Source organism: Lithobates pipiens, unplaced genomic scaffold (assembly GCF_037356315.1).
Source record: "Lithobates pipiens isolate NorthernLeopardFrog02 unplaced genomic scaffold, aLitPip1_a1.2 Scaffold_1, whole genome shotgun sequence".
NCBI lineage: Eukaryota > Metazoa > Chordata > Amphibia > Anura > Ranidae > Lithobates > Lithobates pipiens.
The window spans coordinates 227,088,736-227,146,719 of record NW_027507685.1 but is presented as its reverse complement, the minus strand read 5'-3'; the positions used below and the strand labels follow the sequence as shown (position 1 = coordinate 227,146,719).

The following is a 57,984-nucleotide window of genomic DNA, read 5'->3' as shown; positions in this document are numbered from 1 at the left end:
TCTTACCTGAGGCATATTGACAAGAGATTAAAAAATAAAATTGGTCTACCGTCTGGTGGAGCCAGTGACGTCACTTCGAGTGTCTCCAGGACCCGGAAGTTGTGGTGAGGAGGCAATCTGCCATTTTGAACTGTATCCACATGCTAATACCAAGTAGCATTTTTGTAAGTGTTTTTAACCCTTATTAAAAAGATAAAGGCTATGCTTTTAGAATTTCAGCTGGTCGATGCTTGGAGGATTAAACATCCAAATAGCAGAGACTATACCTTCTACTCATCGGTGCATGGGACATTTACACGAATCGACTATGTACTGATTGAACATCAAATGCTCCCAGCACTCCAAGATATAGTAATAAAACCTATCTCCCTATCTGACCATGCCCCAGTTATGGTACAGCTGGAGCTAGCAACAGACCAGGCCAAAAGAGAGACATGGAGATTAAATGAAGCGCTAATTCAGGACCTAGAGACTAGAAGTAGGATTGAAACAGAGCTGGAAGAGTTCTTTATAAGAAATGACTCCCCAGAGGTTACGAGGGGTACGATATGGGAGACCCACAAAGCATTTATAAGAGGAATTTTAATAAGCATCGGGACAGGGAAAAAGAAGGAAACAGGGAAAAGGCTACAAGAGTTAAATAAGGAGATTTGGGAATTGGAGCAACGAACAAGACCAAAGGGGATCCCAGAGAGAGTAGAACTAAAAGATAAGAAGCTAGAATTAGAAGGACTTATGGAGAAGGAAAGGGTGCGAGTCAACCACTGGGCAGAGAGTATAAGATACCAGGAGGGGAATAAATCTGGGAAATGGTTAGCAAGAGTAGTGCGGGAGAGAAGAAATGTGTCCTTCATATCAAAAATAAAAAATGAAAAGGGGGAAATGAAGCATTCCACTCCCGAAATCGCAACGGTCTTTCATGGTTATTATAGCCAGCTATATAAGGTAGGACAGGGAAAGGAGAAAAGCAGGAATAAAAAAGATACTATCGAGTACCTAACAGGAATAGAGTTCCCTACAGTTCCAGAGGATGAGTTAGAGAGGTTAGATGCCCCGGTAACGGTAGACGAGGTGGTGCGGGCAATAAGGGGGATGGCAATCGGGAAGAGTCCAGGCCCGGATGGGTTTCCAATCCTTTATTATAAAAAGTTTGAAAAAATACTGGCGCCCAAACTATGCGAGTATATGAACGCAGTCGCAGAAGGGGAAGAACTTAGGGAAGAAGCACTGATGGCTTACATAACTTTGATATTAAAGGAGGGGAAGGATCCAACAACCCCGGGGAGTTATAGACCGATCTCTCTTCTGAATACGGATGTGAAGATATTTTCAAAAGTAATAGCAGAAAGGCTAAAACCATTACTACCCCAATGGGTCCATAGCGATCAAACGGGGTTTGTCATGGGAAGGGAGGGTAGAGATAACTGCCTTAAAACCCTCATGTTGATCCATGGAGTGGAAAGCAGCGGATCCCCAGTCGCCCTGTTATCAGTGGATGCTGAAAAAGCATTTGACAGGGTCGACTGGGGCTTCATGTTCGAGACCTTAGGATATCTGGGATTAAAAGAAAAAACATTGCGATGGATAAAAGCATTTTACTCCCACCCGACGGCAAAAATAAAAATTAACGGTAACCTTTCCCCAGTAGTAAAGCTATATAATGGAACCAGACAGGGGTGTCCTCTGTCCCCAATGCTGTTTGTTCTGGCCTTGGAACCCTTGTTGATCTCGATTAGGAAAAATGAAGATATAAGGGGAGTGAGAATTGGTAGAGAAGAGTATAAGGTGTCTGCGTATGCAGATGACATATTATTTTATGCCTCAGAACTCAGGGTGACTCTCCCAAATATAATTAAGGAGATCCATAGATATGGGAGGTTGACAAATTTTAAGATCAACATATCAAAAACTGAAATTCTGAACATAACAGTACCTAAAAAAGAACAAGAGGAACTCCAGAGCTCTTTCCCCTTTATTTGGTGTAGGGAGGAGCTGAGTTATCTGGGGGTAAGAATTACGCCCACATTGTCATCTGTATACGCGGCCAATTATACATATATATTAAATAAGGTCAAAGAATGTTTTAAAAGTATGAGATATAAACCCTTGTCACTAATAGGGAGAGTAAATGCGTTAAAAATGTTCATTTTACCAAAATTGACATATATGTTCCAAATGATCCCAATAAAAGTTCCGCAGGAGTTCTTCACGAAACTTAAAACTCTAACTTTAAAATATATATGGGGACGTAGGAATCCCAGGATCTCTTATGCGACTCTGGAAAGGGGGAAAGTAGGAGGAGGATTAGCAGCCCCAAACTTTAGAAGATACTATCAGGCAGCAGTAATCTCACGAGTGGTGGATTGGGTGTATGACAAAGGGGATAAAGGGTGGGTAAATATAGAGAAAACACAAAGCGGAGTTAATCTAGGAAAAAGGATCTGGATACCAAGGGATTTTCGCGATTTGGGGAGGAGCACTAATCCACTAACTACTAATTTGTTCAAAACATGGGATAAAGTGGGCGAATCAAATCACTGGCAGTACAACTCACCTTTAATTTCTTTATTAGACACAAGTTTTTTTAAACCAGGGAAGGAGGAATTTGTTTATTTCACTAGATGGGCAAAAAAAGATGATATTTTACTGAAAGATGTGATGAACGGGGATAGATTTTGCACTTTAGGAGAAATAAGACAAAGATGGGGAAGTAGGAACTTAGATAGCTGGAGATATGCACAAATTAAACATTTTGTTCAGACTCTGCCTCGGCCACTCCGAGGGACAGGAGATCTCAGACCAATGGAGAGAATGCTCTCGGATTCGAGCTGCAAGAAAAAAAGTATGTCCAAAATCTATAAAATCTTACAGGAGGAAGAGGACCCAGGGGAACCACTATTCCTGAAAAAATGGGAAGAAGAGTTGGGCACCGTGGGTGATAAGGAACGTAGAAAGAAGATCTTAAGAATAGCAGGTACAATATCTAGGGACAATATGTCATTAGAGATGTCATTTAAATTAATGGCAAGATGGTATGTTGTCCCACAAAGAGCGCATAAGAGGAGAGCAGGTATATCAGCACTATGTTGGCGGGGCTGCGATAAGGTGGGAACCTTTGCACACATATGGTGGGAGTGTGGAAAGATTGGCCCATACTGGGAGAAAATTATAGAAAATATTTTCCGAATAACAGGGGAAGAGGTAAAGAAGGAACCATGGACATGCCTGTTTCACGATACTGACAAAACACTGGGGGAATATAAAAACTCATTGACCCCTCACTTACTGATTGCAGCAAAAAGCCTGATCCCAAAGAAATGGGGCACCCCCGAACCCCCATCTATGAGGGAATGGTTAGGCAAAATAGAGTGGGTAAGATCAATGGAGGAATCAATATCTAGAAGAGGGGACCAAGTGGAATCCTACCTCAGTAAGTGGGGAAAATGGCTGGAGTTTAAGAAAACAAGGGAATATCTCAGAATGAGTGGATCCGAGGGGAAATGAGGGGGGGAGCGCGGGGGAGAGATGGAGAGAGAGAGAGGGGAGGGAGGGAGCGGGTCTGGGGGGGGGGTTGGGGATAGATACGAAAATGGAATGGGTAGCATACTTTTTGTAATATACTTCTTCTCTGAAACGTTAATAAAATAAACAAAGAATTAAACAGAGGAAAATGTTAAAAAAAAAAAAGGTTTGCACGTGATGTGAAAATAGCACTGCCAACAGGCAAAATGGTGGCGATAAGAAGAAGGAACTAAGGTAACAAGGGCGCAAAGTTTGCCACAATTTGATGAAGAGAGACCATGGCGTGCTGTATACTGATGCAATAAAAAAAAAAAAAAAAAAAAAAAACCCTTATTAAAAAGATAACCATAAAATGCATTTTATGCTATTAGCCTATTCTTTTATATACCCTGAGCACTCGTTTGAAGCGGAGCTTGTCCAGTCCATATTGCACAGAGATATCTGGTGATGGCATTTTGACACACAGCTGTCTCTCTATGGATGGACACCATATTAAACATTTCATCCCTCTATTATAAATTTGTTTTGGAAGTGGACTTTACAATTATAGAAGCTTTGTTTGGACATTTATTATAATTTCTTTACAGTGTATGTATGTGCTATCACCAGTGTTAATTTCATCAACTAAAACATTTTAGTCGACTAAATGAATACTATTTTAGTCGACTAAAATAAGACGAATACTAAAACAATTGAGATGAATAAAATACGACTAAAACTAAAATGGCATTTTAGTCAAAAGACTAAAATGGGACTAAAACTAAAATGGCATTTTAGTCAAAAGACTAAGCCCTTGTACACACGGTCGGTGATTCCGACAACCAAATCCGTTATTGCGAAAGATTAATTCCGGACCAGGTCCGGAAGTGATGTTGCATACACACGGTCGGACTAAGTTGTCGGAAAATCCGATTGTACATAACGTGATGACGTTATTTCGTTACAACGGGATTACGTTCAGGCTAGTAGCCAATAGCTTTGGTCTAGGAATTTGATCTGAGCATGCGTGGCGCTTTGTCCGTCGGAGTAGGCTACACATGATCGGAGTATGTCCGATCGGAGCATTTTGTCGGAAAATATTTCCGGCAAGTTGGAAAAGTTGGTCCGACGGATATTCCAACGGAAACAGTCCGATGCAAACCACACACAGTCGGAATATCCGACAAAATGCTCCGATAGGAAACATTCCGACGGAATCTCCGACCATGTGTACAAGGGCTATGACTAAAACTAAATTTGACTTCAAAATTAACACTGGTCTTTAGTGCATGTTCATACCTCAATACCATAAATAATATCTTATTCGATTTTTCACTCCAGACCAGCAATATATAATGAGTTTGGAAATTGTAGAGAAATGTTAATTAATGCATTACAATTTTATTCAGTTTTAGACAACTAAAATTAGTTTTAGTTAACTAAAATGTACTGGAGATTTTATTCGACTAAAATGTACTGGAGATTTATTCGACTAAATATGACTAAAACTAAAACAATTGCAAAAGACTAAAATGGGACTAAAGCTAAAATGCCATTTTAGTCCGAAGACTAAAACTAAATCGAAATTTGCTGTCAAAATTAACACTGGCTATCACTTTTTTGTTGTACTCATATGGCACTGATTAGTGTTTTGTATTCGAAAAGAATTGTATTACTTTATCTCTGAACAGTGCACCATTTCCTTTTATACAATATCTGTATTGTAGTGACATAAATAGTTATTACAAACAACTTAGGAAATCTGATGGGGTGGATATCTAGCATATGTAGCGCTCACCCTCTAATGGGCCTGCTAAATAGTCCCAAGGTTTTTTCCCAAGCTTTCCCAAGCTGATGTATCCACAGCCAGGGACACCATCTCAGTCACTCTTCTACTGGATCAATTCTATAAATTAAGATAAAAAACCTTCTGTGTGTAGCAGCATCCCCAGCATCCCCATAATTACTTACCTGAGCCCCAGCTCTATCCAGCGATGTCCACAAGTGTCTAAGCCATCCAAGACACTCCTGCTGATTGGCTGAGACACAGCAGTGGCACCATTGGTTCCTGAAACTATCAATCAAAGTGAGTCAGCCAATTAGGGGAGAGAGGGAGCCGGGCCAGGTCGGGGCTCTGTGTCTGAATGGATACACGGAGCTCTCACTCAGCTCAGGTGCCCCCATAGAAAGCTGCTTGCTGAGGGGGCACTCGTAGGAGGGAGGGGCCAGGAGCTGCAAAGAGGGACCCGAAAAGAGGAGGATCGGGGCTGCTCTGTGCAAAACCAACTGCACAGAGGAGGTAAGTATAACATGTTTGTTATTTAAAAATAAAAATGAGACTTTATAATCACTTTAATGCATTCTATGTAAGATGAAAAACCTTATGTGCTGCAGCTGCCCTTCAGAGCCCCCGTTTTTCTTACCTGAACCCGCTCGTTCCAGTGACGCGCACAAACCCATCTGCTCCAGCTGCTGTCTCTGGTCCTCATTGGATAGATTGATAGCAACTCCTGCTGCTGTCAATCAAATCCAGTGAAACAGCAGCTGGGGGCAGGGCCAAGTCCTGTTGTTTGTGTCAATGAACACATGGACACAGACAATATGATTTGGTGGCAAAAGCTTGTTTAGCAGTACTGCAAAGATTTCTTTTTTTTAATGATCTCCAATTAACCTTAAGGCTGGGTTCACACTACAGCGATGCGGGAACGCCGCAAATCCGCGGCGGGTTCCCGCATCGCATGCCTCCCGGCGGCAGTTCACACTGCCCTATGCGAACTGCTGGGAGTGTCAGTGAAATGTTAATGACACCCCCAGATCAGTTCGCATATCGCAGTGCGATCTGCAAACTCGGACAGGAATTGGATCGCATGGTGTGAACACCCATGCGATCCGATTCTGCTGCGGACCAAAAAAAGGGTCCTGGGGCGGGTGCGATGCGAATTCAGCCATACTATCTGTATGGCTGAACTGCAGTACGGTGCGAATCACATCCGGGTCTCCTAGCCGCAGCAGTGTGAACCCAGCCTAAAAGAGAAGTATGGGGTTTTCAGTTATTTTTTATTCATACTTACCTCGTTGGATGGAGCATCAGACCGATGCTGCAGCTGTCCCCCACCATCTCTGCACTCTGTACACCGCCGATGGCTCCGTTCTCACTCCTCCCTGAGAGGAAAGCTGCTGACTGTCAGTCAGCGTCTCTCCTCTCTGCTTCTCCACGCTCACTGGAGCGCTGAGCTGTGGAGGGATGGGGAGAGGCTGTCTCAGTGGCTCGCTGAGACACTGAGCCTGCCATGAGTCAAGGCAGCTGGCGGATCCAGACTTCTGAAGTCGGGATGACGCGTCGCCTTGACCGATGGCAGTGACGTCAGTGGAGAGTGGACTTCTGACTGCTCTCCTCTGAAAACGGGTCACAGGAGTGCAAAACGAATAGCACTCCTGTGACCCAGAGGAGAAGCCCAGCTTAGAAAGCTCAGGCTGGACTTCTCCTTTAATTTATGAAAATATTTTTGCACTGGAAAATTTTAGGTTGAATCATTCATCGCTATTGACTATTTTCAGTTGGAAGGTTCTTTGCTCATTGCACTACTTACTTACAAAAGGCTGATTGTGTTCTCATTTGCTTTCTGACACAAGGACAATATTATATATTACAGAATGGTTACCTGTGTCTTTGTTTTTTGCAGTGAAGGACTTTTCCAATTTGCATTTTTTTATTTACTTTTCAACAGACGTGAGATGTTATGTAAGTATTGAGGATTAGCTTAAGAGCCGGTTCACACTGCGGGCGATGCGAGGCGACACGATTTGCCTCGCCTCGATCTGACAAGTCGCCCCCGTTCTGTACAATGGAACCGTTCTGAGAGGAGCGACTCGAGTCGCTCCGACTCAGAAAAAAGGTTCCTGTACTACTTTCGGGCGACCTCGGGGCGACTTGCATTGACTTCTATACAGAAGTCATCTGCAAGTTGCCGCTGAGGTCGCGGCAGGTCGCGGCGAGGCAAGTCGGTGTCGCCTCGCATCGCCTGCAGTGTGAACCGGCCCTTATAGAATGAGGACAGTATTTGTTTTGGCAGGTATTGTGTTATATTATGTTTCACTTTTAAATCAGTTCTCCAGTGTGATTTTGTAAAATAAAAAATGATGAGTTTTGTCCAATAGTTTTGCAATTGTATACAACAGGCATAATGAATGTGACATGTATTACATGTGTAGCACCCTCCTAGTTAGGTGCTAGCTAGGTTAGGTACATTTTGAATACTTTAGCTTCTCTGTAATCAATAGATCAGCTTGTGATTACTTTGGGCTGCTCTAAGTTTCACAGGCTGTGAGTTTGACTGCTTCCCCCTGTCTTCTGGAGAGTTCTGGAAAGTAGTGTGCTGGACGAGTCAAATGTACAGCCTGGATATTTATGTGGTCCCAGCAAATTCCTGGAGGAGGGTGTGACAGAACCCACTGTCACTGTGTGTTTTGGAGGGGGCTGTGGACTCGCCTCCTATCCACAGATTATGGCCCTGCAGAGAACGTGAGACTTGGAGGGCTATTTGCCATCTCCCACCACCTGCAGACATTTGTGTCTGAGGTTGCTGGTTCATCAGAACCGGGTGAACGCGGTATCTGTGGCTGGGCTCGTGGAGTCGTTTCCGGCTATCTAAACTTATTGGCCTGGCTGGGCTAAATATATACTTTTGTTCCACAAACAATGTACTTTTAGCTGATAAAGGCATGCACAAGATTGCGGTATTCCCAAAGCGTGGGGCTACGAGACTTGGGGACAAAATGGCCTTGAGATAATGTAATGTAATGCTACATCCCTTCTTCCCCACCCCCCCTCTTGTTGCTGTGTTTAATTGTGTTGGGTCATGACATGTAGACAAAAGGTCTGGACTGGAGACACATCCCAACAGGGGATGTGTAAGGAGGGGCTGCCTACTTATCATAATCCCTTCATGTGTTTAAACTGTAGTTTCTGTTTCAATGTACAAATATTGAGTTCCCATTGGTTCTTCCTTGTCCCCTACTCCCTCTATGACAAGGCTAAGAGGAGTGTCCAGCAGAGTTATCCGAGATCCGACACAGAGGGTGCCCAGTAGGTGGCTGGGTTTGTGCATAAATAGGTTGAGGCGTGGAGCAGAGGGGTTCTTGTCCAGGAGGAGAAGTCCCCAGCCTGAAGGGCTGCTGCCCTTCTGGGCAGTACAGCTGTGCTTTTTCATCTGCTCATCGAGGTCCCAGCTGTGTTAGCTGGGGAGGCCTAGTCTACTGAACATTGCTGGAGCTGATCGAGGGGTCTCTTTCTGGGGATCTGGTCTGAGGCGTTCACAGGAGACATGTCTAGATGATATTGGAAGGAGGCATCTAAATATCCATGGACATTTGTGAGTAGTGTGTCAGATCTCAGTGACTGTGTGCTGCTACAATCCCTCATACATCAGTGCCAGCATGTGTTGAAAGGTGGACATTCAGTACAGTGTCCCTCTCTAGCTCAGCCCATTATTTGTTGTTGCAAAGACTGAGATAGGAAGTGCCCTCAAGTTATTACCTTGCCCTATAGGATTATCCCACATTTACCCTGCACCCATCCAAGTTTATGTTTTAAAAAAGCATCAGAAAAATCTATACAATTCTCACTGATGCAAAGATAAACTCCACGTCCTTCTTGGGGCAAGCCGCGGCAAATGATTACTGAAAACCGCAATCATGGCCCTATTCTATGCCCCCCATCTACCCAGCATCCAATGGTGCTGGTGGAGATGCAGACACCTGATTTACACCAGTGCATATGACGTCACACACATGCGCGATAACTTACTGGTGCTATGATGGAAAATCCCCGTTATCAGTGGGTGGCCACAGGTGGAGCTAATGCCACTGACCATTCCCACACAGCATCGGCCCTTTCTGACTGAACAGCAGAGACCCAGCTGAAATGGATAAAATACAGAGAAGGGGTACACAGAATGGCGTCACCATGGCTGATGAATGGAGTTTCTGCCCTTCTACCCCACTTAGTGGCACCCTGTGTGTCTGTATGGTCACCCATACCCATCAGAAACTTCTAAATTCAAAGGTGCATGCCATCTAAGGGTAAAAAATGTAAAAGACAAAACCTTAACCAAGCTTATAAAAAAAAAAAACACAACTAACTTGGCAGACAATGAGAGTTAATGTGAAAAGGGTTGAGGTAGTGTTTCAGTCCCAAATTCGTTTGTACCACTCAAAAAAACATTTTACACACGGGACTTTTAACCACTTGCCGATCGGCTCACGCGATATACGTATGTATGTATGTTGCTGCGTCATCGGCGGCTAGCATGCGCACGCGAGTGCCGCTGGAGCTTGCCCGTGGGTTCTGCAGACTCGATGTGACATAGAGAGGCAGAATGGAGAGATGCCTATGTAAACAAAGCACTTCCTTATTCTGCCTAGCAACATGACAGCGATCTACTTCTCCCAGTGATCGGGAGCAGTGATCTCTGTCATGTTCTAGTGAGCCCATTCCCCCTACAGTTAGAACACGCCCAGTGAACACACTTAACCCCTTGATCGCCCCCTAGTGTTTAACCCCTTCCCTGTCAGTGACAATTACACAGAAATTGACACTTGGCCGTGAAACCCCCAGGAGACCTTTTCAACTGCACGTGCACATAAAGCCAATACATTTCAAAGTTGCACTGAAAAATATTTAACCAACAAACATTAAACATGGCCAGATATTCTTTTTACAAAATAATTGTATTAATTATAAGAAGGGCTTGAAGCTCACAGACTCCTTAAGACCTGGAAATTTGGTTGCTGTTAAGGTATTAATCCACTTTGTTTTTCGCTGTAGTTACAACTTATCTATATTACCCCCTGTTTTGTGATCCAATGCAAAAAACATCATTTTTGACAGATCAAACCCATGATATAGACCCATAAGTCGACTAATTGGAGTCTCAACATTTTTTTGAGACTAGAGATACATGATTCTATGAAAAAAGGGTATTTTCGTTTTCTCGACCTAAAATTCGCCATAATCACAAAAATGTTATTGGTCAAATCAAAATTTAGCAGATTTAAAATTAACTGATTGTATGGGCCAGCCATGGTACAGTTTTTGGAGAGGAAGCCCTCCACAACCCGAACCCCCAAATCATGGGGTATTGAATTGAAGAGGGCCACCACATCTATGTCCACTAACCAGGCTCCATGAGAAATAAAAATTCCATCCAGAGTCCCGAGTAGATCCATAGTGTCTTGGATGTAGGAACTCAATGCTCTCACGTGTGGACGCAAATAGTCATCTACAGTATAAGCTCACTCACTGGTTCAGTTAGACCACCATTTCTAGAGACTATGGGACGGCTCATATTCTTGTGTATTTTTGGTAGGACATATAGTGTAGGGATCCTATGGGTTTTGACAGTTAGGAATTCCCACGTTACTTTTGTACCCTCTTACCATTTCACACAGAAGGGGAGGCCAGGATCTGGGGGTCCCTTTGTTAAAGGGGGCTTCCAGATTCCAATAAGCCCCCCACCCGCAGACCCCCACAACCACTGGCTAGGGTTGTGGGGATGAGGCCTTTGTCCTCATCAACATGGGGACAAGGTGCTTCGGGGGGACCCCATAGCACCCTCCCAATGTTGAGGGCATGTTCAGGAGGAGGGGGGGCACTCTCTCGCCCCCCTATTTTTTGCGGCCTGCCAGGTTGCGTGCTCGCATAAGGGTCTGGTATGGATTTTGAGGGGGACCCCCACGCCATTTTTTTTTATTTTTGGCGTGGGCTTCCCCTTAAAATCCATGCCAGACCTAAAGGGCCTGGTATGGATTTTGATGGGGACCCCCACGCCATTTTTCTTCTTTTTTTTTTGATGCGGGGTTCCCCTTAATATCCATACCAGACCTGAAGGGCCTGGTATGCTCTTGAAGGGGAACCCATGCCATTTTTTTTTTTTTTTTACATAAGTCGTGTTGTAAGTCGCGCTGTGATTCACAATCAAGTCGTGTCCAAGTTGCCTCCCAAAGTGGCGCTTGAAGTCGTGTTGCCCCTGTGTGAATGGACTGTTATGATACAAGTTCAATAGACACAGATTGTTATTGTCATAAGTCACGTTGAATCTCCTATCTGTATCGAACTGTGTCAAAACAAAAACGAAAATAAAGCATTTATTTATGTCGGATCTTTCATTTTTCAAAAATATCTCCTAAACCTGTATGGCATGGATCGGACCAGATGTCGGGGGGCCTCGTTCTAAGGTAAGTATTTCAAAAGGAGCTAGTATGCGGTGCATACTAGCTCATTATGCCTTTTCCTTTGCAGGTAGAAAAAAAACTACATCAGCGGGTTTACAAGCGCTTTAACATGTTTCGCCAGCATGTTTATAATAAAATTTTGATATTTTTATACTAACTTGTGTTGGCACTGTAAACATTTTATCTATAAAAGGGATTTACTTGGGACTGGCAACAGGCTAACATGACACATCTAGACAGCCAGGATTACCAGCACAAGGAAGTGGGAGAAAATTACATATCTGCCAACTGAATCCAGCTAGAGGTTTATCTGATACTGGCAGAGACTGGAGCAGACACTTGTCAGGTAGAAGTGTGATCTGCAACTGGGCGATGGAGAGATACTTACTGTACATATCGGTGTCACTGATCCTATATTTACCTCCTATTATTGCTTCTTCAGGTAAGATTACTAATCTAAAATTGAATATACAGTATTTTGATTATTTTTTTCTTCTACTATTGTAAACTTAATTTAAAGGGATACTAAATGCAAGTTAGAAGTTGGCAACTGTAAAGAAAAAATAATAAATTGGAACTCCAGACAGAACTTTATTAGTTTTGAATTTATTGCTGCCTTGATGTTCTCAATGGGGAGATATCCCTTCAGTTTTATAGTATTTTGAAGAGAAACTTCTATTTGTAATTTGTAATGCATGTTTATTAGCACGTATATTACATATATATAACTGCTATACAATTTAAAGCAGAGTTTCGCTTAAATAAAAAAAATTTAAGTCGGCAGCTACAAATGCTGCAGCTGCTGACATTTAATAATCGGACACTTACCTGTCCCAGGGTCCAGCGATGCGGGGGAACGAAGCCTCACTCGTCTCCCCCTCCTCTCTGCGGCACTGGCATTGTGACTGTGGGCACCCGGATGTGGCTTCACTACCCAAGCCTCGCCTGACTGGGACCTGTGACGTGTCCCAGATGATTGCCGAGAGGGAGGGGGAGAGGTGATCTTCCTTCCAGTGCCGCGGTGCGCCGGGAGGAAGTGGGAGCTGGGACCCTCTAAAAAGAGGGTACCGGCTTCCCCCCAAAAAAATGACATGCCAAATGTGGCATATCAGGGGGTCACCTCCCTTAAAACGGAAGTTCCATTTTTGGGTGGAACTCCGTTTTAAGCATATTTAGGTCTAAGAATGAAAATTTAATTTATTGCACCTTATTAACCCTTAAATTTGGACTGTGGATATGAAGTTCTAAACTTGCTGTCCAAGGTTGACAAGATGCACCCACGATACTGTATTTATTGAGAAGCAGCTTTGTCACCCAAGGGAAGGACTACATAATACCTCCTTCTCTTTTCTCCAGGGGTCATGTAGTCCTTAGTAGGGATACGTTTTGGGTTCACTGCTAAGTTGGCAGTGATTCACAAACTTTTGGCCAATGAATTTTCAGGTTTACCACCACCTAGAATATATAAGGAGCAGCCTATTTGCCTACATAATATACAAAGAAAAGCCATTAAATGATGATCCTAAATTGCAGTGCATAGCCCTTTCACTAATCAGCAGAGTCAATAATTTGAAAATAGCCCAGCCACCTTTCTATAAAAGAGTAGACTTCCACCACCCATATTGTCTGTGAGTGTTGATGCTCTTAGGGAAGGCTAACTTATTTTTTTTATTATTTTGAACTTTGGCATTGGTACATGTCTCCCATGGTAGTGCCTGTCCTCCCATACCTTATGGGAGGACATATCCCAATATAGGCCTCAATCTTGAAGCAGTATAGGCCACTGTGATTGGCCAAGTTCAAATTTTACCTTCGTTTAGCACACTCGCCACTTCCGTTCCTTTGTCCTCCACACACAGATCGTATGTACGACACATGCGTGTTAGCTTTATATACACTGCGCATGCGTGAAACTGTGCCCGCGTCGCCCGCCCTGACGTTCTTTTTCACAAATATTCCCCGTCCCTTCTCTCTTCAGTGCGCAGTAGGAGCAACATGGCGGAGACACAGGTGGTTGGAAATTATTCCAGTAGCGAGGAGGAAAGCTAAGAGCCCAAAAAGTCCCGATCCAGGAGGAGGAGATTTAAGGCCTCCAACATGACAACAAAAAAGATATGAAGTGAGCACTAGATACCAACACAATGTTAGCCACAAACCAAATTACTCACATAAAGGACAAATAATGAAAAATCGTGGCACAAAAATTATAAAAACATTGACTTAAAAAAAGTCCATATAATTGTAGAAAAAGTAGCAGCTTTAGAAGGCAGCCCCCTTGAAGAGTAAGAAGCAATCTTCTTGGCAAACCTAGGAATAGAACAAAGTGCAATAAATCGAATAATGTTTTTATAAAAGCTGTGAACACGGTACTCACAAAGGTACACAAGTGACAGACATATAAGCATAAGTTGCCAGATATTTGTGAGATGAATCCGTTCCATGGGCTGGATGATGGCAGTGTCTGGGAAGTAGGCTGCGTCGATAGTTGCTGACACTTCCTGTCATTGGAGCGCACGCCGAAAACCACGAGGATGAGGTCACTTCCAGAAGCTAGAGCAAGTAGGTGACGCGTTTGCGGAGCTATGCTCCTTCTTCAGGCCTAACGTAGGCTATGATAGGTCAACATTTATAAAGACAGCGGGATACGCTGATAGGTTATAGTGACTCATAATTCATTGGGTAACAGCGCGAACGCTCATAGCATGACATTAGAAATGAAACAATGACTGATTAACATACAAAATGTTACAAATTAGCAAGTGGATGAATTAATCAAAATAACATAGCAACAAATAATTGATTATTAAATACAAATTTTAAAACATCTTAAAAACACTTTCAACTCACGTTGCAAGTGTTACCAAAAAAAAAGGGGGCATATGTAGACACTTGAAAAAACCCCGGGGAAAAAAGAAAAAAAGAAAATATGTGTGTTGTGTTGGTGATGGTAAAATGTTGATCACTCAGCCACCCTGAAAGACAAGTGGATGGGGTAACAATAATAGCTAAAAAAGGGGACGGCCATTCTTCCCCACATCCACATAGAGGAACTCATAGTGTGCCGACACCACCATTAACACTATTAAACCCCTTATAGTTATAATAGTAAGACCCTGAATGGGGTGGTGGCACAATGTGGACATGCTTCCCATCTATAGCCCCTCCACAGTTGGGAAAGTCTCAACAGTCAGTAAAGTGGGGGGCCACAGTCTGCCATTCCTGTGGCGTTGAAGGAAACTGTGGAGAGTCAAACAAGAAAAAAATATATACTTTTGCACATAACATTGCAAGCAGATTACACAAAAAAGATTCTTGCACAACATCAGTATAACATTTATTTTAAGGAGTATTTAAAGACAAAAATATAAGGCCCACTTATCCGATTCCTCACCCCCTCTGAGGGCCCATTGATAAAATTGTATGGGGGGGGGGGGGGGTTTGAGGTGACTTTGGGAGCAAAAAAAAAGCCTCCAGCACTCTGCCTAAATTTGACCACTGGGCACTTAAACACCCTTCCTACCCAGACCAATTTTCAGATTTCGGTGCTCTCACACTTTGAATGACAATTACTCAGTCATGCAACACTGTATCCATATGAAATGTTTGTCCTTTTTTTTCACACAAATAGAGATTTCTTTTGGTGCTATTTAATCACCGCTGGGTTTTTTATTTTTTGCACTATAAATCAAAAAAGACTGAAAATTCCGTAAAAAACATAAAAAGAAATCTTTCTTTTTGTTAAAATTTATTGCAGAATATTGGCGAATATTGGCAGAGTATATGCAAGTATTGGCAGAGTATTGCAGAATATTTCAGTGTTGCAGAGTATTGGCAGAGTATTGCAGAGTATTGCACATTATGGGCAGAGTACTGTCACTGAGCAGTGCTGTGGGCGCTAAGCATCCAGCCCACAGCACTGCTGCCATCTCTCCCCCTCTCCTCTTGCACTGTATTGAGTGGTACAGACAGGGGAGGGAGAAACCGTCATGACGTGACGCAGTTTTTTTTACAAGTGATTGCTTCATCAGTTTACCGCTATCCGTGATGCGCCAGGTCTTCCGGACCCAGCGGTCACGGATGTTTGTGGAAGCGAGAGCAACATTCTGGGAGGACCGAAGCCGATGCGGACGTCACTTCCGCCCTTAGTTCGTATCCCTGCCGAAATCTTGTGCATGCGCCGTAGCATCGTAACCAAGCTCCCCTGTGTGACATCTTATTCAGTCACAAGGGGGAGTATTAGGAAGATTAGAATCATTGCTGCATCGCGAGACTTCTCCTCTGTGCCATTCAGAGGGGAATCTCGCTCACAGTAAATTCCTGACATGCAGGAAATACACAAATGGCAAAAATGACATGCCATTGATGAAAGAACATACTGCGCAATCGGGCATGATGTCATTGATGATAAATAGACGATTTACATTGAAACTACACAAGTAAGTGCACTTTCACATGCAGCGATTAGCTGCCTGTGTTATCTACTCTCTGCTAAGATTAAGTTGACTCTGAGGGTTTACAACCACTTTAATATTGCAATTGTTCAGTGAGAAGCAGAGGAAGTCGAGTTTATCCAACCCGCCAGACTGTTTTAAACCTGGAGGACACACCTTTATTAGAATAAGTAGTCTTATAAAAGTGAGGCTGCATTGGCCAGCTCCTTCCAAGCCTGTATAGTATGTGTTGTATTTTTTGCAGGACAATATAATGAGTATTTTGCCATAAAAAAACAAAAGTGAAAGTAAGGCGGTATAGCTATGGTGGAGCTAAAGTATCCACCAAGCCTAAAAAACAAACAGCTATGGAGGTGTAGGCAGATGCCTACAGAAGGGTTAATGTTTTTTTTCTAAGATGAATCATGCTCTGGGTCAAGTCTGCTGTCTTTCACGTGAAGCTGTTACAACATTGATATGCGGTAGATCTGGGGAAATTACTAGTTTTTCCACAGATCCACATAAAAGGGACCCTTCAGTGTCCCAGGAGAGAGCTGCAGAAAACATTGTCAAAATGTAGGCCATTATGCTGCCAGATGAGGTCTTAGCTGAGGTGGGATCCTTAGGTAAGGACTGGGAACCTAAGGACTCTTAACAGCCAAGGATAAACTGATAGCCTTTGAGAATCTTTGCAAAACATGGACTAAACGGACTCTGTGCTACCTTTTTAGGATTACTTGTCAATCGTAGACTTTGCCTCTAAAAGACTTTCTGCTGTTTTTCAGGAATGATTACCCTATGAGCACTAAAGCACCTTGTACAGGAATTTATGCGAGAAGTTGCCTAATAGGAACTGTTCCTATATGTCACCTTTTTTAAATAAAGTTACTGTAAACTGCTTAATGCCTGGTCTGAATTCTCTTAAGTAGTGTATTGCATGGCGTATCTAAAAGAACAGGGCTTGTTACATGGGGTCTGTAGGTTAGAGTGGATACAATACACTTTTGTCAAATGTGTGGTTTCCTGTCTAGTGTAGATTATTTTGCCATTGCTAGGGACATAGCTTAAAGCATCCAACTAGCCAAGGAATGGGTGACCTGTCATAGGGTGATAGTTACTATGGTAGTGGAGGGGTGTTGTGCTTGTTACCTTCACTGGCAGGTGGTTTCCCATATTTTGGGACCAGACCGAAAACATTTTCATCAAAAATTTTCGTCAGCGGGCTTTTTACAGTGACGAAATGAATGGAAAGTGCACCATATTTTTGTCCAATGGTGAAAATTATGACAAAATCAATTCTATTTTTGTTAAAGAATTAAAACAAAACAAAAATGTGAGGTAGGGACGTTTATACTCATGAACTTCCGGGTTCCAAGGAGCTCCTCGTGCAGAGCCTGTGAGAACTTCCGCTCCAAGCAAGCAATGAATCTGTAGCATGCTTACTACTTAGCAGTTAGCACTTTGCAGCATTACAGGCCTCCTCAGATGACTGTGTAGAGCAGTACTGTGCATTACAGGCCTCCCAGGAAAAATCCTGACTCATGACTGTCCAGAGCAGAGCACGTGAGAGTGTACATTACAGGTCACCCCTCAGACCACCGCCACTGGCATCCAGACCACTACAGGCCTCCCCTCAAACCACCATCCAGAGCACTGTGCAGCATTACAGGCCTCTCAGACCACTGTCCCAGAGCACTGTGCATTACATGCCTCCCCTCAGACCACTATCCAGGGCACTGTGCAACATTACATGCTTCTCAGACCACGCCCCAGAGCACTGTGCCTTACAAGCCTCTCTATCCACCGTCCCAGAGCACTGTGCATAACAGGCCTCCTCAGACCATCTAAAGCACTGTGTGCAATGAATTTAAGGACTCCTCCTCAGATTGTCCATGTCCAGAGGACTGTGTGTGCATTATAGGCCTCCTTAGACCACTGCACAGAGCACTGTGCAGCATTACAGGCCTCCTGAGACCACCATCCAGAGCACTGTGTTCATTACAGGCCTCCTCAGACCACTGTCCAGAGCATTGTGCAACATTACAGGCCTCCTCAGACCACTGTCCAGAGCACTGTGTGCATTACAGGCCTCCTCAGACAACTGTCCAGAGCACTGTGCAGCATTACAGGCCTCCTCAGACCCCTGTCTAGGGCATTGTGCAGCATTACAGGCCTCCTCTGGCTGTTCAGAGTGATTAAATATGTGTCTGTGAGTTTGTTCAAACCTTAATACCATAAATAATATCACAATATTAGATTATTTTCTTCCATGAGTATATACGTTTGGAAATTCTACAGAACTGCTTAAATAATGCATTCAAAATTAAACAAAACCCAATAGCAAACCCAAAATTAAACAAAATTGACATCATTTTTTTTTTCCACAAATAGAGCTTCCTTTTGATGATATTTGATCACCTCTGTGGTTTTTTTGCACTATAAACAAAAATATAGCGACAATTTAGAAAAAAAAAAAACGCATTATTTTCTACTTTTTGCTATAATGAATATCCCCAAAATATATATAAAAAAATATTTTTTTCCTCAGTTTAGGCCGATACGTATTCTTCTACATATTTTTGGTAAAAAAAATCGCAATAAGCCTTTATTGATTGGTTTGCGCAAAAGTTATAGCGCCTACAAAATAGGAGATAGTTTTATGGCATTTTTATTGATAATTTTCCTTTACTAGTAATGTCGGTGAGCAGCGATTTTTATTGTGACTCCGACATTATGGCGGACACATCGGACAATTTTAACACATTTTTGGGACCATTGGCATTAATACAGCGATCAATGCAAAAAAATTGTGTAAATATGTCACTGCCAGTGAAGGGGTTAACTACTAGGTGGCGCTGTAGGGGTTAAGTGTGTCCTAGGGAGTGAATCTAACAGTGGGGGGAGGGGCTATGTGTGACACATCACAGATCACAGATCCTGATTACAGGGAGCTATGATCAGTGACAGTGTCACTAGGCAGAATGGGGAGATGCTTGTTTACATTAGCATTTCCCCCTTATTCCTCTCCGTGAGACAATCGCGGATATACCGGCGGACGTCGAGTCAGCAGGACCCGCGATCATGGTCACAGAGCTCCCGCCCCACAAGCCGCCTCTTAAAGGGCAATGTACAGGTACGTTAATCTGCCTGTACGTGCCCTTATGCTGCAGTATATCTGCGTGAGGCAGTCAGGAAGCCGTTAAAGATCACTTCCAGTTTGGAGACCTGCAGATCGCAGCCATTATCAATAAACTGACAGAAAGGTCAAGTAAAGAAGGAAGTTTTCCTACCTGATTCCCTACTTTCTTATAAATAGGTTTCATGTTTTTCCACATTTGTCTCTGTTTTCTCACAGGAAGCCACTCGCATTATTTCTTCACAACAGTCACCACCCGAGATCCTGCAAGCGACTATCCATTCTATTACACAAGCCGGTCTATTGATGACATCACACTGTACCGGTATGATAGCAATATTGGGATCATAGAGCGCAAAGTACCCTGGTTCCGAACTGCCTATCTTGGCTTACTCTTGGCCAGTGTTGAAGAACACAATACTGGGATCAGCCAAAGTAAAGTCTTGGAGTCATTTATGTTTCATGTGAATGACACTGAAGGTCAGTGAGCTTTTGGTCACTTAAAGGGAAGCTAGATTCTATAAAGTTTTTAATGGGATGCAATGCAACTTGTTCAGCTTAAAGTGTAAACCTTTATCAATTTATTTTTCTTTCTGTATTTCCCTTTACTTTCACTTTGGCATATGCAACAAGAAGAAAGCTGACAACCAAATTTTGGATTTTCCAACATATTCTGTCTGGAGAACCAGGAAAAATGCAGGAAAAATAAAGAGGATAAGTGGGAAAGTGAGGGTTGCAGACAGCTATTTGAAAAATTGACCTGGGGGGTTCTGTACACAGAATGTATACTGACCACCCTTCAGATATGTAATTTCCTGCTTGTGTGATTGACTCACCAATTTTCCCAGAAGTCTGCACTAAGAACAAGTCAGATTTCTGGAATCCCCTGAAACAAAAATGTAATTTTTGATGAGATACTCTCAATAGGAAATCACATCTAAAGGGATGCAGGCCCAGCAGATTTCCTCATGATAGTCGTGCAGTTGCACAGCTGATTGATAATTATGAGACCCCTCCCATTAGACTCACTTTCCCACATGGACACAGACAAACTGTCAGAAACCATGAATCAGACTGAGACAGAAGTACAATTAAATCACACTTGTTTATTAATAAAAATAAAAGGGTAAAGAAAAAGCGTAGTCAAGCATAGCCAGAGTCCAGTAACCAGATCGGGTAATCAGCCAGGCCAGAAGTCAGGGATCCAAGTAGAGCAACAGCAAGCAGGATAAGGAGCCAGAAGGGATATCAGCAAGCCAGTCTTTAAACAAACCACAGGAGATGGTTTCTAGTGATGTGACCAAGGCGAAGGCAGAGGTGAAGTGAGCTGGAAGGCTTTAAGTAGGCAGGTCAGACGAGCATGATCAGGAACAGCTGGTAACTGTGGAGAGAGAAGAGAGCTGGCAATTAGCCTACAGCTGAGCGGCCAGCCCAGAGAAGGAAGGGCTAAGCCAGCCCTTACACAAACACACAGGGATTTCTTCAGAATAACAAAAGATATAAATCTGCAACAAAGTTTGTTAAAATCTTTGTAATATACATAGATGACCCAGGGGAGAATGTTTTTTTTTTTCAATAAAAGTTGAGTTATGACCCATACACATGGTCGGATTTTCCGACCGTGTGTAGGCTCCATCGGACATTTTCTGTTGGAATTTCCAGCACACAAAATTTGAGATCTGGATCTCACATTTTCCGACGACATCCGTTGTCTGAAATTCTGATCGTGTGTACACAATTTCGACACACAAAGTTCCACGCATGCTCGGAATCAAGCTGAAGAGCCACACTGGCTATTGAACTTCATTTTTTTCGGCTCATCGTACGTGTTGTACGTCACCGCGTTTTTGGCGATCGTAATTTCCGACAAGATTTGTGTGACCGTGTGTATGCAAAACAAGTTTGAGCCAACACTTGTTGGAAAAAGACATGGATTTTGTTGTTGGAATGTGCGACCGTGTGTACAGGGCATTAGACTTTAACCACTTGCTTACTGGGCACTTAAACACCCTTCCTGCCCAGACCAATTTTCAGCTTTCGGTTCGCTCACACTTTGAATGACAATTACTCAGTCATGCAACACTGTACCCAAATGAATTTTTTGTCCTTTTTTTCCCACAAATAGAGCTTTCTTTTGGTGGTATTTGATCACCTCTGGGGTTTTTATTTTTTGCGCTATAAATGAAAAAATACCGAAAATTTTGAAAAAAAGCACATATTTCTTTGTTTCTGTGACAGAATTATGCAAATTATTAATTTTTCTTCATAAATTTTGGCCACAATTTATACTGCTACATATCTTTGGTAAAAATAACCCAAATTAGTGGATATTATTTGGTCTTTGTGAAAGTAAGAGAGTCTACAAGCTGTGGTGCGAATCGCACAAAATTGATCACATCTGATGTACTGGTGGCCTATCTCGCTTCTTGTGACCCGAACAAGTCAGGAAAGTACAAATACCCCCCAAATGACCCCTTTTTGGAAAGTAGACATTCCAAGGTATTTAGTAAGAGGCATAGTGAGCTTTTTGATGTTGTCATTTTTTTCCCACAATTCTTTGCAAAATTAAGATTTTTCATTTTTTTTCCTCCACAAAATTGTCATTGTAATAGGTTATTTCTCTCACGTGGCATGTGTATACCACAAATGACACCCCCCAAAAATTTTTTCTACTCCTCCTGAGTATTACAATACCACATGTGTGGGACTTTTTCACAGCCTGGCCACATAAAGAGGCCCAACATGCAGGTAGCGCCATCATGTGTTCTAGGAACATAAATTACACATCTAACTTGTTGACTATTTATTACACTTTTGAAGCACCAGGACAATGACACGTGACACTGATGACAGATGGCACTGATACGTGGCAATGATGACACTTATACGTGGCACTGATGACACGTGGCACTGATGACAGATGGCACTAATATGTGGCACTGATGACAGATAGCACTAATATGTGGCACTGATGACACGTGGCACTAATACGTGGCACTGAAGACACGTGGCACTAATACGTGGCACTGATGACAGATGGCACTAATACGTGGCACTAATACGTGCCACCGATGACAGATGGCACTAATACATGGCACCGATGACACGTGACACTGATGACAGATGGCACTGATAAGTGGCATTGATGACACGTGACACTGACAACAGATGGCACGTGACACTGACAGGTGGCACTGATGACAAATGGCACTGATACGTGGCACTGATGACAGATGGCACTAATACGTGGCACTGATGACAGATGGCACTATGTGGCACTGATGACACGTGGCACTGATGACAGGTGGCACTTATACGTGGCACTGATGACAGATGGCACTGGGGACAAATAGCACTGACAACAGGTGGCACTGGGGGCAGGTGGCACTGGGGGCAGGTAGCACTGGGGTGAATGGCACTGGGGGCAGGTAGCACTGGGGTGGATGGCACTGGGGGCAGGTAGCACTGGGGTGGATGGCACTGGGGGCAGGTAGCACTGGGGTGGATGGCACTGGGGTGGATGGCACTGCTGGGGGAGGATGGCACTTTTTTTTTAAACTCAAGGCAGAACGGCTGCCGCTGCAGCCGTTCATCTCTCCCCTCTCACACTGTCTGTGTGAGGAGGGAGAGCGGCGCTGAGAGATGATCTCATATGTTTACATATGAGATCATCTCCCATTGGATACGCCGATCACGCTGTAAACGGCCGCTGTTATTGGGCGTTTACAGCGATCTGTGTTTGCCTGTCCCCGGGGGACACGGCGAACACAGAACTTCCGCGATGCGCGCCCGCGGCGGCGCGCATTGCGGAAGTAAACATTAGGACATCCAGGGACGGCCTCCCGGACGAACGCGCCTGCTCTACGGCCGTCATTCGGCTATAGGGCGGGCGGGAGGTGGTTAAGGACAGTACACACAATTCGGATGAAAATGTATATAGGAGGAACAATCGTGATAAGTAATAATAATAATAATAAATGATAAGTAGCACTGGTGGGCACTGTGATAATCAGTGCCCTGATTATCAATGCCAATGTCCCTTTAACACAAGCTAGTTATCGGCTCTCTTCTCTCCTCCTGCTGTCAGCACGAGGAATGAAAAGCCAATAACCGACTTTTGATCACTTCTGTGATCAGCTGTCATTGGACATAGCTGATCACGTGGTAAGGGGCTGCTGTGATTGGCCCTTTACCCCAATCTGTGATCAGCTGAATCCGAAGGATTCAGCAATCACAGAGTGTGCTACCCATGCGCCACAGGGGGGTATGCAGGCAGTCCAATCATGGGAGGACATCAATAGACGCCCTCCTGGCAAAGTAAACTCACGTTGTAGCTGTCATTTGTCTATAGCGTGTGTGGAAAGGAGTTAAACTAGGGTGACCAGACATCCCCGGACACTGTCCCTGGACCAAGTCTGTCCCCAGATTGCATTTGCACAGGGGCTGGGGCAATTTCAAAGACAGTCAGTGCAGAATAAAAATAAAAATAAAAAAATAAATCTGAATTACACCCCCCCCCCCCCCCCCGCTCTGCCGCTCCTACTAGCTTAGCGGAGTGTATTTTTTTCCATTATCTGTGCCCCTTTCTGATGATCTTGTGCTGGTCGGAGCGAAGGGAATATTTTTTCAGTTTGGGGTGCATGCCCATCTCCTTGCCTTCCCTGGCGGAGTGATTTTCCTCCACTCCCCACCCAGTAGTAGCCGGGGCCCGGAGAGTAAGACTTGACAGGCTGTGAGGCAGGTGGCAGCGGCGATGGGCAGAGAGCGCTGATTGCCGCCATTTCTAGTAAAAAAAAAAAAACATGTCCCTGGATTTCATTTAAAAAATCTGGTCACCTTAAGTTAAACTCCTCTAAACGACTACGTGTGCATGGACACACAGGCTAACATGCAAAGTCATTAAGAGGAAGTAAAAAAAAGAAGCCAGACACCCCTAAGAGCCACTCAAATAATGTCCTTAGTCTGATGCATCAGTCACGTCCATGTGCTGGCTGAATCACCTGCCTGTACAGCTCTGGCCACATGGGCTGTGAGGAAGTTATGTTCCTGTATGGGGCTGGTAATGACAGATGACATGAAAAGCCTTGCAAAGGCTGTCAGTCCCAACCTGTAAATGGGTGCAGAAGAGAAATTTGAATGAGAGAAAAAGAAGTTAATGTGAGTAAATTTACAGTTTATGCCACTTAAAATGTGTAGACAGGTGAAGTCTACTTTCTCCACTGCAGGTGGCACATTCCTGCAGCAGCAATGCAGTTGGAGAGGAAGTCAGGAGGAACAGGGTTCCGCTATGGTTTCCTGGGTCACGAGAGAAACTATCCCAGTGGATGCTACTGCCCCATGTGACTCTGGTGGTCATCTTGGGTCAGGCAGTAGTGATGGACGAACTTCCGACGGGACGTTTCGCGAACGCGAAACGCGAACGGACACAAACGTTCGCGAAAACGACCGTTCGCCGCGGGCTCCATTGACTTCAATGGGAGGCGAATTTCGCAAACCTTTAGGTCGAATTTGCGGCCACGGGGTAATTATTAGGGGGTAGCACGTAGTCCCACCACCTGGACAATAGCATAATACATGTATGAGGTGAATTTGGGATCGATAACTACAAGCATTTTTTTTTTATTTGGGAAATTGTTCTGACAATTCAGGACTATGGAGCTAATGAAGGCAATGGAGGAGAGGGAAGGTCAGGGACCAGGGTAGGCAAACAAGAGGGTGCAGGAGATACAGAGCACTGACAGCAGCACCGTAATACAGAGCACTGACATCAGCACCGTGACATACAGCGCTGACAGCAGCTCCGTGACATACAGCGCTGACAGCAGCTCCGTGACATACAGCGCTGACAGCAGCTCCGTGACATACAGCGCTGACAGCAGCTCCGTGACATACAGCGCTGACAGCAGCTCCGTGACATACAGCGCTGACAGCAGCACCGTGACATACAGCGCTGACAGCAGCTCCGTGACATACAGCGCTGACAGCAGCTCCGTGACATACAGCGCTGACAGCAGCTCCGTGACATACAGCACTGACAGCAGCTCCGTGACATACAGCGCTGACAGCAGCTCCGTGACATACAGCGCTGACAGCAGCACCGTGACATACAGCGCTGACAGCAGCTCCGTGACATACAGCGCTGACAGCAGCTCCGTGACATACAGCGCTGACAGCAGCTCCGTGACATACAGCGCTGACAGCAGCTCCGTGACATACAGCGCTGACAGCAGCACCGTGACATACAGCGCTGACAGCAGCTCCGTGACATACAGCGCTGACAGCAGCTCCGTGACATACAGCGCTGACAGCAGCTCCGTGACATACAGCACTGACAGCAGCTCCGTGACATACAGCGCTGACAGCAGCTCCGTGACATACAGCGCTGACAGCAGCACCGTGACATACAGCGCTGACAGCAGCTCCGTGACATACAGCGCTGACAGCAGCTCCGTGACATACAGCGCTGACAGCAGCTCCGTGACATACAGCACTGACAGCAGCTCCGTGACATACAGCGCTGACAGCAGCTCCGTGACATACAGCGCTGACAGCAGCACCGTGACATACAGCGCTGACAGCAGCTCCGTGACATACAGCGCTGACAGCAGCTCCGTGACATACAGCGCTGACAGCAGCTCCGTGACATACAGCGCTGACAGCAGCTCCGTGACATACAGCGCTGACAGCAGCTCCGTGACATACAGCGCTGACAGCAGCTCCGTGACATACAGCGCTGACAGCAGCTCCGTGACATACAGCGCTGACAGCAGCTCCGTGACATACAGCGCTGACAGCAGCACCGTAAGCAGCCCCAGGAGGAAGTCAGCACAGCACAGGGATGGTGTGATCCCCTCATAATAAGAACCCCCAGGAGGAAGTCAGCACAGCACAGGGATGGTGGGAGCCCCTCATAATAAGAACACCCAGGAGGAAGTCAGCACAGCACAGGGATGGTGGGAACCCCTCATAATAAGCAGCCCCAGTAGAAATATGACACCGCTCAACCTCTTCAAAGAGGAGGGTAGGGGCATATAGTACGGTGTGCTTTTTTGGGTCAGGGAAGTGAGCCAAATGAATTAAGAAGGTCTGTGTGCTTGATTCCAAAAATTGTTTATAGACATATACATGGTCTACTGATCACATGTGTTGAATTCCTCCGAGATCCATGCCTCATTCATTTTTAGAAATGTGAGGTAGTTAACACTGTCGTGAGCTAGGCGAGTACGCTTATCGGTCACAATCCCCCCTGCTGCGCTGAACGTCCTTTCGGACAGGACACTGGATGAGGGGCAAGCCAACAGTTCGATTGCAAATTGGGCAAGCTCTGGCCAGAGGTCAAGCCTGCCCACCCAGTAGTCTAGGGGTTCATCACTCCTCAGAGCGTCCACATCGGCCGTTAACCCAATGTAGTCGGACACCTGACGGTCTAGGCGTTCCCTGATGCTGGATCCGGATGACACCTGTCGATGGGTCGGCTGAAAGAATGACCTCATATCCGAAGTCACCAACACATCTTCAAACCGGCCTCTTCTTGCAGGCGCTGTTGGATTGGTACCCGCAAATCCTTCTCTGGGAGTGGGAATTGCTCCTCTGCCAGCGCACGCAAAAGCAGAATGCAGCATTTCTCGAAGCAAGGCCTGGAAGTGCTGCATTCTGACAGCCCTCTGCGACGGCGGTAACATTTCCGCCATTTTGTGTTTGTACCGGGGATCTAAGTACGTTGCCACCCAGTACTGGTCCTTGACCCTCATGCTTTTTATACGGGGGTCCCTATTAAAACACTGGAGCATGAAGGCCCCCATTTGCACTCAAGCGGAAGGTATGTGGTGGTGGTGGTGTTGTTGGTGGTAGTGTCTTTGGGGGTGCACATAGCAGAGAGTGAAGAAGAGGGTGCAGATCGAGAGGATGAGGAGGGTGCAGAAGAATAAGGCTGAGTGAGCCACTCAACCAAGTCTGGTGCGTCCTTTAAAGTAATTGAACGCACCTTCTGCAACTTCCCACTTTGGCTCAAGGCTGTTGCTCCTGCCCTACCCCTACCACCCGTGCGGAAGGGCCTGCCTCTTCCTCTGCCTGTCATTTTTTAAATCACCCTGTGACAAAACTCTTAGTCCCTATACCGCTGAAGGACTGCTGCAGTATAGGGCAGCGGTCAGCAGTAGTGCACGTCAACCCTATGTATTGTGGACCGATAGCGGTCCTTACAGAACAGCAGACTGTACTGCACTCAGGCCTATGTACCGTAGCACCCTATACCAAGTTACCAGTCCTTATAAAAACTTTTGTGGACCAAGCAGGTTGTGTGTTAGTGTTTAGCAGACTGTGCGTCAGTCCCTATACCGCTGAAGGACTGCTGCAGTATAGGGCAGCGGTCAGCAGTAGTGCACGGCAACCCTATGTATTGTGGACCGATAGCGGTCCTTACAGAACAGCAGACTGTAACGCACTCAGGCCTATGTACCGTAGCACCCTATACCAAGTTACCAGTCCTTATAAGAACTTTTGTGGACCAAGCAGGTTGTGTGTTAGTGATTAGCAGACTGTACGTCAGTCCCTATACCAATGAAGGACTGCTGCAGTATAGGGCAGCGGTCAGCAGTAGTGCACGGCAACCCTATGTATTGTGGACCGATAGCGGTCCTTACAGAACAGCAGACTGTACTGCACTCAGGCCTATGTACCGTAGCACCCTATACCAAGTTACCAGTCCTTATAAAAACTTTTGTGGACCAAGCAGGTTGTGTGTTAGTGTTTAGCAGACTGTGCGTCAGTCCCTATACCGCTGAAGGACTGCTGCAGTATAGGGCAGCGGTCAGCAGTAGTGCACGGCAACCCTATGTATTGTGGACCGATAGCGGTCCTTACAGAACAGCAGACTGTAACGCACTCAGGCCTATGTACCGTAGCACCCTATACCAAGTTACCAGTCCTTATAAGAACTTTTGTGGACCAAGCAGGTTGTGTGTTAGTGATTAGCAGACTGTACGTCAGTCCCTATACCAATGAAGGACTGCTGCAGTATAGGGCAGCGGTCAGCAGTAGTGCACGGCAACCCTATGTATTGTGGACCGATAGCGGTCCTTACAGAACGGCAGACTGTACTGCACTCAGGCCTATGTACCGTAGCACCCTATACCAAGTTACCAGTCCTTATAAGAACTTTTGTGGACCAAGCAGGTTGTGTGTTAGTGATTAGCAGACTGTACGTCAGTCCCTATACCAATGAAGGACTGCTGCAGTATAGGGCAGCGGTCAGCAGTAGTGCACGGCAACCCTATGTATTGTGGACCGATAGCGGTCCTTACAGAACAGCAGACTGTAACGCACTCAGGCCTATGTACCGTAGCACCCTATACCAAGTTACCAGTCCTTATAAGAACTTTTGTGGACCAAGCAGGTTGTGTGTTAGTGATTAGCAGACTGTACGTCAGTCCCTATACCAATGAAGGACTGCTGCAGTATAGGGCAGCGGTCAGCAGTAGTGCACGGCAACCCTATGTATTGTGGACCGATAGCGGTCCTTACAGAACAGCAGACTGTACTGCACTCAGGCCTATGTACCGTAGCACCCTATACCAAGTTACCAGTCCTTATAAAAACTTTTGTGGACCAAGCAGGTTGTGTGTTAGTGTTTAGCAGACTGTGCGTCAGTCCCTATACCGCTGAAGGACTGCTGCAGTATAGGGCAGCGGTCAGCAGTAGTGCACGGCAACCCTATGTATTGTGGACCGATAGCGGTCCTTACAGAACAGCAGACTGTAACGCACTCAGGCCTATGTACCGTAGCACCCTATACCAAGTTACCAGTCCTTATAAGAACTTTTGTGGACCAAGCAGGTTGTGTGTTAGTGATTAGCAGACTGTACGTCAGTCCCTATACCAATGAAGGACTGCTGCAGTATAGGGCAGCGGTCAGCAGTAGTGCACGGCAACCCTATGTATTGTGGACCGATAGCGGTCCTTACAGAACAGCAGACTGTACTGCACTCAGGCCTATGTACCGTAGCACCCTATACCAAGTTACCAGTCCTTATAAGAACTTTTGTGGACCAAGCAGGTTGTGTGTTAGTGATTAGCAGACTGTACGTCAGTCCCTATACCAATGAAGGACTGCTGCAGTATAGGGCAGCGGTCAGCAGTAGTGCACGGCAACCCTATGTATTGTGGACCGATAGCGGTCCTTACAGAACAGCAGACTGTAACGCACTCAGGCCTATGTACCGTAGCACCCTATACCAAGTTACCAGTCCTTATAAGAACTTTTGTGGACCAAGCAGGTTGTGTGTTAGTGATTAGCAGACTGTACGTCAGTCCCTATACCAATGAAGGACTGCTGCAGTATAGGGCAGCGGTCAGCAGTAGTGCACGGCAACCCTATGTATTGTGGACCGATAGCGGTCCTTACAGAACAGCAGACTGTACTGCACTCAGGCCTATGTACCGTAGCACCCTATACCAAGTTACCAGTCCTTATAAAAACTTTTGTGGACCAAGCAGGTTGTGTGTTAGTGTTTAGCAGACTGTGCGTCAGTCCCTATACCGCTGAAGGACTGCTGCAGTATAGGGCAGCGGTCAGCAGTAGTGCACGTCAACCCTATGTATTGTGGACCGATAGCGGTCCTTACAGAACAGCAGACTGTAACGCACTCAGGCCTATGTACCGTAGCACCCTATACCAAGTTACCAGTCCTTATAAGAACTTTTGTGGACCAAGCAGGTTGTGTATTAGTGTTTAGCAGACTGTGCGTCAGTCCCTATACCGCTGAAGGACTGCTGCAGTATAGGGCAGCGGTCAGCAGTAGTGCACGGCAACCCTATGTATTGTGGACCGATAGCGGTCCTTACAGAACAGCAGACTGTACCGCACCCAAGCCTATGTACCGTAGCACCCTAGACAGACCAAGTTACCAGTCCTGATAAAGAGCTTTGTGGAACAAGTGAGTTGTGAATGATTAGCAGACTGCAGCAGAAGGGCAGCAGTCAAGTATAATATTCTTTCTATATTTGGAAGAAAGAATATTATACGTGTACAAGCCTATTACCGTACCACTGATACCAGTCCTGAAAAGAACCTTTGTGGAACTAATAGTAACAGCAAGTCTTTAAAATTATCCTCACTGCCTGACACACTGCTTCCTGCCTGTCCCTATACAAATTGGCAAAAAAGAGTAGGCTGGAACGATTAGCTGGAACAGCTCTTTTGTGGACCTGATAGTAACAGCTAATGATGATGATGATGATGATGATGAAGAAAGACTAATCTGGCTGAGCTGTCCCTAAAATAGCAGCATACAGCGCTCTGTCCCTTTATCTAAACTGACAAAAGAAACTCAGGCTGCTGACCTAACACCTATACCAGTCCTGAAAAGAACTTTTGTGTACCAAATAGCTAGCGTTTTCTCTGTCCCTACTCCACACAGGATCCTTTCCCTACAGTGACAGAAGAAAGAATGTAAAATGGCCACCGGATCGGGTGTATTTATAGGTTAGGGGGAATGTCCAAGTGTCCATGAGCTGTCATGTCTCAATTGGTTGTCCTGTAACACATGATAAACGTGTCACGAAAGGTTAAAGTTCTTGTATACATTAAACACGTAAGTCCGCCGGGGCGAACGACGGAAAAAGGCGTTCGAACCCGCGGACGGCGAAAGTCGGAAATTCGCCGCGAAACGACCGCCGGGCGAAACGTTCGTCCATCACTATCAGGCAGAGCCTTTTTAAGGCTTTGACTCCCAAGTTTGTGAGTGGTTAGAGTAGGGACAAGTACCCTGCCTGGTAGGGACAGAACTAGCAGCAGGAAAAGCTCCCCAATGAGAAGGGAAAGCTTAGGGCTTGCAAGTTCTCTAAAAACCTGTCTGTTTGAGCCCAAGACAGCCAGGCCAGATTCTTCCCATTTTTACAGACGCTGTCAGTTTGGCAGCACTCTGCTTTCCATATGCTGTTGGAACAATGAGTGTTCCCGGTTGGACTGCCTTCCTATTAAGTTATTTGTGGCCTGTCTCTACATTATTTCAATACAGGTTCTTTAGTTACACTAGGTCCCCATACACACAGTCGGACATTCGGACAACAAAATCCATCAGATTATTTCCGACTGATTTTGTCCGAAACTGCATACACACGGTCGGACAAAGTTGTTGGAAAATCCGATCGTTCGGAATGTGATGACGTTCGTTCGTTACGGTGGGACAACATCGAGGGTAGTAGCCAATAGCTTTGGTCTCATAATTTGATCTGAGCATGCGTGGCACTTTGTCCGATCAGAATTCTCTACAAACGATCGGAAAAAGTCTGATCGGATTTTGTTGTTGGAAATTCCGACAGAAAAAGTCCGATAGAGCCCACACACGATCTGATTTTCCGACAATATAATCCAATCGGACCTTTTCCGTCAGAATTTCCGACCGTGTGTACAGGGCATAGGACTAGGTGTGTTACTCCTGCTGAATCGCACTTCACCCCACCTACAAGAGTAAGTAAAATAATACCATACACCTTTCTCACCCCCTTGGTCCCTTCTGTACTAGCTTTCATTGATGATTAGCTGCCACTGCCAAAGCAGCCAGTGTAGCAGCGGAATGGATCACAACAATTCTGATTGGATTTGACCAAATGGAGTTGCTTTGTTCTACCCAGGAAGCCCTACACAAAAAAGGTTGAACAAGAACGTGAATTTTAGATCCCTGGACTGCTACACCGGCTTCATGGAGAATGACAGGATATCATTCATGAAGGTAAGTGCCGTGTAGACCAGGGCGATGGGTGTAAAGTGTTAGCTCACCTTTTCATTTTTTTTATATTCACCTTGCTTCTCCCTCCAGTAGCCTCTCTCCATATGTGTGATCGTTCCTCCAAAGCTCTTCTATAAAGCATTGTGTGCCACATTTGGCCAATGACATCATTAGGTATAAAGCAGGATCAATAGCCCTTCATTATATGTGAGGACACTACCTGGAGTGGAGGAGAGGGACAGAGCCTGCCAGAGCGAGGAATAAGGTAAGTATTATTAGATCTTATTCTCATCCCCTAGGCAGGGCCGTTTTTAAGGCAGGGCAAAAGGGGAAGCTGCCCTGGGCCTTGTCATTGTTGTGGGGCCCAAAGCAGCTGCTTCATACTTGTCAACTAACCCGGTTTAAATTCCTTCATCCCCTGAGGTTTTAGTCCTGTGCCCCCCTAAGGTCATATCCACAGTAATCTCTAGCAACCAATCAACAAGCAGAAATCATGTACTGTAACCTCTAGCAACTAACCAGTGAGCTGCAATGTGTTCTGTAACCTCTAGCAACCAGTCAGTGAGCGGTAATGATACACTGAAACCTCTGGCAACCAATCGCAATAGCTGCCTGATCTGATTCAGTAAACTGATTTTGAGTCTAGCTGCTATTTATTGTATGTCTCAGAGTAGGTGGAGAGCGAGACTGCATGGGGAGGGGGCCCCCAAGAAAAGTTTTGCCCAGGGTCCAATCATAATTAAAGACGGCCCTGCCCCTAGGAATAATGACAAATTCAACTTTGCAGTCTGGGGGGAACTGCAAGGGTATTTTTTATATTTTTTTGTAATATCTGGAGTTTGGCTTTAAAGTGGTTGTAAAGCCTTACATACAGTATGTTCAGTGAAGTGACTGGCCTTAAATGATACACAATCGATTAAACAAATCCTCCTACATCCACCAAGCTGCGGTTTCCAAAGCAAGCAAAGTCCTTTCTTGTATAAGAGAGGTATGGACGCAAAAGAGAGAGAGAGAGAGAGATAATTTTGCCCCTGAACATATCATTAGTAAGACCTCATCTGGAATATGCAGTTCAGTTTTGGGCTCCAGTTCTTAAAAAGTATATTGGGGAACTGGAGAAAGGTCAGAGAAGGGCAACCAAACTGATAAGAGGCATGGAGGAGCTCAGCTATGAGGAAACATAATGTATTCTCTCTTGAGAAGAGGAGATTAAGGGGGGATATGATCAACATGTACAAATACATAAGTGGTCCATATAGTGAACTTGGTGTCGAGTTATTCACTTTACGGTCAACACAGAGGACAAGGGGGCACTCTTTACATCTAGAGGAAAAGAGATGTAATCTCCAAATACGGAAAGGTTTCTTCACAGTAAGAGCTGTGAAAATGTGGAATAGACTCCCTCCAGAGGTGATTCTGGCCAGCTCAGTAGATTGCTTTAAGAAAGGCCTGGATTATTTCCTAAGTGTACATAATATAACTTGGTACTAAAATTTACAGGTAAAGTAGATCCGGGAAAAATACAATTGCCTCTCCGGGGATCAGGAAGGAATTTTTTCCCCTGCTGTAGCAAATTGGATCATGCTTTGCTGGGGGTTTTTCGCCTTCCTCTGCATCAACTGTGGGTATAGGATTGGGTATATGGGATTGTATAATATTATTTTTTATTTATTTACCATATTTATTGGTGTATAACATACGCCGGCATATAACACGCACCCCACGTTTAGGAGGGAATTTTAAGGAAAATTTTTTTTTAGGGGTGAAGCTTATGGAAAAAAACTTACATTTTAATGCACATCGATGCAGCCTTATCAGTGTCCATCTGCAGCCTTGCCCAGTCTGATTGCAGCCTTGCCCAGTGTCATTACAGCCTTGCCTAGTGTCATTGCAGCCTTTCCCAGTGTCATTGCAGCTTTGCCCAGTCTCATTGCAGCCTTGCCCAGTGTCATTGCAGCTTTGTCCAGTCTCATTGCAGCCTTGCTCAGCTTTGCCTAGTGTAATTGCAGCCTTGCCCAGTCTCATTGCAGCCTTGCCCAGTCTCATTGCAGCCTTGTCCAGCCTTTCCCAGTGTCATTGCAGCCTTGCCCAGCCTTGCCCAGGCTCATTGCAGCCTTGCCCGGTGGTATTTAGCAAGGCAATGGTCGTCTTGGAGGTGTGTTTGGGGTTGTTAACATGTTGGAATACTGCCCTGTGGCCCAGTCTCCGAAGGGAGGGGATCATACTCTGCTACAGTATGCCACAGTACATGTTGGCATTCATGGTTCTCTCAATGAACTGTAGCTCCCCAGTGCCGGCAGCACTAATGCAGCCCCAGACAATGACACTCCCACCATCATGCTTGACTGTAGACCAGACACACTTGTCTTTGTACTCCTCACCTGGTTGCCGCCACACAAGCTTGACACCATCTGAACCAAATAAGTTTATCTTGGTCTCATCAGACCACAGGACACGGTTCCAGTAATCCATATCCTTAGTCTGCTTGTCTTCTGCAAACTGTTTGTGGGATTCTTGTGCATCATCTTTAGAAGAGGCTTCCTTCTGGGACGACAGCCACGCAGACCAATTTGATGCAGTGTGCGGTGTATGGTCTGAGCACTGACAGGCTGAACCCCCCACCCCTTCAACCTCTGCAGCAATGCTGGCAGCACTCATACGTCTATTTCCCAAAGACAACCACTGGATATGACGCTGAGCGCGTGCACTTATCTTCTTTGGTTGACCATGGAGAGGCCTGTTCTGAGTGGAACCTGTCCTGTTAAAGTGCTGTATGGTTTTGGCCACCATGCTGCAGCTCAGTTTCAGGGTCTTGGCAATCTTTTTATAGGTTAGGCCATCTTTATGTAGAGCAACAATTCTTTTTTTCAAATCCTCATAGAGTTCTTTGCCATGAGGTGCCATGTTGAACTTCCAGTGACCAGTATGAGAGATTGAGAGTGATAACACACCTGCTCCCTATTCACACCTGAGACCTTGTAACACTAACGAGTCACATGACACATGACAAAAAATATTTACAAAAATGTGAGGGGTGTACTCACTTTTGTGAGATACTGTAAATAGATGTCTTGTAATATCTGTTCTGCACATCTGGTATTAAAATTGTACGTTTGTGTCTGAGTTTGTACTTCGATGTCATCTGGTCTGTTTGTTATTTTTTATTGTATAAACGAAAAGAGACAGACATTTTTGAAAAAATTATATCTTCTACTTTCTATTATAAGGCGGCTAAGTCGTTGCAACACTGATCCTCCTCCTGGCCAATCGGGAAGCAGGTATGAAACCTGTTTTCCGATTGGTCAAAACGTCAGGGGCCCTTATTGGATGCCTAGCAACTAGAAGACACTGTGAAAGCTGGTCCAGGAGAGGACACCAGAGCAGCTTTCCTCGAGCCTCCCACACTCTCACTGCCCACATATAAAGTAAGGACAGCAGGTGGCGGGGGTGTGTTAGTGCTATGGGGGGGGGGGTCGGGAAGTGCGGCTCCACCCCACCAACCGCCACTGGTTTTATGTCAAACACAGCGTTTTGCTTTTTTGCCAAAAAGTTCAACTTTGGTCCAATCTGACCAGAGCACCTTATTCCACGTTTGTTGTGTCCCCCACATGTCCCCCATAATAGCTTTTTAAGCTAAGATTTTTGGAGTGCACGACTAATAGTGGTCCTGTGGACAGATTCTCCCACCTGAGCTGTGGATCTCTGCAGCTCCTCCAGAGTTACCATGGGCCTCTTGGCTGCTTCTCTGATTAATGCTCTCCTTCCCAGTCTATCAGTTTAGGTGGACGGCCATGTCTTGGTAGGTTTGCAGTTGTTCCATACTCTTTCCATTTTCAGATGATGGATTGAACAGTGCTCCGTGAGATGTTCAAAACTTGGGATATTTTTTTTATAACCTAACCCTGCTTTATACTTCTCCAAAACTTTATATCAGACCTGGCTGGTGTGTTCCTTGGCCTCCATGATGCTGTTTGTTCACTAAGATTCTCTAATAAACCTCTGAGGGCTTCGCAGAACAGCTGTATTTACACTGAGATTAAATTACACACAGGTGGACTCTATTTACTAATTAGGTGACTTCTGAAGGCAATTGGTTCCATTTGATTTTAGTTAGGGGTATCAGAGTAGGGGGCTGAATACAAATGCATGCCACACTTTTCACATATTTATTTCTAGAAAATTTGGAAAACTATTGATCATTGTCCTTCCACTTCACTATTATGTGCCACTTTGTGTTGGTCTATCACATAAAATCCCAATAAAATACATTTATGTTTTTGGTTGTGTTTGGTTTTGTCATTACAGGTTTCCATGTGCTGCAGCTGTTAGACGGGTGCATCGCCTATGAGAACGGAACATTTGACTCGTTACTCCATTATCACTATGATGGAAATCCATTCATAAGTTTCAACTTGGAGAAAGCAAACTGGACCGCAGAGGATCCAAGAGCTCAGTACCTCGTTGACATTAATAACCATAACCAAACTCTGACGGAGGAACTCAGGAACAAACTAGTGGACAAATGCCTTCCACATATAACTGAGCTGCTCTCAATGGGAAAATGCACATTCAGCAGGAAAGGTATTACAGATCATCTTTATGTAGCGGTATGGCCATAGGAGCCAGCAGTATTAAAGGTCCTTTTGGTCATTTTCCTGTAGTTGCCCCGCAGCCAGACACACAGTCACTTCTTTAGCTCAAAGAACAGTCCAGGGATATTCTCTTTTTTGAATTTTTTATTTTTGGGTAACTTGGATAAGGATGGTGAACTGTATGGGATACTCCAAAAGTGTACAAACAAAAGGACGGTCTTTCTTCTTTAGAGCTATGAGCCAAGTCCTTACACAAGTAAATGATGGACCGAGCCTGGTAATTAAATCAAACTTTAGTAAAAATCTGGTTGCTAAGGAGCAGGCAGCCAACATTTCCTTAACAACCAAACTGGCATCCATCCATGAGAATATTTTGATATTTGCATAACTCCTCTAAAGAGCCAACCCACTGCTTGTGTCAGGGCTGAGAGGGCAGGTGGGGTGCTGTGATGTTTTCATGAAGCTACGTACAGTACCTTGCTGGTCCCTACCACCAGCTGGTATGATCTTGTGATCCCCTGTGTCAGCCAGGGCCGGCTGCAGGGGAGAGGAGAGAGCACTCTGACAATGGCTTGTAAAGCCTGAGAGCGGTGACATCACCCATAGGCTTTAATGACTCATCCATTGTCAATGATCCCTCCTCTGCCCTGCAGCAGCTTGTAGGCAAGTGCAGTTTGTTTTCTTCACTGCAGGTGATCATCATCACAGCAGCATACAGATGGAGGAGGGCATCAAGAGGATCTTAGTTCCTCTATGGTTTCTTTGGTCACTGGGAGGCAGCTATCCTATTGGATTCTGGCACCCCATGTGACTTTGGTGGCCATCTTGGGTCAGGCAAAGTCTATTTAAGATATGCAAATAGTATTGAAAATAAATGCAAATAAATGAAAAAGGGTGTGGTCAAATAACGTTCAAATGTGAATATAAATTTTGAATGAAGTCCATAAAAACAGCCAACACCGGCAATTCTTCAATCAAGTGAACAGTGATGAATAAATTCAGTGACAAAAATAGAAGTTGCCGTCTTTCACCAAGATTCATCAGACACCCATGACAGGTGTCAGATAAGCAGAAAGATGTATCAAGGTAGTATCCATATAGACGCCTCTCACCAGCAAAGTAAAGATGTAAATACTGATGCAGACACCTCTCATCAGTGATGCGGCCAGATGGGATTTATACGTAAAGGAGAAAAGCCATTTATTCATAAAAAATTGGTTCCAGTAAAAAAAGCATATAAAATGGAGCTAGTATGCCAAGCTGTGCTCCACCTGAGCACGATGGCGGAAGTGATGTAATAAAATATTGCGTAACACTAAGGTGTTTCATTAGCACATCTGACGTCATCAGGGGTCATGTGATCGGACCCGTCGATTCCTCCTACACAATGTATACAGTTATGGTGCGCACACACGATCAGAATTTCCGACAACAAAGGTTGGATGTGAGCTTGTTGTCGGAAATTCTGACCGTGTGGGGGGCTCCATGGAACATTTGCTGTTTTGATTTGAAATGTAACAATTCAAATCAATGTCTATATTGATACCAGCAGGATATAAAGTATTTAATTCATAAATCCATTCTGTTTCATTTTTGGACACGTTTTGTCTCATACTCCACCCTCCAATGTGGCATGATTCTTTCAATCCCACAAAAAGTAGCCAAACTGGGATCCTGGTTGTGGTAGATCTTAAAATTATTTGATAGGCTGTGTTTCGGAAACCCATTTTTTTATGTTATTCAAATGCTCCCCCACCGTGATGGGAAACGGGGCGGAAAAGAGGCACCCACCCAGTGCTGCGGGACTGAACACAGCGGCCCCCACTGGGAGGATGGACAAAGTAAAACACTGCAATGCATGCAAAGTGATAAACAAAATAACTAAATGGTTTACAAATAGTCATATATTATATACTGTATAGGCGTATTGTTGGTTGAAAGAGCCAAGGGCATATAAAGTGTCATCAATTTGACAAAATAATGGGGGGGGGGGGGAGAAGGTATCTCAAACAGTGATTCTACCTGTCTGAGCCAAATGCAGGTGCCTTTAATTATAGGCTATTAACGTTTGTTATACGTCCCTGCATTGTCACCTCAAGGGTGACTGGAGGAATATACCTGCATTTAAAAAAAAATTTAAATTGGCCATATGCCTGGGTATATAGCAGTTTCTATTGGTTTCCTTGAATAATGTTTTTGTAATAATACAACCGCTGGATTTGGGGAGTACCAAATCCAGGAAACGTATCTGGTGTAAGTCCTATGCTTCGGTGAATATTAGCCCATATTCATTTATGTTCATTTGGGTAAGGAAGTCAGACAGTTATTCCATACTGCCATTCCAGAGGTTGACAACGTCATTGATGTACCATTTGTACAAAATCACCTCCGGCATGTGTCCACGGTAAATTACCTGTTCTTCCCACTGGCTTAATAAAAGGTTATCTACACTAGGGGCGTATTTAGCCCCCCCCCCCATGGCTACACCTTTGATCTGATTAAAATATGCGCCCTCATGCCATAAATAGTTGGTGGTCCTAGGTAAGTCCAATAGATACATAATACATTTTTTCTGTCCAGCCTTAAGATGCGTGTGTCTATCTAAAGCATTCCTTGTGGTGGCAATGACATCACCATGTTTGAGGCTAGTGTACAATGATTCCACATCAATGGTGACTGTGTCATCCATTATGGGAATATCCTGCAATATGTTCATCAAATGTTTACTTTCCTTAAGATATGAGGGACAGGCTTGAACTATGGGCTGCAGGGAATAGTCTATGTACTCTCCTACCCTGGAGAAAATTGAATCAATGCCACTCAATATGGGTTTCCCAGGGGGACACAGACTATCCTTGTGGATTTTTGGGACCTGGTAGATGACCGGAAGCCTGGGTGCCTCTGGGACCAGATATCTAACTTCCTTCTTAGTAAATATGCCCTTGGTTTGGGCTTTTTTGACCAGATGGGCTTTTAGCTTGTTTCCAGGGTTTCCTCCCAGTTTCTTATACGTGTCCTTATCGCCTACCAATCTGTTCATTTCTTTAGCAAAATATTTTTTCCTTAGAACCACAATCCCTCCTCCTTTGTCCTCCATATGTATGACTATATTTTTCTTTTTTTTCGAAAGCTTCCAGACCTTTTTGTACATTCCCTTTTCTCTTATTTGTCTTGGTTTTAATTAGTCTTATTAAAATTTCACAATTTTAAGTTATTAAAAAATACTTTAGAAAAACAGATTCGTACATGGTGGGACATTGCTACTCTAGAACAATATAGCATTAGTGAGTAGGATGTTTGCCTAAACTGGTGGAAGATGGCACTTTCTATTCCTGTCACTGAATTTATTCATCACTGTGCACTTGATTGAAGAATCATTGGTGGTGGCTCTTGGACTTTATTGAAAATTTATATTCACATTTTAACATTATTTGACTACACCTTTTTTAATTTATTTGCATTTATTTTCAATACTATTTATATAGTATAGTATATAGAGCGTGGTTTTAAAATGTAATTATTCATTTTCTTTTCACTATCTGACCTTTGGTTATACTGATCTATTATTTGGTTATAGTTATAATTGTGGTGTCCAGGGTGCGTGGCTTTTACAGGTTTTTTACCTTTATTTTACACAAAGTCTATTTAAAACCCTGACTCCCAAGTTTGGCACGCATTTTGCGAGTGGTCAGAATAGGGGCAGGTCACTTGTCTGTCAGGGACAGTGCTTAGTGTCAGGGAAAGGTTCCAGAGGAGTAGGGAAAGTGCAGGAACAGGACATCCTTCCAGAAAGAATCCCTATTTGGGTATAGATCGGCCAGACTGCATTTCGCACCTCGAGACAGACTCTGTAGGCACCTCAGAATCATCAGTCTGCTGTCACATTGCTGTTACAACTTGTTGGGTTGCCTTTCCGCCAGGTCTGCTTGTATTGCTGGACTTCTGTTATAATATATTCTTGTTGCTACTCTTGTTTTCTGCCCGCCGCATCACATGGCACCTACTCACAAGCTGCTGGCTGGTACGGAGGAGCCAGATAACATTGCCAAACCTGCAACAGCCTGAAAATATGAAAATATACAGATCTTTCTTACATAGATTAGTCAGGATAGGTATTAGGAGGGGGTGGGAACATTTTTAAGATTAATTAGGTAGCACCTGGAATTCTACTTTAATTATGTCCTCACCATTGAATCCAATGTATAACTCCTAAATGGCAAAATTTAGCTGAAGACTTGATTTTTTTTTTCTAAAATGCTAAAAAAAAAAAAAATAAATAACTCATCAAGAGTAAGGGTTCAAAGTAATGATCTTTTACTAAAACAAAACCTCTGATCCTGTCTTTCCATCACCTCCTGTGCAGAACAACCAGTTGTGATAGTGGGGCAGACACTCATCAAAAATATCACTTCAAGACTGAACTGCCGGGCATATGGGCACTACCCCAAGAATATCTCCTTGAGGTGGTATAAGAATGGACAGCCAGTGCCGGAGAGTCTGATGGAGAGAGTGACCTTGCCTTTCCCTGACATCACCTACCTCACCCAACTGTCAATGAACATCACCCCAAAAAAAGACGATGTCTACTTTTGCAGTGTTGACCACAGCAGCCTTATGTCACCATTAATAGTGGACTGGAGTAAGTTGGGTTTTTCAATATATTATGGACCAGGACATTTGTAAAAAGAGCTGTACACACTTACAACATTTTCAATCTGTATTATGTTTTTCACATTCTTTACCTGTCTCTATGCTTTGTTATATTTTTTTCTCTCTGCTGTAAATTTCTGGTTGCACCAACTTTTTCACATTTTTCTGTCTGTCACAAGCATTCAGTTCATATGGGGTGCCTGTGTGTACCCAACCAACTGATTTCTGGGGTCACTTTAACCTGAACATTGCAGTTCACAGCAGTATGAGGAAATAAGTAGAACAGGAGGGAAAGCTGAAGGAATTCTTGAAGCTGAGCTCCAGGGAATAAATAAATGTTATCCTTGCAATGGGCCCCCTTCACACTTCTTTGGTTCACTTCTTTTTGCCCAGAGAAGTTTTCTCAACCAGAATGCTATTAGGGTTAAACCAGGATGCTGCAGCACAGGGCCCAGTTGACCCTAGATCAATGCCATGAGTTGTCATGGTGCAGGTGGGCCAGCCGCCAGCACTATAACAACCAACAGTGCTCTAGGATCAATATACACAATGATGCTATGATGATGGACACTCTATAGCAATGTATGACTGTGATTAAGGGCAGGCAACATGCAGGGCCAGCTGCAGCATTCAGGAAAAGATGGAAGTCCACCTCTTGCTGTCTGCTACACTGATGGAGCTAAAAGGTAAAGATCTGGCATGAAGAGGGGACTGTGTGATTGGGGGGCTCTGTGGTGGGCAGATTATGTAAAAGGGAGGCCTGTGTGACTTGGGGGGCTCTGTAATGGGGTAACTGTGTGATTGGGTGATTCTGTATTGAAGAGATACGTTCTGAAGGTATGTTTGGGAGGCTCATGTATAAGGGGCCTTTGATGTATAGGGGTGACTCTGATGTGATGAAGGACTCTCATGTATAGGAGGGCTTCGGACATATAGGGGGCTCAGGTGTGTTGGAGGACTTCTGACAAGATGGGGGACCGTTAGTGTAATGGGAGGACTCTGATGTGATGGGGGGCCCCTTATATGATTGGAAAACCTCTGATGTGATCAGGAAACCTATAATGTAAAGGGTAGGCTTCTGCTGTGAAGTTAACTTCATCAGGGTAGTTGTCTGCATTGTTGCAGGCGCAGGTTTCTATTTATAAGTAACATGTATGTGTTTTACATTTTAGACTGGGGTGTCTCAAGACTTCACATACTTTTTAAGGGTGCTGCAGCTGAAAAGATGGTTGAAAAAGCTGGCCTGGGGGATGATGATTAAGGTGATGCACTTACCTTATTGATAAATCCCACAGGCTACCTTCTCTTCATATGACCCCAAAGCCACTCATCTTCACTGCCCAACCAGTCACAGCTCTGACATCACCCTGTACAATGCAAGACCAGCAGTCCTGCATTAAAAGTGAGATTGTCAAGGGCTCACCCACAACCCATTATGTAGGATAGCAGAGGAGAGCACAAGCAGATGGTAGAGCGAAGAATAAGATAAGTATACCAATGACCTTATTCATCAAGCCCTAAGCAAATCTAGCAATTAATCTATACAATGAGGAGGGGGACCTACTGCAAGGGTAAATTTTTTTTTCTTATTCAGAGTTCAGCTTTAACATGCCTTGCACTCAGGATACCTAAACCAATGATAATTCTTAGCACCTGTGTGAATAACTAATTTAAAACAAAACAGTAGACAAAGAAGCAATGTTCAAGCTATGCTTTCATTTTACTTCCCCTGAAAACTGGATATTTCAGGTTTTAGTGGTTGCCAGCAGAATAGATGAGCTGTACCTTCATGGTTTTAAGCTGGGCAAGTTGCCTCCCTCCAGCTGCCATCAGCTTGTTTGAACAGGAAATAATAGGAAACGTCAACTGAGGTAGCATGGATGAATGACACTTTTTGTTAAAAACTGAATGTTATGATATTGCAATAACAATGTGTATGTTTCCTTTATTCAGGGCTCTCTAGGAAGTCAACTGAGGTCAGCCCCGGCATTTCCAGTGGAGTAGTGATTGCCATATGCCTGGCCGTCATCCTGCTTCTAGTTCTCGTAGTATTTGGATCTGTATCTCTGACAAAGAGCAGAAGACAAAGATTGTTGAACACCGAATAATTATTGACCTCATTGTCATTACAATGGGCAGGGATCTTCAGCGGCCTTGCCCAAACCTTGGCCAACTGTTGCTAAGCTTTCATGACACCACTCAGTGTTTTTACCCTGTTAGCTATAGTAGAAGGTTGGGCTTGTAGCTATATCATTTATTTCAACAACATATTTCCAGTGCTTCAAGATCCACTCTCTTAGAGCCCTTTCACACACTGAGCCGCCTGCCGCGTTAGCGATAAAGTGCCCCTAGTTTTAGCGGCGCTTTATCATCGCTTTTCGGCTGCTAGCAGGGTGCTTTAACCCCCCGCTAGCGGCCGAAGAAAAGGTTAACAACGCCGGTGTAGCGCTGCTGCCGGAACGCTTTGCAGTCGCTTCGGCAGTGGTGCCCATTGGCTGTATACACAGCACCATAGATGCTGCTTGCAGGACTTTTTTTAACGTTCCTGCCAGTGCAGTGCCCCAGTGTGAAAGCACTTGAGCTTTAACACTGGGGAGCATTGAAAGACGTTTTTCAGTCGCTTTAAAGGTGCTATTTTTGGTGCTAAAACACCTGAAAAACGCCTCCAGTGTGAAAGGGGTCTTAAAGTGTCACTAAACAAACATCATAACAAATTTCAATAAATGGTGTATTACATGCTGTTTGTACTCACTCAGTCACTATGAGATTAATTTCTGCATTCTGCAAAAGAAACAGTTTATCATGTTGCTCTCTATCTTCATTTTCTGTTCATGACCCCAATACAGTTTGGGATTTTGCAGAGCAGCGTTAGCAGTTACTGCACATTCTCAGTTTCCAGTGAGTTTCTGCTGCTGAACATTTCACTGTATCAAATCTGAGCAGCCCATGTGACTATATAGTCACACATGTAGGTGTACACACAGTGGTAAATGACAGCCCACTCCCTCCCTCCTCCCCTATGCCCACTAACCAGCTAAACACAATGGGGGGAGGGGGGATATCATATGTAGATTAATGGAGGCTTCACCTCCCTCTTATTCTAAGACAAAGGCTGGAAAGGCGTGGCACAGCCTGTGACTGTCAGAAATCCGCCACACCATGTTATTGCCAAAAATAATAAAAAAAATATTTCAAATATATATTTGTATGGTAATTCAAAACAGTTTATTGATATTAATTATTTATTTTTACTCTCCAAAGGCTGTTTTTTGTTTTGTGACCAGCAGCAGAGGACTAGAAGCTCCTCAGGCATATGTTTCTCTGCAGACAGGCTGGGAAATATATGGGTCATGTGCCAGCTCCACATTGATTAAGAAATTATCTATTTGGTTAGATAAAGCATGCCCATATAATAATTGTTGGTCCTAAGAGCCACATCCTTCCAGCCTCTCATGCACCTCATAAAAGAGACATCTCCATAGTATAATATTGTTTAGAACCAGTGCTTTATTGTTAAAAAATATGCTTAAAAAATATGTATCTATGTATCATCTTTCTTCCCTTTCTGGTGATGATCCCCGGTCATGAACATTCCCTTACAGCTCTCTACACCTCCTAAACCTCTGTCTTGAGAAAAAGTTGTTACGTGTCCCATAATATAGCAATGTCATGAAGAGTTAGGTAAGGTCTGACTATTTTTGATACATTGCAGGAATGTTATTTTGCCATTTGTACAAATGGGAGAGCTTGAATTTGGAAACTGCTGTGTGATTTCGCTTGGGCTGAAATCACATTTCATTAGGGGAGGCCAAAAAACTCAACAAGACCTTACCTTCTCTGAACTATCCACAACATATCAACATAAGCAGATCCTTGTCGGATGGCCAATCTAATGGTTGGTCCTATAGTACCATATCTAAGGTATGGTGAGTAGTGATGGCCGAACGGTTCGCCCGGCGGTCGTTTCGCGGCGAATTTCCGACTTTCGCCGTCCGCGGGTTCGAACGCCTTTTTCCGTCGTTCGCCCCGGCGGACTTACGTGTTTAATGTATACAAGAACTTTAACCTTTCGTGACACGTTTATCATGTGTTACAGGACAACCAATTGAGACATGACAGCTCATGGACACTTGGACATTCCCCCTAACCTATAAATACACCCGATCCGGTGGCCATTTTACATTCTTTCTTCTGTCACTGTAGGGAAAGGATCCTGTGTGGAGTAGGGACAGAGAAAACGCTAGCTATTTGGTACACAAAAGTTCTTTTCAGGACTGGTATAGGTGTTAGGTCAGCAGCCTGAGTTTCTTTTGTCAGTTTAGATAAAGGGACAGAGCGCTGTATGCTGCTATTTTAGGGACAGCTCAGCCAGATTAGTCTTTCTTCATCATCATCATCATCATCATCATTAGCTGTTACTATCAGGTCCACAAAAGAGCTGTTCCAGCTAATCGTTCCAGCCTACTCTTTTTTGCCAATTTGTATAGGGACAGGCAGGAAGCAGTGTGTCAGGCAGTGAGGATAATTTTAAAGACTTGCTGTTACTATTAGTTCCACAAAGGTTCTTTTCAGGACTGGTATCAGTGGTACGGTAATAGGCTTGTACACGTATAATATTCTTTCTTCCAAATATAGAAAGAATATTATACTTGACTGCTGCCCTTCTGCTGCAGTCTGCTAATCATTCACAACTCACTTGTTCCACAAAGCTCTTTATCAGGACTGGTAACTTGGTCTGTCTAGGGTGCTACGGTACATAGGCTTGGGTGCGGTACAGTCTGCTGTTCTGTAAGGACCGCTATCGGTCCACAATACATAGGGTTGCCGTGCACTACTGCTGACCGCTGCCCTATACTGCAGCAGTCCTTCATTGGTATAGGGACTGACGTACAGTCTGCTAATCACTAACACACAACCTGCTTGGTCCACAAAAGTTCTTATAAGGACTGGTAACTTGGTATAGGGTGCTACGGTACATAGGCCTGAGTGCGTTACAGTCTGCTGTTCTGTAAGGACCGCTATCGGTCCACAATACATAGGGTTGCCGTGCACTACTGCTGACCGCTGCCCTATACTGCAGCAGTCCTTCAGCGGTATAGGGACTGACGCACAGTCTGCTAAACACTAACACACAACCTGCTTGGTCCACAAAAGTTTTTATAAGGACTGGTAACTTGGTATAGGGTGCTACGGTACATAGGCCTGAGTGCAGTACAGTCTGCTGTTCTGTAAGGACCGCTATCGGTCCACAATACATAGGGTTGCCGTGCACTACTGCTGACCGCTGCCCTATACTGCAGCAGTCCTTCATTGGTATAGGGACTGACGTACAGTCTGCTAATCACTAACACACAACCTGCTTGGTCCACAAAAGTTCTTATAAGGACTGGTAACTTGGTATAGGGTGCTACGGTACATAGGCCTGAGTGCGTTACAGTCTGCTGTTCTGTAAGGACCGCTATCGGTCCACAATACATAGGGTTGCCGTGCACTACTGCTGACCGCTGCCCTATACTGCAGCAGTCCTTCATTGGTATAGGGACTGACGTACAGTCTGCTAATCACTAACACACAACCTGCTTGTTCCACAAAAGTTCTTATAAGGACTGGTAACTTGGTATAGGGTGCTACGGTACATAGGCCTGAGTGCGTTACAGTCTGCTGTTCTGTAAGGACCGCTATCGGTCCACAATACATAGGGTTGCCGTGCACTACTGCTGACCGCTGCCCTATACTGCAGCAGTCCTTCATTGGTATAGGGACTGACGTACAGTCTGCTAATCACTAACACACAACCTGCTTGGTCCACAAAAGTTCTTATAAGGACTGGTAACTTGGTATAGGGTGCTACGGTACATAGGCCTGAGTGCGTTACAGTCTGCTGTTCTGTAAGGACCGCTATCGGTCCACAATACATAGGGTTGCCGTGCACTACTGCTGACCGCTGCCCTATACTGCAGCAGTCCTTCATTGGTATAGGGACTGACGTACAGTCTGCTAATCACTAACACACAACCTGCTTGTTCCACAAAAGTTCTTATAAGGACTGGTAACTTGGTATAGGGTGCTACGGTACATAGGCCTGAGTGCGTTACAGTCTGCTGTTCTGTAAGGACCGCTATCGGTCCACAATACATAGGGTTGCCGTGCACTACTGCTGACCGCTGCCCTATACTGCAGCAGTCCTTCATTGGTATAGGGACTGACGTACAGTCTGCTAATCACTAACACACAACCTGCTTGGTCCACAAAAGTTCTTATAAGGACTGGTAACTTGGTATAGGGTGCTACGGTACATAGGCCTGAGTGCGTTACAGTCTGCTGTTCTGTAAGGACCGCTATCGGTCCACAATACATAGGGTTGCCGTGCACTACTGCTGACCGCTGCCCTATACTGCAGCAGTCCTTCAGCGGTATAGGGACTGACGCACAGTCTGCTAAACACTAACACACAACCTGCTTGGTCCACAAAAGTTTTTATAAGGACTGGTAACTTGGTATAGGGTGCTACGGTACATAGGCCTGAGTGCGTTACAGTCTGCTGTTCTGTAAGGACCGCTATCGGTCCACAATACATAGGGTTGCCGTGCACTACTGCTGACCGCTGCCCTATACTGCAGCAGTCCTTCATTGGTATAGGGACTGACGTACAGTCTGCTAATCACTAACACACAACCTGCTTGGTCCACAAAAGTTCTTATAAGGACTGGTAACTTGGTATAGGGTGCTACGGTACATAGGCCTGAGTGCGTTACAGTCTGCTGTTCTGTAAGGACCGCTATCGGTCCACAATACATAGGGTTGCCGTGCACTACTGCTGACCGCTGCCCTATACTGCAGCAGTCCTTCAGCGGTATAGGGACTGACGCACAGTCTGCTAAACACTAACACACAACCTGCTTGGTCCACAAAAGTTTTTATAAGGACTGGTAACTTGGTATAGGGTGCTACGGTACATAGGCCTGAGTGCAGTACAGTCTGCTGTTCTGTAAGGACCGCTATCGGTCCACAATACATAGGGTTGCCGTGCACTACTGCTGACCGCTGCCCTATACTGCAGCAGTCCTTCATTGGTATAGGGACTGACGTACAGTCTGCTAATCACTAACACACAACCTGCTTGTTCCACAAAAGTTCTTATAAGGACTGGTAACTTGGTATAGGGTGCTACGGTACATAGGCTTGAGTGCGGTACAGTCTGCTGTTCTGTAAGGACCGCTATCGGTCCACAATAGATAGGGTTGACGTGCACCACTGCTGACCGCTGCCCTATACTGCAGCAGTCCTTCAGCGGTATAGGGACTGACGTACAGTCTGCTAAACACTAATACACAACCTGCTTGGTCCACAAAAGTTCTTATAAGGACTGGTAACTTGGTATAGGGTGCTACGGTACATAGGCTTGAGTGCGGTACAGTCTGCTGTTCTGTAAGGACCGCTATCGGTCCACAATAGATAGGGTTGACGTGCACCACTGCTGACCGCTGCCCTATACTGCAGCAGTCCTTCAGCGGTATAGGGACTGACGTACAGTCTGCTAAACACTAATACACAACCTGCTTGGTCCACAAAAGTTCTTATAAGGACTGGTAACTTGGTATAGGGTGCTACGGTACATAGGCTTGAGTGCGGTACAGTCTGCTGTTCTGTAAGGACCGCTATCGGTCCACAATAGATAGGGTTGACGTGCACCACTGCTGACCGCTGCCCTATACTGCAGCAGTCCTTCAGCGGTATAGGGACTGACGTACAGTCTGCTAAACACTAATACACAACCTGCTTGGTCCACAAAAGTTCTTATAAGGACTGGTAACTTGGTATAGGGTGCTACGGTACATAGGCTTGAGTGCGGTACAGTCTGCTGTTCTGTAAGGACCGCTATCGGTCCACAATAGATAGGGTTGACGTGCACCACTGCTGACCGCTCACCTATACTGCAGCAGTCCTTCAGCGGTATAGGGACTGACGTACAGTCTGCTAATCACTAACACACAACCTGCTTGTTCCACAAAAGTTCTTATAAGGACTGGTAACTTGGTATAGGGTGCTACGGTACATAGGCTTGAGTGCGGTACAGTCTGCTGTTCTGTAAGGACCGCTATCGGTCCACAATAGATAGGGTTGACGTGCACCACTGCTGACCGCTGCCCTATACTGCAGCAGTCCTTCAGCGGTATAGGGACTGACGTACAGTCTGCTAAACACTAATACACAACCTGCTTGGTCCACAAAAGTTCTTATAAGGACTGGTAACTTGGTATAGGGTGCTACGGTACATAGGCTTGAGTGCGGTACAGTCTGCTGTTCTGTAAGGACCGCTATCGGTCCACAATAGATAGGGTTGACGTGCACCACTGCTGACCGCTGCCCTATACTGCAGCAGTCCTTCAGCGGTATAGGGACTGACGTACAGTCTGCTAAACACTAATACACAACCTGCTTGGTCCACAAAAGTTCTTATAAGGACTGGTAACTTGGTATAGGGTGCTACGGTACATAGGCTTGAGTGCGGTACAGTCTGCTGTTCTGTAAGGACCGCTATCGGTCCACAATAGATAGGGTTGACGTGCACCACTGCTGACCGCTCACCTATACTGCAGCAGTCCTTCAGCGGTATAGGGACTGACGTACAGTCTGCTAATCACTAACACACAACCTGCTTGTTCCACAAAAGTTCTTATAAGGACTGGTAACTTGGTATAGGGTGCTACGGTACATAGGCTTGAGTGCGGTACAGTCTGCTGTTCTGTAAGGACCGCTATCGGTCCACAATAGATAGGGTTGACGTGCACCACTGCTGACCGCTGCCCTATACTGCAGCAGTCCTTCAGCGGTATAGGGACTGACGTACAGTCTGCTAAACACTAATACACAACCTGCTTGGTCCACAAAAGTTCTTATAAGGACTGGTAACTTGGTATAGGGTGCTACGGTACATAGGCTTGAGTGCGGTACAGTCTGCTGTTCTGTAAGGACCGCTATCGGTCCACAATAGATAGGGTTGACGTGCACCACTGCTGACCGCTGCCCTATACTGCAGCAGTCCTTCAGCGGTATAGGGACTGACGTACAGTCTGCTAAACACTAATACACAACCTGCTTGGTCCACAAAAGTTCTTATAAGGACTGGTAACTTGGTATAGGGTGCTACGGTACATAGGCTTGAGTGCGGTACAGTCTGCTGTTCTGTAAGGACCGCTATAGGTCCACAATAGATAGGGTTGACGTGCACCACTGCTGACCGCTCACCTATACTGCAGCAGTCCTTCAGCGGTATAGGGACTAAGAGTTTTGTCACAGGGTCATTTAAAAAATGACATGCAGAGGAAGAGGCAGGCCCTTCCGCAGGGGTGGTAGGGGTAGGGCAGGAGCAACAGGCTTGAGCCAAAGTGGGAAGTTGCAGAAGGTGCGTTCAATTACTTTAAAGGATGCACCAGACTTGGTTGAGTGGCTCGCTCAGCCTTACTCTTCTGCACCCTCCTCATCCTCTCGATCTGCACCCTCTTCTTCACTCTCTGCTATGTGCACCCCCAAAGACACTACCACCAACAACACGACCACCACCACCACCACCACATACCTTCCGCTTGAGTCACTGGAATTATTTTCCGATCCATATCAAGAGGACATTTCTGATGCGCAGCCACTCTTGGTATTGGATCAGGAAGAGGAGGTAGCAACAAGCGCTACTCAGCAGTCTGACGCCAGTACCCAGATCAGCCCAAGGAGGAGGTTGGTCCCCGGTGTTGCTGCCTACTCTACTTATAGCGGTGGGGAAGGTGACGTTGATGATGACGTGTCTAGTGATGTCACGTGGGTGCCCACAAGAGAGGAAGAGGAGGGGAGTTCAGAGGGAGATATGGACCAGCAGATAGGGAGGAGAAGCAGCAATGACTTACATTGCACAGCAGGGACAAAGCAGACTGCAAATGTATCAGGAGCGAGTCATCGACCATGTACGGTCACATCTGGCGCTCCCAGGACACCGGCACATGGCTCCGCAGTGTGGGCTTTTTTTAACGTGTCCGCTGCTGACAATAGCGTTGCCATCTGCAATCTTTGCAGTCAACGCGTTAGTCGCGGTAAGCCCAATACTCACCTAGGGACGACCGCCTTAAGAAGGCACATGAGCAGCCATCACCGAGCCCAGTGGGAGCAACGGAACACACAAAGCCACACTGCAGGCTCTCACCGTCCAGCCTCGTCTTCTACTTCTCCTTCTCCTCTCTCCTCACAATTGTCCTCCACTCCACCTTCCATCACGCCAAGCTCACATTTTTCTGCAAAAAGGCAGGCTTCCGTGGGCCTAATGTTTGAGCGTAAAAAAATGATGACGCCGGATAACCCTCTTGCCCAACGGTTGGCGGCTGGCTTGTCAGAACTCATAGCCCGCCAACTACTGCCATATAAACTGGTGGACTCGGAGGCCTTTCGCAAATTTGTGGCCATTGGAACACCACAATGGAAGGTCCCAGGAAGGAAGTATTTCTCAGAGAAGGGCATCCCAGAGCTATATGGCCATGTTCAGCGGCAAGTGAATGTATCTCTGGCACACAGTGTCGGTGCCAAGATACATCTGACCACAGACACGTGGTCTAGCAAACACGGGCAGGGAAGGTATATCAGTTTTACTGCCCACTGGGTGAACCTTCTGACGGCCGTCAAGCATGTAACCCGTGGCACCCGTGTAGATTTGGTTTTACCGCCACGGATTGCATGCAGGCCTGACTCTTCTTCTCCTCCTCCTACTCCATCCTCCTCCCTCTCCTCCTCAGCTGCCTCCTCCTTTTCCGCTGCTAGCGTCTCTTCCACTGCACCGCCCAAGCTCCCCAGAACCTATTCCACATGCCAGGTGAGACGTTGCCATGCCGTGCTGCGTCTGTTGTGCCTGGAAGCAAAGAGCCACACTGGCCCGGCACTCCTTTCAGCTTTGCGTTCACAGGCAGATGAGTGGCTAACACCGCTCAATTTGACAGTTGGTAAAGTGGTGTGTGACAACGGTGCCAATCTGCTTAGCGCATTGAAACAGGGCAAAATCACGCACGTGCCGTGCATGGCACACGTCTTAAACTTGGTCGTGCAGCGATTCCTTGTCAAATACCCTGGGGTCCAGGACATCTTGCGGCAGGCAAGGAAAATCTCGGCCCATTTCAGAAGATCTTACACGGCCATGGCTCGCCTTGCTGACATTCAGCGGCGACACCATCTGCCGGTCAGACGTCTTATTTGCGATTGCCCGACGCGATGGAACTCAACCTTCTATATGCTTGATAGGCTGCTCCAGCAGAAACGTGCAGTTAACGTCTACCTGTATGAACTCTGCGAAAGAAACGGTTCTGGGGAGCTGGGTTTTTTTTCACCGCGCCAGTGGCTGCTCATGCGCGACACATGCAGACTTCTGCGGCCATTTGAGGAGATCACCAAACTGGTCAGTCGCAGCCATGGCGCCATCAGTGACATGGTACCTTATGCCTTCTTTCTGGAGCGTGCATTGCGTCGTGTCATTGATCAGGCTGTGGAGGAGCAGGAGCGGGAAGATGAGGAAGTCGCAATGCTGGATGAATTCCCAGGGGGGGCTACTCTATCTGAGACAAGTCAACAACAGGAGTCTGATGAGGAGTCAGAGGAGGATGGTGCCGGGGCGGATGAGCAGGAGCAAGAAGAGCATGCTTTAAACCTTTCTGGGATCCCTGTTGTGCGAGGATGGGGAGAGGAGAATGAAGAGGACGACATTATCCTGGATGATGAGCAGGAGCCAGGCCACCACACCGCTTCCACTTTAGTGCAAATGGGGGCCTTCATGCTCCAGTGTTTTAATAGGGACCCCCGTATAAAAAGCATGAGGGTCAAGGACCAGTACTGGGTGGCAACGTACTTAGACCCCCGGTACAAACACAAAATGGCGGAAATGTTACCGCCGTCGCAGAGGGCTGTCAGAATGCAGCACTTCCAGGCCTTGCTTCGAGAAATGCTGCATTCTGCTTTTGCGTGCGCTGGCAGAGGAGCAATTCCCACTCCCAGAGAAGGATTTGCGGGTACCAATCCAACAGCGCCTGCAAGAAGAGGCCGGTTTGAAGATGTGTTGGTGACTTCGGATATGAGGTCATTCTTTCAGCCGACCCATCGACAGGTGTCATCCGGATCCAGCATCAGGGAACGCCTAGACCGTCAGGTGTCCGACTACATTGGGTTAACGGCCGATGTGGACGCTCTGAGGAGTGATGAACCCCTAGACTACTGGGTGGGCAGGCTTGACCTCTGGCCAGAGCTTGCCCAATTTGCAATCGAACTGTTGGCTTGCCCCTCATCCAGTGTCCTGTCCGAAAGGACGTTCAGCGCAGCAGGGGGGATTGTGACCGATAAGCGTACTCGCCTAGCTCACCACAGTGTTAACTACCTCACATTTCTAAAAATGAATGAGGCATGGATCTCGGAGGAATTCAACACATGTGATCAGTAGACCATGTATATGTCTATAAACAATTTTTGGAATCAAGCACACAGACCTTCTTAATTCATTTGGCTCACTTCCCTGACCCAAAAAAGCACACCGTACTATATGCCCCTACCCTCCTCTTTGAAGAGGTTGAGCGGTGTCATATTTCTACTGGGGCTGCTTATTATGAGGGGTTCCCACCATCCCTGTGCTGTGCTGACTTCCTCCTGGGTGTTCTTATTATGAGGGGCTCCCACCATCCCTGTGCTGTGCTGACTTCCTCCTGGGGGTTCTTATTATGAGGGGATCACACCATCCCTGTGCTGTGCTGACTTCCTCCTGGGGCTGCTTACGGTGCTGCTGTCAGCGCTGTATGTCACGGAGCTGCTGTCAGCGCTGTATGTCACGGAGCTGCTGTCAGCGCTGTATGTCACGGAGCTGCTGTCAGCGCTGTATGTCACGGAGCTGCTGTCAGCGCTGTATGTCACGGAGCTGCTGTCAGCGCTGTATGTCACGGAGCTGCTGTCAGCGCTGTATGTCACGGAGCTGCTGTCAGCGCTGTATGTCACGGAGCTGCTGTCAGCGCTGTATGTCACGGAGCTGCTGTCAGCGCTGTATGTCACGGAGCTGCTGTCAGCGCTGTATGTCACGGTGCTGCTGTCAGCGCTGTATGTCACGGAGCTGCTGTCAGCGCTGTATGTCACGGAGCTGCTGTCAGTGCTGTATGTCACGGAGCTGCTGTCAGCGCTGTATGTCACGGAGCTGCTGTCAGCGCTGTATGTCACGGAGCTGCTGTCAGCGCTGTATGTCACGGTGCTGCTGTCAGCGCTGTATGTCACGGAGCTGCTGTCAGCGCTGTATGTCACGGAGCTGCTGTCAGCGCTGTATGTCACGGAGCTGCTGTCAGCGCTGTATGTCACGGAGCTGCTGTCAGCGCTGTATGTCACGGAGCTGCTGTCAGCGCTGTATGTCACGGTGCTGATGTCAGTGCTCTGTATTACGGTGCTGCTGTCAGTGCTCTGTATCTCCTGCACCCTCTTGTTTGCCTACCCTGGTCCCTGACCTTCCCTCTCCTCCATTGCCTTCATTAGCTCCATAGTCCTGAATTGTCAGAACAATTTCCCAAATAAAAAAAAAATGCTTGTAGTTATCGATCCCAAATTCACCTCATACATGTATTATGCTATTGTCCAGGTGGTGGGACTACGTGCTACCCCCTAATAATTACCCCGTGGCCGCAAATTCGACCTAAAGGTTTGCGAAATTCGCCTCCCATTGAAGTCAATGGAGCCCGCGGCGAACGGTCGTTTTCGCGAACGTTTGTGTCCGTTCGCGTTTCGCGTTCGCGAAACGTCCCGTCGGAAGTTCGTCCATCACTAATGGTGAGCATATTCACAAAAAGAAAGATCGGTGGATAATCTGTCTTTCCCTTTCTGTTGAACTTATTTTGTGGTGCACATACATATTTTAGTCTCTGTCTTCACTGAATATGATGGACTTTTGGTTTATTTAGCAAATTTCTCCCAATTTTCCACTTTATAAGTCTATTGGGTTATGTTTAGTTTTATCCATGTTTTCTTAACACTGATTTTCATTTATTAGCGCTGCTTCGTACATGACATTTGTAGGACTCAACCCAGTGGAATGTTTATCTAAGAAATCTTCCCCCATGACAGGCATACCCCCTCCAAACCCCATCCCCATTGACAACGACTGGACTAGATTTGGAGTAAATGCCTAAACTTTATTAACAAAATATAATTGTAATAAATTTCCATAAACTTTTAAATACTATAAACATTCCCAGCCTTTCTAAGGGGTCATGGGTACGTAGCATCACAACATAATGGTCACTGCAAACAACTTCATCTTTAACCTCTTGACCTTCATCTTTAACCTCTGTCTCGGAGGCTATAACCAACTGTAGCAGTGACCTACCCTTTTAAACACTTCCAGGTTTACCCCTCATAACCTGGAAGTACATTAAACCACCCCCATCCCATGGATGGGTACAACAGGTTTTTTTACCTGTACCTCACTTCCTCATCTAAAGCCCCAAGAACCGCCCAACGGATCATACTCTGATATACCTGGAACCAACCACCCGTACAAAAACAGGGAGGGTGGGTGGGGATCGCTTCCTCCTCCGCTCTCGGAATGCTAGCATTACGCACTGCTAGCACATAGGAGATGCCGTGGCTCCGCCCTCCGGCTCCGCCCACCCCCATTCATTAAAGCGGCCAACCACCCTACACTGTTCTTTTAAACAAAAATAAAACTGGATCACTTGTATTCCTATTACAAAGAATGTAAACATCCCTTGTAATAGAAAAGAAGCATGACAGGACCTCTTAAATATGAGATCTGGGTTCAAAAAGACCTCAGATCTCATATTTATACTAAAATGCAATAAATGTTGTTTTTAAGAGCTATGGGCAGAAGTGACATTTTGACATCTCTTCCGCCCTGCAATGGTATGGAGCCGGGTGGGGGCCATCTCTTCTCACTCAGCTCCATGCCAAGCAGGGTAAAGGACCCGGTCGCCTCCTGACCCCGCCCCCTCTGACGCTGGTGAAGGGAGCCAGGGGTTCCCCAGTGACGTATGGGTGAGCCCGCCCCCTCTGATATAACGGAAACCTGTGTTACATCAGAGGAGGTGGGGTCACCCACACGTCACTGGGGAACCCCTGGCTTCCCTCTCCAGTGTCAGAGGGGCGGGGTCAGGTGACGGGTGGCCCCGCCCTCCTAATATAAGAAACGTCAGCGCTGGGATCTCCGCAGTGTCTCCGTACTGGAGACAGAAGACGGATGTATGGACAGCGCTGGACTGAGAGATCCCTCGTCGCTGGATATGATCATCCATCGCTGGACCCCGGAGATCCGTCGCTGGATAGCAAGAGTGGATTAGCACCGCTGGAATCTTTTTATTTATTTTTTTATTTTTTTAATAAAGGAATTTTTCAAAGGTGTGCTTGTCTTATTTAACCATTTTTACACTTTCTTTGTGAAATGGTAGGGGTACTTTTGTACCCCCTTACCATTTCAAACAGGAGGGGTGGCCGGGATCTGGGGGTCCCCTTGTTAAAGGGGGCTTCCAGATTCTGATAAGCCCCCCGCCCGCAGACCCTCACAACCACCGGCCAGGGTTGTGAGGATGAGGCCCTTGTCCTAATCAACATAGGGATAAGGTGCTTTGAGGGGTCACAGACCCCCAAAGCATCCTCCCAATGTTGAGGGTATGTGGCCTGGTACGGTTCAGGAGGGAGGGGGGGCCACTCTCTCGTCCCCCCCTCTTTTCCTGCGGCCTGCCAGGTTGCATGCTCGGATAAAGGGTCTGCTATGGATTTTTAGGGGGACCCCCACGTCAATTATTTTTTTAATTTGATGCGGGATTCCCCTTAATATCCATATCAGACCTAAAGGGTCTGGTATGGATATTTAGGGGGACCCCCACGTCAAATTTGACACGGGATTCCCCTTAATATCCATGTCAGACCTGAAGGGCCTGGTAATTGAATTTAGGGGAACCCCCACGCTTTTTTTTTTTTTTTTTATCAATGAATGAATGAATTGTCAGCTAATACAGAGAACACACATTGAGTGTTCTCTGTATTACGGGGAGCCGACAATTTAGCCGCAAGTGATTTTAAAATACTTTTTTTCCTGCACAAATGACACTTTGTGCAGCGACAGTTCTAAGCACCAGAAACATGCGCCCCTTCACAGGCAAACTATAGACACCCCCCAGCTACGAAATTTAAAGGAATATTACACTTTTATTGTTTCACACATTATTAAAATCACTGCTCCTGAAAAAACGGCCGTTTTTAAAACTTTCTTTTGCATTGATCCATGTCCCCTGGGGCAGGACCCGGGTCCCCAAACACTTTTTAGGACAGTAACTTGCATATTACCCTTTAAAATGAGCACTTTAGATTGTGAACGTTCGAGTCCCATAGACTTTAATAGGGTTCTAAAGTTCACACGAAGTTTAGGTCTGTTCGCAGGTTCTGGTGCGAACCGAACAGGGGGGTGTTCGGCTCATCCCTAGCCAGCATCATTCAACCCACTTCCTCTGAGACCAAGTTGTCCTGGATCCACCACAAACCTGTGATTGGACAGTGAAAGGCAAAGCAGAATGGTGATTAGCTCATCTCTCTGCCCCTCTGCTCTCTCCTATCAGGATGCTTCCCATCAGCTCAGAAAGGCTGATAGGCTCTTCGTGCTGCTTTCTCCTCTCATGATCCAACTCTGCAATGCAGAGACTGCCATAGGCTCA

At 45.6% G+C, this 57,984-nt stretch overlaps 1 protein-coding gene across 1 annotated transcript; it reads left to right on the top strand.

Annotated features, from left to right (window-relative positions):
• Positions 1–11,827: 11,827 nt before the first annotated feature.
• On the top strand, positions 11,828–43,574 carry LOC143983891 (HLA class I histocompatibility antigen, alpha chain F-like). The gene is made up of 5 exons (XM_077484020.1): positions 11,828–12,175; positions 19,519–19,779; positions 36,333–36,608; positions 40,983–41,258; positions 43,223–43,574. The coding sequence occupies exons 1-5, from the start codon at positions 12,106–12,108 to the stop codon at positions 43,375–43,377; spliced, it is 1,038 nt and encodes a 345-aa protein (XP_077340146.1). The 5' UTR covers positions 11,828–12,105; the 3' UTR covers positions 43,378–43,574.
• Positions 43,575–57,984: the final 14,410 nt, after the last annotated feature.

Coding starts and splice junctions, on each gene's coding strand:
- LOC143983891 (XM_077484020.1), top strand. CDS start 12,106: ATGGAGAGATACTTACTGTACATATCGGTGTCACTGATCCTATATTTA. Junction 12,176..19,518: donor TCCTATTATTGCTTCTTCAG/GTAAGATTACTA, acceptor GTTTTCTCACAG/GAAGCCACTCGCATTATTTC. Junction 41,259..43,222: donor ACCATTAATAGTGGACTGGA/GTAAGTTGGGTT, acceptor TCCTTTATTCAG/GGCTCTCTAGGAAGTCAACT.